We start from the raw sequence: 72,089 nt of genomic DNA, 5'->3' as shown, positions 1-72,089 counted from the left end.
CTGACACGAAGGATGAGGAGTGTTATGCCTGGTTTAGTTGGAGAATCACAGAGTGCCTTTGTGAAGGGGAGAAAGATACATGATGGAGCGTTAATTGCCTGTGAAACTGTGCAATGGCTGAAACTGAAGAAGAAGGCATCAGCGATTGTGAAACTTGACTTCCAAAAAGCCTATGACAGAGTCAAATGGTGCTTTGTTGATGCTGTGCTGGAAAAGATGGGCTTCGGAAGAACATGGAGGGCGTGGGTTAGGGAGTGTGTTACATCGGCTTCTATCTATATTCTGGTTAATGGATCTCCATCGAAAGCATTCAAAATGGAGAGAGGACTACGTCAAGGCAACCCTCTATCGCCGTTCTTGTTTGTTCTAGTGGTGGATGTGCTTAACAGGATGATCGGAGAGGCAGTCAGAAATGGTTGGATATCTCCACTCTTAGTCGGTAGAGATAATATAGAGTTATCACACTTACAATTTGCTGATGACACTATATTATTTTGTCTGCCGGAGGAGGAGACACTGAGAAACTATAAGAGGCTTCTGAGGTGCTTCGAAATGATGTCTGGTTTGAGCATTCATTTTGATAAGTCTAACTTGATACCAGTGAACTACAGTTCGGAGTGGGTTAATCGGATGTGCCAGCTACTAGGTTGTCAAGAGGCAGCTTTACCAGTGAGATACCTTGGCATTAGCCTAGGAGCAAATCTGCGATTAGTTAAAACTTGGAAGCTGGTTCTAGATAAGGTGGAAGAGAAACTCAGTTTATGGAAAGCAAAGGTTCTTAGTAAGGCTGGTAAACTGTTACTTATTAAGTCCGTAATTAACATCCTACCTATTTATTACCTGAGTTTGTACAAGATGCCTAATGCAGTTGCACGAAGAATTATATCCTTGCAGAGGAGGTTCTTTTGGGGGAAGGACGATGGTAAACCTGGTATGGCCCTTGTGAAGTGGGAGCTGATCCAGGCACCAAAGAAGCTAGGAGGATTGGGGGTGGGTGACGCGGTGATCCGGAATACAACCTTACTGTTTAAATGGTGGTGGCGGTTCTCTAAGGAGGATTGCCCTCTATGGAAGAAGATCGTATGCTCATGCAATAGCTTGAACCCAAATCACTTGCTGTCAACTCAGACATTGCCGAAGAGAGGGGGTTCATGGAGAGACATATGTCAAGTGCAAATAAATGAGCAACATATCAGGCAGAAGATGATTGATGGCCTTGCTATAGAAGTAGGAGATGGAAGATCCACCAGATTTTGGGAGGATACATGGCTGCAAGTGGGGAAGCTAAAAGACTCCTTTCCGAGACTCTTCTTGATTTCAAACCAAAAAGGATAAGTAATTAGGGAGTGTGGGTTATGGGATGGGATAGAGTGGGTTTGGCACTTCCAATGGAAAAGAGAACTACAACAATGGGAGACAGATACACTGAACCAGCTGTTTCATGTCTTGCAATCTGTTAGACTGATAGCAAATATGCAAGATAGAGTGGTGTGAAAATTTAATAAGGAAGGCGTTTATTCTACTAATTCATTTGTGCAGGCTTTGCAGGAACAGACTTTAGATGAGGAGCTACTGAGATACAAGTTCACAAAGGAGATCTGGAAAGGCCTAGTTCCGCCTCGAGTGGAGTTATTTGCTTGGTTTGTATTGGTAGGCCGGGTCAATACAAAGGACCGGCTATGTAGGTTGGGGATCCTACAACAGAATGATGTTTTGTGCGTGCTGTGTAAGAAAGATGTTGAAAATATACAACATTTATTTATTAGTTGTGAGTACTCTTGGCAGGTGTGGTGTGCTTGGATGTCAGCGTTTGGACAGACATGGGTTGTCCCTGGTACCTTGAAAGAGCTTTTTGAGAGTTGGAGATCCGCGCCGATGAGAAAAGAGAGGCGAAAGTATTGGCTACTTGGATTCTTCTCAACTATATGGATTATATGGCTACGCCGAAATGATGCCATTTTTCACAGCAAGATAAACAGGAACTGTCGACTGTGTGGAGCAATCATTTTCTTGTGCTACGGAGTGGTGTTGTAAATAACACATGTTGTTGATGGCTATGCCGGAGATGACATAGGAGTTGTTATGGCTTTATTGTTATTGTCTTAGTGTCACTTTGCTCCACTTGAATGTTGAGCTCTTACTTTCAAAAAAAAAAAAAAAAATGATAACAAAGTTTATTTTGGCCTTGATAAATAAGATTAAAAGTAGACCAAATTGAATAAAATTAAGTCAAGTTCAATTTCAACTCATAAAAATTGAGATTGACTTATAATTCGATACATTAATATACTCAACTCCCTAAATGTTCACTAGCTAAATAATTTATATGTCTATAAAAATCATATATAAAAGAGTGACTATAAAATTTTATATCAAAGCATTAATAGATATATTGTTTCCTTTTATACTAAATAATTTAATTAGACTTTTTTAATTCATTATCCATCTAACATATAATTATTTAAAGATATTACACTTTAGATATGACAAAAAAGAAAAAACAATACACCTTCATATATTTAGCAAATACGAATATATGATTTACTATAAATAATTATATTATATATCATCGAATTAGCTCTACAATTTAATAGGTTGAAATTATCTAAATTTAAGTTCGATTTATTTAATATACACGTTTAAATTTAGTTCACAAACTCATAAAATTAATTTGTCGAATTATTAACAAATCAAATTTTTGACTCGTAAACTGATTTAATTTGTTTTTCGCCCTTTAAAAAAAAAGTTTCATAATTTTGAGTATATCATTAAGTTATTAAAATGTTTAGAGTTAGACTTGGTTTAGTAAAATTTTTTAAAGAGGTGTTTGTGTTTTTTAAAAGTATAAACTTCTCATTTTATGTTTGGTAATTCAAAAAGACTATGTGTTTGTAGTTGCAGCTTTTGAAAGATCAGCATATTTTTTAAAACAACTAAGGTAGAACTTTTTAAAATTGACATATATTTTTTAAAATTTAAAAGTCTAATATAATCTCATATATTAACTAATTTTTGAATTTAATATTTAAATTTATATTTTTTATAATATTTTTAAATTTTAAAAATTATTTTACTAAACATAATTATTGTTATTTATATTTATTAAAACTTATTTTTAATTTAATTTATTAAATATAAATATTACACTTTTTAAAAAATAAAAATTTTATCAAACTAACCCTTAGTGTAGAGACGGAGGTTGGGAAAGAATTTGGGGCACACAGTACTTTGGCTATCGCAACTGTTATGACATTTGATGGAGTACAAAATTCTGATCTTCGGTGCTTAAAAAAATTTTGGAGGGACTACTGCCCCCTCTTACTACATTCCATCACTGTTAGGGTGGTCCTACACTCGCGGCTGTAGGGACATTTTGTCCTTGTTGACTTTTAGTAATTTTTTTAGCAAAGGTAAGTTAGATAAGAAACTATATCATTTATCTATTAATAGTAAAAAATCACAAATCATTAATTTTGTGGATATGCCAATTACTTATTTAACAAAAAGGAAAAGAATTAGGCTAATTTTTTTATATAAAAAAATATTAATGTTTTGGTTGAAAATAGAATTATTTAGTATGATTACATGGGTGAATTTTGTAGTTGTAGAATCAACAAGTAAAGTGCGTATTAGAATATGAATATTCAATCAAAGTAGGATTTTTAACTCTATATTAAAAATAATTTCTGAAAAAATTAAATAAAAAAGTAAAGAAATAAAAAAACAAAAGAAAACCTCGTTTCAAACACGGTATAGTCGCCTATAAATAAAGGGTCTTATAACACCATCACCAAACAACAGAAAACAAAGCAAAACATCTTTCTAGAATTCTAGCTACTTCCGAGAGAAAGAAAGAAAACATGGTTCTCCAAAAGCACAACAACGTCCATGTCCTACTCCTACCATACCCAGCACAAGGCCATATCAACCCACTGGTCCAGTTCGCAAAAAGATTAGCCTCAAAGGGCGTTAAAGCCACCATAGCCACCACTCACTACACGGTCAACACCATCAACGCCCCAAACGTCGGCGTAGAAGCAATATCCGACGGCTTCGACAACGCCGGCTTCGCGCAAGCCAAGAACGTGCAGCTCTTCCTAACCTCCTTCAGGACCGTTGGCGCCAAAACTCTCTCGCAACTGATCGAACGGTTTCAACAAACTACCACGCCGGTCACGTGCATTGTATATGACTCATTTTTCCCGTGGGCGCTTGATGTTGCCAAACGACACGGCGTTTATGGTGCCGCTTTCTTTACCAATTCTGCTGCCGTTTGTAACATATTCTGTCGTATACACCATGGCCTTCTTGAGCTTCCTGTGGAGAAGGAGGATTTGCCGTTGTTTGTTCCCGGGATTCCACCGTTGGATTTGCCGGATTTGCCTAGCTTCATTAGGTTTCCGGAGAGTTACCCTGATTACTTGGCCATGAAATTGAGCCAGTTCTCTAACTTGAACAAGGCTGATTTTATGTTTGTCAACACTTTTGAAGCTTTAGAAAGTGAGGTATGTAGAAACTTATTAAAATTGTCATTGAGCAAATTGCCTTTAATACGAAAACCATATTTAAAATTTTTTAAATAATTTAATATGTTTAATTAAATTATTATTTAATAATTTTTAAATATTAATTAACATGAAAATAAATTTTTTATTTATTTTTAATTCATATTATACATAAAAAAATATTACACGTGCATATTAAAATTAGCTATTATAATTAGTAATTATGTATTTATTTATAAAAATATAAAAAAAGATTAGAGACATTAAAAATAATAATTTTTGATAATTTTTTTAATTTTTTTTAAAATATATATTGATTAATTTATTATTATTATTATTATTATTATTATTATTATTATTATTATTATTATTATTATTATTATTATTATTATTATGTATGTGTGCGGGGCATTTATTGCCACGTTTTGAGAAATAGAAAATAAATGTAAATAATTTTACGAATTTCATCAAAATATTATTTCTTATCCGATCTCTATGCTACTCAAAAGTCAAATAGAGTTGCGTGCCATAGATATCATGTTCTGCATTTCCTAAATGATGATGAGTTTCTGACATGGCTGTTGATAATTTCTAGGCGGTGAATGGCATAAGAGAGTTATGTCCAGCAAAGTTGATAGGGCCAATGGTCCCTTCTGCATACTTAGATGGAAGAATCAAAGGTGACAGAGGCTATGGAGCAAGCTTATGGAAGCCATTAAGTGAAGAATGCTCTGATTGGCTTGAAACAAAGGCACCAAAATCAGTAGTATACATCTCATTTGGAAGCATGGTGTCACTCTCAAATGAACAAATTGAGGAAGTGGCATTGGGGTTGGAGCAAAGTGGCAAGAATTTCATTTGGGTCCTAAGACAATCTGAACACACAAAATTACCAAAAGGGTACGAAAAAATGGTCAAAGAGAAGGGCATAATTGTCACATGGTGTAACCAACTTGAAATGCTGGAACACCAAGCCATAGGGTGCTTTGTGACACATTGTGGTTGGAACTCAACTCTGGAGACGTTGAGCCTCGGCGTGCCGGTGGTGTGCTTGCCGCAATGGGCCGACCAATTACCGGATGCCAAGTATTTGGAGCAAGTTTGGGAGGTCGGTGTGAGGCCCAAAGAGGATGAGAGTGGTGTTGTTAGGAAGGAAGAGTTTGTTAGGAGTTTGAATATGGTTATGCAGGGTAAGAGGAGTGAAGAAATTAGAAGCAATGCTAGCAAGTGGATGAAGTTGGCTAGGGAGGCAGTTGGTGAAGGTGGGAGCTCTGATAAGAACATCAATGAATTTGTGGAACATTTGAGGGGTGCACATGTGACTGCGAATTTGAATGACTACTAGCTAAAATAGCTATAGTTTCTCTCATAATAATTGTTTGTTAGTTGGTTTTACTAGTGCCGTGATCTCACTTTAATGTTAAGAATGTGAAATATAGTGTGAGTAATTAATATATCCTAAAATTGATTTTGTTTCAGGGGAACAATTATGATCACTTTTTTTATTTGTTGTTTTTCCCTCTTACTTTTGCTTTTTAATGAAAAATTTGTTAACGTGTAATGTATGACACCTTTTGTCATTTTCAATCTTGTGTCATTGTGTGTGCTCAATAATGTATCAGCAAAGGTGCCTGATGCGTGACGCGCGTGCGCGCTCTCTTTCCCGATAAGGAAACCAAGCAAAAAGCCTCCTTCTTTGCTCTCTCCCCTTAAATCTCCTTCCTTTCTTCTCTTTTCTCTTTTTTCTTTTTTTTTTTTTCCGTCATTTATACCCTCCCACCATCCTTTCTTTCTCTCACCCGTTTTTTCTCCCCCCTCATCCTTATTCCTTTCTTTTTTTGATGGTTGTGTTTTGATTTTTCTGTTTTTTTTTTTTTTAGATTTAGATCTATTTTTTACGATTTTTATTACCGACTGTGTTTTGAACATGAGATTAGTTCTGTGTTCTTATTTCAATAATTTATTTATGATATTTTTTCTTTTTTTTTTTAAATGATGGTATTCTTAGTTTTTCTTTATGGTTGCTCATGGTAGTTAATTGTTATAGATCTTTTCAAATCTAAAAATAAAATACCTTGAGAAAATGTTGTTCATAAAAAAATTTTTAAATCTAAAAATTATCCAAACTTATGTGAAGAAAAAAAATATTTTATTGTCTTGTAATATGTATGTGTAGATCTAGAAATAAGAGATTTAGTTTATTTTTGTTTCTATCTTTTAAGATTTTCAGCATAAGATATTTATCTTCTTTATATCAATGTAGAACTGATATTTCTATGATCCTTGTAAGTGTTGTTTGACTTTTTGATGAATGAAATATAGTTATTTTCTATAAAAAAGAAAGGTGCCTAATGCTGGTGGAAGAATTACAAAATTTTCTTTTTTTAGTTTTAGTAAAAGTTGAATCACATGGGATGATAATGGGGGCAAGGAGGTAGGTAGGGGCAGTTTTTGTCATTTTTGATTCCATTTTATTCTATCATAACTTACATAAAATTCGTTCTTTTTCTACTTGCGAATAATAAAGAATTGAATTTTGACCCACTCGTGCGGGTAGTCGTTCCATTCTTATTAGCTTTTATAATTATTAAAATCCAACATATAAAATTAAATTTTAAAATTATAATTATCATCGTATACACCACATAAATTAAATATTATTAATCATTTTATATATATATATATATATATATATAGACTAGGACGAATATTATCTAAATTCAATTCCGTTTTGTTTCGTCTAAAACTCCACTCTACTAAAAACTTGCTCTGTATTAGAAAAATAATTATCTCTTCCGAATAGATGGAAACGAAATGAGTACCCACAAATTTAAATAGTGTTATCGTCTCTGTTTGAGTTTCTTTTTTATTGCTAATATAAAAGAGCTAGAGAAAAATATTCTTTGTCATCAATCATCATGACATTTTTGGCCATTTTAATTCTTTAATTGCTTTTTTTTTTTATCAATTTATGCCAGAAATATTTTGTAAATTCATTTGAAAATATATTAAAGACTGTCCATTATTATATAAATTAAAAATTATTTTTGTGTATATTTTTTATATAAAAAATAAACTCTTATCTTCTTTTACTCCTTATCGATCACTTTAATATAAAAATAAATAATGTATACTTTTAATACTAAATGATGTATACAAAAATATCCAGAAAAAAAAAAACATTCCTCTTGTTATATTATATAACACATCTCTTAGCTTTAGATATTATTCAATCCAAGCATGTAGCAGGCCGTTATATTATATAACACAACTGTCTACAATCTACGTATATTAATCAATTCAAGCATGTAGAATGAACATAATCTATATACATTTGTTTAATTAATTAACTTGAACTACCTACCTTAGCCAATCCTTTTTGGCCAAATGCATACTTTTGAATCTAACAACCCGTGAAAGTAAGCATACAGTATTGCTTTTCAAATTAGGTTTTATTAAGAATCAAGAAATAGAGTACTATTAATCAATTGAATTTCAGATTTCAAACTAAACAAGCCACATTACTTTTAGACTTCAGTTCACATTCATGCATAATTTATTTGGGTTGACTCCGTTAAAAGACAAATAGTAGCTGTGTTTGTATGTTTCAACCTTAATAATTGTTTCCAATGAACTTGGAGCCTTAGTAGTTGTAAATTTTGGACAAAGAACAAGCAGAACATCACTACTCAGAGTCACTTTTATAAAGATAATCTTTTACTCAATATAAAAATGTTTTATTTTCAATGAGTAATGATGTGATTATATATTCAATGTCATATCTGGTAAAAAATATAGAAAATAATAAAATAGATCTACTAACAAAATAAATAAACAATATCTAATACTATACCATCAAAAGACGGTATCAAGTGATTGAAAATCTAAAGTGTCTCTTACTAAAAATCTTGAGGGTTAGATTTTTTATAGTATTTTTGTTGTGATACCAAGGACTATTGGTGTCGTTTTACCTATGAACATAGGTGAAAGAAAAGAAAAATGAGCTGAAAATTCAGACCACGTGACAAAAAGTGATGAAAATAAGAAGAATGAAAAATAATACAGACAAAAGAGGGCCAATTCTCAATTGAGGGATTATGTGAATGAAAGCTATAAAACAAAGAAGGGCACATATTGACACCATGACTAGTATGACTCTTAATTCCTAATTTTAGGAATGCTTATTCTTCCTTCCTTCTAGCAATAACACCAATTTCTTTGCCAATTTCAAGTGTGGCTTGGAAGTCGATGGTGCTTTTGTTTCTTACCTGTTTTTTTCTTTCTATTTGGTCATAAACTCTTGACTATACTTATCTATCTCTTTTCTTGTGAGTATTATTTAGGTCTATGTACTCTTGTTGCTGAATTTATTTTTTAGTACTCACTAAGTATATGTTAAGATACTAGTTTATCAAACTTTATTCCTGTGAGTTAATACTATTTGAGAAGTTTTTATAATTATTCTACTAGTGTGTGCTACATTTGGTGTTCTCGTCAACACCATGGTCGAAAATACAAGACTCAAGGACCTACATGCAAGAATGGATATAATAAATAGTGAGCTTTCTTGCTTAATTGATGTTTTGAACCAAAAAGAAACTGCAACTGATGCCCGTTTTTCTTACTTGGAGGTAGCAATTGATAACCTACAACAACACAAGAACACAAACACTTCAGCTCATGGTGGTAAAAATCCTCAGGAATAGAATCATACACAAAAATTGGTGGTCCTATTCGTAGCATCCATGTTGAGTTTCCAAAGTTTGACAGTTCTAATGTTTTTCATTGGTTATTTCATGCGGAGTAATTAATTGAGTTCTACCATTGGTTATTTCAAATGATGCATAAGACATCCATTTCATTGTTGCAATTATTGGCTAGAGCTATTGAATCACAGTTCGGTCCTTCACCATTTGATTACCCAAGGTCTGATTTATTCAAACTCAAGTTGGATCTGTTCATCAATATTATATGGAATTTTCTGCTTTGGCAAATCATTCTTACGATTTGAGCCCAGATGCTATTTTGGATTATTTTATTGGTGGATTAAAACCGAAAATTCGAAGAGAGGTGATAGCACAAACCCCGTGTAATTTGATTCATGCCAATTTCTTTGCCAAATTGTATGAAGATAAAGTTGAGACCAAACCAAAAAATAGCAATTGGTCAAACAAAAATTATACGCAATCTCGATATACAACTCCCACCACTCAATCAAACACTACTCCTCTTACAAACCTCCCTCCTTTATTAAATTCACCAATTGCTAAGACATCCGCCAATCAAAGAAATCTTGCCATTAAGAAGATGTCCCCCGCAGAAGTACAAAGGCGTAGGGAGAATGGTCTTTGTTTCACATGTGATGAGAAATATAGCTTCAGCCATAAATGCCCGAATAAACAACTTTTACTCTTGCAAATTGAGGATGAAGTTGATGAAGAAGTTCGACTGGTAGAGACTATTATAACTGAAGCTACTACTTTACCCGTTGATTTCTTAACAAAAAATGTTCAACATCCTGAAGCGTACCAGCCTTACATTTCTATGAATGTGTTACATAGGAGTATAGGAAGGAAAACTATGAAGTTTGAAGGAACAATGCATGGTATGAAGATACATATACTACTTGATAGTGGGAGTTCAAATCGCTTTATGATCCCACAAATTGTACAATTTCTTAAGTTAACAAGTTGGCATCAACCTACATACCAAGTGATGGTGGGTAATGGCCATACCATAGCTATAAAGGGCTTCATAGTAAATGTGCCAGTGAAAATTTAGGGAAATGATCTTAATATTCATGTATTCTTGCTACCGGTGGCTTCATTTGATTTGGTGCTAGGTGTCTCTTGGCTCAAGTAATTAGGAACACATGCAACAAACTTTGTTCATATGTTATTTTATTACTATGACCAAGAGAAGTTAGTTACTTTGAGAGGGTTGCAAACCATCGAATCAATAACTACACAACTGCATCATTTTTGGAGGCTATGCATGACAAATACAATTGAAGAAATGTATACATTGGAAGCTGCTCCAATTGTTGAGGACCCAAAACTTCTAAATTTTTCAGAGGAGATAGAGCCAAAGATGCAATTATTGTTACAATCTTATAATTCTGTATTTGCTAAGCCAACCAGAATTTTTCTTGAGAGAGCATTCAATCACCGTATTTCATTGATTGATGGTTTAAAACCTGTCAAATCTAGACCATACAGACAATCGCATAGCCAGAAAATACAGATAGAGATGATGGTAAAAGAAATGATGTAAAAAGGGATCATACAACTAGTAATAGTCCTTTTGCATCCCCAATTATTTTGGTGAAGAAAAAGGATGGGACATGGTGATTCTGTACAGATTACAGAGCTCTGAATGCAATTATAGTGAAAGATAAGTTTCCTATGCCAATAGTCGATGAACTCCTTGATGAACTCCATGACTCTAAATTCTTTTTGAAGTTGGATTTAAGATCTGGGTACCATCAGATTTTAGTGCAACCAGAAGGTAGACACAAAACAGCTTTCAAGACTCACCAAGGGCTATATGAATGGCTGGCAATGCCATTTGGGTTAACAAACGCGCCAGTAACCTTCTAAGCACTAATGAACTTAGTCTTTGAAAAGGTTCTGCAAAAAATTGTATTAGTTCTTTTTATAATATATTAGTTTATAGCCCAACATGGATAGCTCACTTCGGGCACTTAGAAATTGTGCTACAATTACTTAAAGAAAACTAATTGTTTGTCAAGTTGTCGAAATGTTCTTTTCGTATGGAGAGTATTGATTACCTTGGACATGTCGTATCTGGTAATGACGTAGCCATGGATCGGAATAAAGTTCAAGTAGTGATGGAATGGCCAATTCCTAAAATTTGAAGCAGTTACGAGCCTTCCTGGAACTTATAGGATATTATAGAAGATTTATTCAGCAGTATGCGTCTTTCGCAGCTCCATTGACAGATTTATTGAAGAAAGACAATTTTAATTGGTCCAATGCAGCACAAGAAGCTTTTGACATGTTGAAGAAAGCATTGTCCCAAGGGCCAATGCTAGCATTACCAGATTTTTCATAGCCTTTTGTGTTGGAAATTGATGCTTCTGGACTTGGTATAGGGGCTATTTTAAGTCAAGCGGGTCACCCAATTGTGTATTTTTCAAAAAAAAAAACTATCTCCTTGCATGCAGAAACAAGGTGCTTATGTTCGAGAATTATTTACAGTTACAGAGGCACTAGCAAAGTTTAGACATTACTTGATGGGGAATAAATTCACAATTAAAACAGATTAACAAAGTTTAAAGCATTTATTAGACCAGTCACTCCAAACGCCAGAACAACAAGCTTAGTTACATAAGTTTTTGGGCTATGATTTCAAAATAGAGTATAAGGTAGGAAAGGATAATATCCCTGTAAATGCATTGTCTCAAAATTGTTATATGGCATGGAGCCAACCAACGTGTCAGCTCCTTGAGGAGATTAAGAAGGTTCAAGGTGTAGAACAACAATTACAAGAAATTATTATGGGGAATGAAGATGCAAGGGACATGTCAGTGAGAGGAAGTATGGTATACAAGGGTGATAGATTAGTAGTTCCTAGAAAATCTGAATTGATTCAGCAAATTTTATATGAATTTCATTCATTTTCGATTGGGGGTCACGTGGGAATTAAGAGGACAATAGCTCAAATTGCTAGCAGCTTTTATTAGGATCATATGATGCAAGAATTAAGAAATTTATAACAAATTGTCATATTTGTCAAAAGGCTAAGTCACTAAACACCTCTCCTGTTAGTTTATAACAACCATTGCCAATACCAGAGAGGGTGTGGAAAGACATAAGCTTAGACTTCATCACAGGTCTATTGAATTCTTCAGGCTATACATTAATTCTTGTGGTAGTTGATAGAGTATCAAAGTATGCTCACTTTATCCCTATGAGAGAGAATTTTAATGCGAAACAAGTGGCTGAATTATTCTTCAATCAGGTAGTGAAATTACATGGCATCCCTCGAATGATGGTTTTCGACAGAGACAAAATTTTTATCAGTAAGCTATGGCAGCAATTGTTCAAGTTACAAGGGACAACCTTATCAATGTCTTCTTCATATCACCCATAATTTGATGGCCAAACGAAAGCTGTCAACAAAATCTTAGAGATGTTCCTCAGATGTTACACATGTGAAAGCCCAAAGCATTGGTCTAAAGCTCTTACTTGGGCTGAGTTGTGGTATAATTTTGCTTACCAAACAAGTGCAGGCATGTCGCCGTTTGAAGCGGTTTATGGAAGAAAAGTTCCGACTATTACCAAATATGCTATGGAGGCAATTGATCCACCACAAGTATAAGAGATGCTATCAGATAGAGACCACATTCTGCAACAATTGAAAACAAACCTGGATAAAGCTTAAAATATAATGAAAATATTGGCAGATAAATAGAGACCCGATAAGGAGTTTGCAGAAGGAGAGTTCGTCTTGGTTAAGCTTCAACCTAATAAATTTTTAACACTCGGTGCAGCTGAGAAAAAAAATAAAAAATTGAGCCTAAGGTATTTTGGACTATTTCAGATTTTCAAAAGGGTTGGCAAAGTTGCTTACAAAGTGAAACTACTATCAGGATCTAAAAAACATCCATTTTTTTATGTTTTCATGTTGAAGAAATTTCAGGGAGACCCTTCAACCTAATATATTCCCTTACCAATTCTCTCCATAACGCAAGGACTGTTACTGCAACCAATTGCTATATTAGATAAGAGAATTATTGGAAATGGTTCAAATGAGGTTATACAATTACTAATTTAATAGGAAAGAATATCTGAATCTGAAGTCACATGGGAGAACTATGATTTGCTGACAACTCACTATCCTCAACTCAACCTTGAGGACAAGGTTGTTTTCAAAATGGGGAGTAATGTTGTGATACCAAGGGCTATTGGAGTCATTTTACCCATGAACATACGTGAAAGAAAAGAGAAATGAGCTGAAAATTCAAACTACGTGGCAAAAAGTGATAAAAATGAGAAGAGTGAAAAATGTTATAGACAAAAGAGAGCCCATTCTCAATTGAGGGATTATGTGATTGAAAGCTACAAGACAAAGAAGGGAACATGTTGACACCATGACTGGTATGACTCTTAATTCCTAATTTTGGGAATGCATCTTCTTCCTTCCTTCTAGCAATAGCACTAATTTCTTTCCCAATTTCAGGTGTGGTTTGGAAGTCGATAGTGCTTTTGCTTCTTACCTGTTTTTTCCTTTCTATTTGGTCATAAACTCTTGGCTATACCTATCTCTTTTCTTGTGACTATTATTTGGGTGTATGTACTCTTGTTGCTGAATTTTTTTTAGTACTCACCAAGTATATGTTAAGATACTGGTTTATTAGACTTTATTCTTATGAGTTAATACTATTTGAGAAGTTTTTATAATTATTCTACTAGTGGGTGCTACAATTTTCTTTTGAATGGAAGTTCATTTGTGATCTTCCATTCAATCATTTGTTTTTTTTTATTAAGTACCATTTTGATTCATGTGATTTGGAGTAAAAATTGAAATATTTTCTAATCTTTTTCTTATTCAAAATGGTTCTCAATGTTGAATTTAATAGCAAAAACATCCTTTTGAAATTTTCAGACAAAAACTCTCTTATGTTAGTATTCTTAGTTATGAAATTTAAAATGAATAAATAGATAAATAAAGAAACAAATATGATAATTATATATTAAAGCAAAGAGAAAATTTGCTTGGATAATGATTGGAAGGCAGGGCAGGCGAAGTGTGAAGCAGGTTTGACTTTAAGATAGTAAGAAATTTATGTGTAAAAAAATAAAACAAGCATGAATGATTTACAATTCACATGTTCGTATTATCATGAAGAAGGAGAAGAAGTAGAGTCATTCTTGGAATCTGCAACACCACCGAGGATGAGATGGAAGAAGAAATTGTAGAGACAATTTTGAGTAGAGAGAAAGAACTACTCGTGCTATATTTTCTAACGATGATTCAAATCCTGATAATCATTCCATTGGAATTTGCAGCCTTTGTTGTTTGGCATTATTATCAACCTTGAAGAAGTGAATTTGCTGTTGTTAGGTGAGAAGGACGACAACTACTTCATATGGTGGATATTTTTATGGGATAAATAGAGATGGAGGCGAAATAAGCTAAGGGAAGAGTAGAAAAACTGCGATGAAGAGAGAAAGGATATGGTAGGAGGAGAGGATGTTAATGGACGAAATGCAGAGCCAATCTCCCAGTACAACTCACAGTAGGTTCTCCTCCAAACCTCGGGTTTGTACAATGACGAATTGACGATGACTAAACCCTCACCAGAACAACGCGAGTGAGATGTATATATAATTATTATATTTATTTATTTATTTATTTATTTTATCTATTTATTTATTTTAAAATTCATAACTAACAATTACAAATAGAAAAGTATTTTTGTCCAAAAATTTTAAAAAGATGATTTTAATATTAAATTTAACATTAAAGACAGTTTTAAATAAGAAAAAATATTAGGAATAATTTTGATTTACACCTCAAACATATCAAAATACTACTTATCCCTTCATTCTTTGTTCGAATGAACTTTATTATTTAGCTTCCATGTCTTTGGAGTTCTAACAACTCCTTCCAACTATTCTCCTTCATTACCAATCGTTTCTTTTGTCAACTATCCTCTTATTTCAATTAATTTTTTCGTCTTCTGATCATTTTCTCTTATATATACTTGTTTTTTAAATTTTTTTATTGTTTTCAAAATTTAAATTTACCCACCATACATTATATGCATTACTCTCACCTATTATAAACCCTCCTACTTCCATTGTTTAGTATAGTCTTCCAATTGCTTCTCCGCTTTATTATTTTTTTCAATCTGTCATCATGATAATAGTTGAGACATGGTGGTGGTAGATATGTTTATGGTAGATAAGGAGGAGGCAAGAGGCAGTGGTAGTCGTACTTGCTACAGTTTGCTTCATAACACAACAAAATACTTCACCATTCATTCAAATTACTTTCTGTAATTTGATCTTTGGTGCCTAGAATGGACCAATATTAAGGCTCATTATTTCAATCGAGATAATAAAAAATATTTCGTCTTTTTAGTTGGAACTTTAGGGGGTTCTCTAAAAAGATAGCAAAAAAATTATTCCTAAAGTCGAGACTAAGAGGAATGTATAAGCCAATGCTTCCATAAATTTCATCGTGGTTTACAATTATAGCTTTCATACCTGTTTATTAGATTAGAGTGAAAAAATACAATCATTCAAATCAAGATTAAACAAATTCTCTATGATTTAATTTAAATCATCCCAAACAAAAGTATAGTAAAAAAGAAACAACACAAAAATCCTCTAATTTCCCAACAAAAGAAAACTATACCATTTGATCCCAACTCCTCGATTCTGTTATAAAAAAAATATAATAAAAAAAATATATATTGAAATTTTATCACGAATATATTCATTTTATATAACGTATTACCTACCCCTTTCTTTTTAGGCATGGATCGAAGGTTTGTTACCCCAAACAAAAGTATAGTAAAAAAAAAAACAACAACAAAAATAACGTTCTATCCGAATCAGACTATTTGCCTTCTTGTAGTTGGATCGCCCAGTTTTTGGAATGCTCCAAATTCTACTTGAGCATCTAAATCGGGATCGATGCCAGCAAAAACATCTCGGAACAAAGTTCTAGCACCATACCAAATGTGCCCGAAAAAGAAGAGAAGAGCAAATGAGACATGTCCAAAAGTAAACCAACCCTTTGGACTGCTACAAAAAATACCATCTGATTTCAAAGTGGCATGATCTAATTCAAAAATTTTACCCAATTGAGCACGTCTAGCATGAATGCTAGTCCTAAGAAACTATTTCAATTCAGCAATGCAATTCTCTAGATCTGCAACCAATGGACAAGTCCAGCTTCTTGGAGTATAATAACCAGATGTTAAAAAACATTACTACTTCTTCAATCACAGATTGGTAATGGATTGTGATGATGAGTTGTTTGTGTTCCTTACTATTTGATATGATGTATATATTTTCATGTTGATGACATTTGTTTTGTTATTGTGTAGAGGCATCTTTGTCTGGTGTAGAATCATTGATGGAGAAAATCCAAAACTAAATTGGTAGTCATAATAGTCACCTTATTCATGCATGAGCTCGGCTATTATCCTTCAACCTACACTCTCCACTAGATTTTAGTTCTCTCTTTCTTAACCAACCTACATGTCATGTCCATATTCTTTCTTATCATTATGATTGCTTCACAAGTTTCTTTTTTTTTTCATTTTTTATTTATTTATAATTATGAAGCTATACTTGATTAGTTCTAGTTAATTAGGTTGGTGGTCTATATATACTCTGGTCATATTAATGAAACCTCTTCACTCTATCTTATAAGCAATGAAAATATCTGTTGTGGTTATTATTTATATAATGAAGGTATAACTTTGCCCAATTGTATTATTCTATTTGAATAATTCTATGATAAAAAAAGTTGTGAGAAGAGAATAAGAAAATGTATATAAATTTATTTTAAAAAATTAATAAAAATAAAATGACAACTATCTATCAAAGTGAATCTTTATCTTTTTATCATTTTTTCTCTTCATAATTTGCATCCTATGATTTTGCTTAATACCTAATGTGGATGTTGTTTGCTGCTACAGATAAAAAGAATATTGCAAAAAAAAAGGTCTGAGCTTTAGGATCTATACAAAAGAAGTAAAGCTGTATATTTATTAATCTGATTAAATAATTTGGGTTAATTTTTTGTTTCATATTAATAGTTCTTAGAACCGTCACCTTTTAGGTTTATTTCTTGATGTATAGATTTTTTTTTAAATGTTATGCATGCAATGTTTTATATGGGATAGACTTCAACTCAAACTAGACTAAACTACTCTTATTTTAATAAATGTTAGACGTTATACATCTTTGGAATAATTTTTACTATTAGGAGTATATTATTATTTTATATATAAAAAATAATTTTCTTTATCAATTGTGTTTTCACATTCTGTGGAGATCTCCACTACCTTAACTTTCATGTTATTGCTTATAGGTACCAAGATGGTTGTGGCTAAAATTTTTTAAAAACTTTAGAGAAAGCATTCGAACATTGATACTTCATTAAAGAAGGTTGAGTCATTAAAATAAAATTGATTGGTTAGAAATTCAGAATAGAGGCAAAGATAGAATGTGCATTAAAATTAGTTTCAATTAGTCATAAATATTAATAAACATATAAAATGTTACATTGTGTAAGCTCCACCCCTCACCATGTTACTTTAAGATTCTATGAATAACGAAATTTCTTGATGATAATAAGTTCAAGATTAAAGATTTAGTGAGTTAAAAACTTACGAAAATTTCTTGATCTTTGATAAACCACAATTTTATGGTTTATCTTATATTAAATTGAATGGATTTTATCAACTTATCTTGCATCTATTCACTGATATAGCATTTTATGAATTTCTCCTAATTGTGCTTAATGATTAAAAACATGCTTTTTGAGGATTTAAGTGATCGATTAAATTCACTTATTCATTCTATTTGGTGCCTTTACATATGTATTCAAGTGTTTCAGGATATATGGGGGTAAGAATAGCATGTAAAAGTGAAGAAGATAGCATGTGAAAGTGAGGAATCATAAAGATTGGAAGCTTGGGAATTTTTCCAGCCCGCATACGCGATATCACACCCGCTTATGCATTATCTGAATCCTGACAGTCCCGCATATGCAAAACTATGGCCGCGTACACGACCCTTGAGTTTTGACAAAGTCGCGTACGCATGCACCTGTCGCGTACATAAGATACCCAGAACGTGCCTCATTAAAGAAACACGTGAAGGACAATTTCTAAAGGCTTTTGGACCCATTTCTAAGGCCAACTTGAAGCTAATTGAGGGAAGGATGGAGGGGGAATAACACACATACACACATAGATATAATTTACCTAATTTTTGCTTTTAGTTTTTAAGAGGGAGAAATTCTACCTTCTCTCTAAGTTTTCTTAGGATCATTACACTTTTGTTATTGCATTTTGATTTAGATCTTGTTTAGTTTTAGTTTTCCTTTTGAATTAGTAGTTGTTGCACTCTTAGTTTCATAGTTGTTTGTTAATTGTTCACTTTTGTTACTTATGATTCTAGTTTGAACTCTTGTGAATATTGAATTTTCTTTGATTGAATTTGACATTTTATATTCTTTTTATGTTTATTATGGTCCTTGATAGTGATTATATGTAGTGGGTAGTTCTAAATTCTATTTAATTTGCAATTTATTCATGTCTTTGATTAGTGCATACCAAGTGTTTGATGAAATATTTCTTTAATTATGGAGTAGTTTTTCATACTCTTGGCCTAGGTTAAAGGAATTGAGTGGCCTTGAGTCATTGGGTCTAATTAGATTGATAATTTGAGAGTCTATGTTAGTCAATTTGATACCCATTGATACTAATCTTCTACTAAGTCAATTGGTAGTTAGTTGGGACTTATGGGGTGATATTGACTATGCCTATTTAATGTACTTCAATCATAGGAGTAGACATAATGGGATTGATTCCATATAATTGTCATTATATGGTTATTAGACAAGGATAGTGATCTCGATTCTCATACCTTAGCCAAGAGTCTTTCACAAATTATACTAAAACTTCAAAACTTCCTTTGTTTATTTCTTGCTTTAGTTACTTTTAGTTAGTTGAATTAGTTTTAAAATAGATTTAAGTTCATACCTTTTCTTGTTAGATTGATACTTGCTTAGATAATGCTTCAATCACCTTTGATTTAATTTCTTGTAATTTAAGTTTCTTGCATATTAAGTTTCACTAAGTTTAAATTCTTGTCTATGCTTATCAACCCTCGATACCTCAACTAACTTTGATATACACAATTGCACATCCTAGGGAGCTCGACCCGAGAGTAATACTTTTAGTTATTTTTATTGGGTTAAATTTGTGACAACCAAACTAAACTTTGACTGGATAGCTAGTTGTTGGTTTGGAACTATACTTCGACATGAGCGTATTCTTGTGAGAAATTCTAGACTGACGATTGGCCTCCATCAAGTTTTTGGTGCCATTGATGGGGATCGTATCAATGTGTGTCTTATTGTTGGTTTATGTGAATATGTAGATATTGTACATAGTTTATTTGCTTTTGTTTCTCCTTTAAGTCTTTGTAATGCATGAGCTTATGATCTCTAAGTTGAATGAATCAATTACAACCGGATCCAAGCATAGCCAAATTTGATCCTAAAAGTAAAAGAACCTTACTTCACATTTGGTAAGCTAGGCGTCAGTTAGATTATACGGCTAGTGCATCGGCCTCTTTTGAGGGACCTTCCAAAACACTAGTCCAATGCGATCGTGATTTATACTCTTCATTCAACAAAGGGACATCTTACTTTTCTGTTGGGACTGCTGACATACCTCTGAGTATTGCAGATGATAACCAGATGGCTGAACCTCGAAGGATTACCTTGCATGAGCAAGGAGCACCAGACCTTGTCCTTCAACCACTTCAAGAATGATACCCTAACTTAGATGCACACTTTGAATTGAAGAATAGTCTGATTAATTTATTGCCTAAATATCACGGGTTGTTATGCCAAGATCCTATTAAATACTTGAGGGATTTTCAAGTGGCATGCTCTATTGCTAGGAGACATGGGTCTGATGAAGTGGTCGTCATGGTCTTCATTTTTTTCTTTTCTCTTGAGGGACAAGCGAAAGAATGGTTTTATGCTCAATCTGATGCTGTGGTGACTGATTAAGACTTATTGAAAAAGGAGTTCTTGGATAAATTATTTTCTTCGGAAAGGACTGATTACATCCGGAAAAAATCTCTGGTATTATGCAAAGGGATCAAGAATCACTTCATGAGTATTAGACTCGGTTCTAGAGATTATTAGATTCTTGTCCCCATCATAGGATGGATGATCCTTTTCTTATTAGTTATTTTTGTGGAGGCCTTTGTACACAAGACAAGAGGCTCCTTGATGCATCTAGTAGTGGGTCTCTTGTGAAATACAAGACAGCGGATGAAGCATGGTGGTTAATTAATGATGTTTCGGAAGCCACTTGTAAAACTCTGAAAATTAATCAATAATTAACTAATAAATTATTTATTATTTAAAAAATTGAGAAATTAAATTTGATATAATAGAAGAGTAAAAATAATTAAAATACAAATTTGAATACTAATTTTAAAGGTTTTGGCCCAAAATTGAGCCAACGGGCCGAACCGATTGGACCGAGCTCATTTTTGGCCCAAAGCCAAACCCATTTAATCACCTATCATGAGCGTTTAGCTCATTACACCAAGTGAAGAGAGAGGACACGGTGATACTGAGGGAGAGAGCTCAAGAACTCTAAACCAAATTTCACTTCTAATTTCAATCTTCCATAACTTTCAATCCGAAGCTCCAATTGATGAGCCGTTTGTGGCCACGCGTTTGTTTCATCGAGCTCTTCAATCCTAACTAAACAAAGTGATAAGAATTTCCGAAATTCGTGCCCAGTTATCCCTCCCCTATAATTTTGCATTTTTGGTTTTGGAGATGTTAAATTATTGTGATTTTGATTGTTTAGGGGTACTCTATCGTAGATTATAAGTAAGTTTTATCTCAATTTCGAGTGGGTAAGATAAGGAACTTTTGAATCCTTGTAAGTTAGTGAATTAGTGAACCTTGTGTTGATTATTGTGAAATTGTGTGAAATTAGATTGTGTGCATGTGAAATTGAAGTTAAATGGAAGGTCTTGAATGCTTGATTTGGAGCAATTGTGGTTGGACTAGCTAAATTGGAGCTTGGAGACTCTTTGGAAGTGAAGAACCCTTTTAGGTTTTAGTGTTTATATTTTGGTTATGTATATATAAATAGATTCTTCACTTTGTATATAACTTGTATGTTTGTCCCTCTTAGAGGTTGACTTGGAGAAGCAGGTATTTTGTCTTATGGTTGGGATCCTTTTTGGTTATATATATGTATGTATGTACACTCTAGCCGGCCTTCACTTCGCAGGTCAAGCCTGGAACTTGATATGTGTATATTTTGGAACTCTGTTCTTTGTATATAATTTATCCTTCCTTCCAATCTTATTTATCCTTGTACACTTATCCGAACGTGAGTGATGTGATTTTTGTTACGCTTTACTTTAGCTTCTTATTCAAGTCTCCTAGTTATAATTTCTTTCAACTATATTTATATACTTATTTTTAGTTTTAGAGGTTGTAGCGCCTCGCTAACTCTGATTTACGTCCTAAGCATAAAGCTCTGTGTGGTAAGGTATTGATGCACCACTATTTCATGGTACATCTTATACTTAATTGAGTAAATTTTATCCACTAAACTCACACTTATTCACATAATTCACATGTTTTACATTTTCCTTTCTAATTTTGTGCTATGATTGAAAACATGCTTCTTTGACCATAAATTTGCTATGTTTAATCCCCTTTTATTACCATTCGATGCCGTCATATGTGTGTTAAGTGATTTCAGGGTTTACAGGGCAGGAATGGCTTAGGGGATGGAAAGAAATCATGCAAAAGTGGAAGGAATACAAGAAATTGAAGGAATTGCAAAGCTGTCAAGTCTGACCTCTTCGTACTTAATTGACCATAACTTGAGCTACAGACGTCCAAATGAGGTAGTTCCAATTGCGTTGGAAAGCTAACATTCGGGGCTTCAAAATGCAATATAATTTGCCATAGTTTCCATATTGTTAGGTGACACGCATGCGTGGATCACGCGTACACGTGACCTGGGAAAAGTTCAATCCACGCGTACGCGTGATAGAGCCACGTGCTGGACGCATCAAAAAATACTGGGGGCGATTTCTGGGCTGTTTTTGACCCAGTTTATGCCCCAAAAAATACATATTAAAAGCTGCAGAGTGGGAGAATCAGTCATTCATTCATACTTCTCATTATTCACAATTTAGGTTTTAGATGTAGTTTTCTAGGGAGAGAGGCTCTCTCCTCTCTCTAGGTTTTAGGATTTCTCTTAGTTTTAGGTTTATTTCTTCTCAATTTCAGGTTCAATGTTCCTTTAATGTAGTTTCTCTTCTACTTTTAATTGTCTTAGCATTCTAGTTTATTTATCTTCCCAATTGAATTTATGAACTCTGTGTTAGATTTGATTTTCTATTTAATGCAATTTGAGGTATTTCATGTTTATTGCTTCTTCCTTTATTTGTTATCATTGATCTTGCAATTATTGGTTTTAGATCTTATATTCTATTATTACTTTTCTATGCTTTTATTTTGTGCCTACCAAGTGTTTGATAAAATGCTTGAAAGGATGTTAGAGTAGGATTTTATGTTCTTGGCTTGGGATGGTAACTTAGGAACTCTTGAGTTACTAATGTCCAAGTAATTGATGATTGGAGCCATTAACCCTAGTTCTCACTAATTGAATTGGTGGAGAGCTAGGACTTATGGACTTGGATTGATATAGCTCATTTAACTTTCCTTTACTACTAGTTAGAGGATGATTTAATGGGATTGATCCTTGCCAATTTTCATGTTGTGGTTAGTGATAAAGATAGAGATCCTTGACCACCAAACCTTGCCAAGACCTCTTTATTATTTGATTTTCATTACCATTTACTTTTTCTTGTTCTCTTATTCACAAAATCCCAAAACATACCTTTGCATAACCAATTATAAGAACACTTCCCTGCAATTCCTTGAGTGCCGATCTGAGGTTTAAATAATTCGGTTATTATTTTTATTGGGTTTGCTTTAGTGACAACCAAATTTTTGTATGATAGGATTATTGTTGGTTTAGAAACTATACTTACAACGAGGTTTCATTTGTGAATTCTCTACTAGCAAAAATTCGTTCATCAAAATGGCGCCGTTGCCGGGGAATTGCAGATGTGTGTATTATTATTAGTTATTGTAAATAATTTTGCTTTCTCGTTTCTTTGTTAGTGTTTTTAGTTTTAGGAGTTTATTTTCATTAATTTTTATTAGTTTTTATTTCTCTTACTACTATGAATTCTCAACCCTTTGGCTATGAGTTTGGTTACAATCACGTTGTGGGAAGAAGAGATTACAATGAAAGCTTGGATCAAGGATGGGACAATCAAAGATGGGAGGAGCCACAAGGATTTGATCAACCCTCTTGGCAACAACCACCTCCAAGGTATTATCAACAACCATTCTATGATGCTTACCAAGACAATAGTTATGGTGGACCTCTTCGTGAAAATCAACACCCACCACAGTATACCTATGAACCCCCTCCTCAACATAGCTTTGAACCACAATACTCATAAGCCCCCTACTACCAAACACCACCATAACCCTTATCCACCACACCAACCACCATATGAACCATATGAACCATACTCAGAACCACCACCTCAATATACACCATCTCTATACCCTTATCAAGAAGAACAACCTCCGTATTATGAGCCTTTTCTCCTAACAAATGAAGCCTCATATCCACTCCAAACTCTTATATTTCGTATGGATCCATCCTTTACCCCCAATACTCAACCCTCAAGCTCTGGTGCACTTATTTTTCACTCAAATCTATCAATCCAGGAGCAACATGATCCCTAGTACGCTATTGACATGGAACAAGAGAGAAGGGATCGTCTTAGGGACGTAATGGATCGGGTTCATGCATGCATACTTCAAGAGATGCAAGAGGAGACCCAAAAGGTGGAGGTAGGAGAGACCCTTGAAAAAAGTTGTCAATAGGTGGAAGTCATCAAGGAGGAGCTGGATTTTGTACTAGAGCAAGTGGAGGAAGCCAAAATTATTGAAGAAGAGGAAGAGGTTGAAGACTTAGGAGATGCGGAACCTCCATGGGAACCTCAAGTCATAGAGCCTCCTTCCAAGACGTTTGAATTTGATGTTGAGGAGGGTGTACAACCTCCAAGGCATATCATGGTTGAAGAGGAAGAGGTTACTATTGCAGAAGCGTGTCAAGAGGTGGAAGTCATCAAAGAGGAGCCCAAGAGAGAGAAGCATACATTGGCAAGGCTGCCACTGGAGATACTTTTCCCCAAGCCATTACCATCCAACCCAACATTCAAGTGGGTAAAATTCTTATCCTTCAACTGTACCTTCCCATTTGAATATGGTCTGCTTGAAACGAATGGACAACTTAGAGCTATCTGCGGCTTTAAGAGTAAAAGAGAGATGGTTAGTGGTTGGCAACAGCATCCTAGGTTCGTTATGGTTGGAAGCTCAAGGCCTAATTACAAGGGTTGGTATAATCCTCAATTGACTGGGTCTAGGAGGATGTTTAGGCACATAAATAAGAATTCCAAGGCTGAACCACCTGGATGGAATCATCATGATCCACTTGAATACGGGTGTAGAAATAAGATTTGGGATCCGGCAATATATGAGGATCAATTTTGGGAGCTCAGAGCCTGTGAAGAACTCCATCAAAGCTTGGGGAATTTACTTTGTATTGATAGAGCTTACTGGAAGTCCAAGCATTGGTGGAAGTTTCAAGACGAGTTCAAGCACAAGCCACCATGACAAGAAGCTCACCAAATAGCCAACTTAAGGACTTTAACTAAAAGTGCTAGGTGGGAGACAACTCACCATGGTATAATCGTGACTTTTCATTCCTAGTTTTATTTTGTTTTGTTTTTCACAGTATTCATTCATAATTTCTGCATAATCATCTATATTCTGCATTCTGCATTTTGCATTCTGCATAAAAAAAGAGGGATCGACGCGCAAGCGTCCACGACGCGCACGCATCGTATTTGTATGTGCAAATGAACGGAGAGTTGCGCGAGAGACGCGCGGAAGGGGTGCGTGGTGCACAAGCGTAAGTGACGCATACGCATGGGCACAAAAATTGGCGTACAAGCGTGCTGAACAGAGAGTTGTGATGGTCTAGGGCTGGCACTGTGCTAAAGGCACAAAATCACTCACGCGTACCCGTCCCTGAAGCGTGCGCGTCCTTTCGCTTTTAGACCACCCACGCGTACGCGTAACTGACTCGAACGCGTCGCATGCCTTCTTCACTTATCATGCGCACGCGCGTCGCGCTCTGATTTTCATTTTCTTTCTCCTTTCTTCTATCTTTTCTTCTTCTTTCTTCTTCCTTTCTTACTTACTTCTTCTTCTTCCTTTCTTTAACTTCTCATCCTTATTCTCTTTCATTCTATTTTACTTAATTTATTTGCATTCATTGCATTTTAATCTCGTGCATGTTTTATTTTCTTTTCTAAGTTTATTATTTTACCATTGGTGTTAAATGTTCTTATTCAACTGTTGTATCTTTTTCAGTATTATTTCGGTGCTTAGTGACTTGTTTTACATTGTTGGGTGATATTATTTATTTGTCAATGCCAATCTTTTATAATACCTGTGTCCCTTTTGCATTGACATGAACTTATACTGTCTTTCATTAACTACTATCTCTTTCCCATTGTTGCAATTTTTGCACTATTGATATGCCATTTGCTTCTACTACTTTCTCACTTGCATGTTGTAGCTACCATGTAATTGAGACTCTCATTATTTGGTATTAACCCAACCATATTTTATTTGTTTTCTATCTTTATTTCTGGGTTACTTTTCTTCTCTTTCCTCTTCTTTCAGGATGACCACCAAGAAGGAAAAGGAAAAGCTTATCAATGGGAAGACAGACAAGTCCATCTGCACAATAATTGGAGAAAAGCATCAGTTGTAGCAACCCGTCCACTTGCACTTCTTTGCATGCACCGAGGACGGTGCAATCTTTAAGTGTGGGGAGGTCGATACCGACTTCCGTGGGTTAGTTATTTTTCTCAACACCAATGTTTTATTTTCTTTCTTAGTTCATTGTTGCATTTGCATGTTTGATTGCATGTTTGTTTAATTTTGTGCATTTAGCTACTACTTGGTTGAAGTAATATTTTTTTTTCAAGAAATTTTTATAATATTTCACTAATTTAAATTGAAAACTTTTGTGTTAAACTTGTTTGAAGATTGTAATTTGGAGCATGAATTATAGCTAAGAACACACAACCTGTGAGATTTTGAGCTTAATTATATGGTTACACTATTTAACCATGAAATTCTTGTGTGTTTTTTTCTCTACAATTGTAATCTATATTTTGTTCCATTCTATATGTCCATTGTTTAGTGTATTTACATGCATACGTATGATTGAGGCCATCAATTGTTATTAGCTCACTTATCCCAAATAGCCTACCCTTTCAATTACCATTATTTGCCACTTTGAGCCTTTTAATCCCCTTTTGTTCTATATTTTACCACATCACTAGCCTTAAGCGGAAAAACAATTAATTACACCAAGTGATTCTTTGGTTAGCTTAAGATAGAGATTGTGTATTAATTAAGTGTGGGGAATTATGGGAACTTGGATTGATGAAATTGTGTTGTGTTTCTATTTTATTTAAATATTGGGAATTTGGGTGCCTACTCATGTGAGACCAGAAAAACCATGTGCATTGATAAATTAAGTTTGCTTTCATGTTCATAAAAAAAATATAAAATAAAAAATAAAAAAAGATAATAAATAAATAAGTAATTAAATAAGGGGACAAAATTACCCCAATGCTAAGTTTATTAAAAGATCAATGCATATGTGGTGAAATTAAGGAAAATTTGGTACATAAGTATGTGATGCAAAAGTGAGAATAATGGGTAGCTGGGTATGATTTTAGAGTTACATAGAGTGTGTGTGTGTGTTAGATGAAAGCTTAGGTTAGTCAAAGATTCATATTATAGCTCACTTGGCCATACATATATCCTCATCCTTACCTTAGCCTCATTACAACCTTGAAAAGACCTAATGATATTTGCATTGGTATACTAAATCTTTGTTGATTGGTTAGATGAAGAACAAAGTTTTAGGAAGCATGACTAGAGAAGAGTAAAGTGGATTAACCCTAGACACTTGAGTGATTAGAGTGCATATACACTTCCTGTGAGGGTTCAATGCTTGATTCTATGTTCCCTGCTTTCATGAGCTATCTTCTTTCAAGTTTACCTGTCTTTTATTATGTGATTTGAATTATTGGAATCTAGTTTATTTTTGTCTTGTAGAGCTTATTTACTTTTAACCAAGTAGATAGAAACATCTTAGCATATAGTTGCATTCATAGGTTGTATTTCATGAGTCTTACTTTCCCCCATTCATTCCTTTTGTCTCCTTGAGCTTAGCATGAGGGCATGCTAATGTTTAAGTGTGGGGAGATTTGATGCACCACTATTTCGTGGAACATCTTATACTTAATTGAGTGGATTTTATCCACTAAACTCACACTTATTCATATAATTCGCATGTTTTACATTTTTCTTCCTAATTTTGTGCTATGATTGAAAACATGCTTCTTTGGCCTTAAATTTGCTATGTTTAATCCCCTCTTATTACCATTCGATGCCGTGATATGTGTGTTAAGTGATTTCAGGGTTTACAGGGCAGGAATGACTTAGAGGATGGAAAGGAATCATGCAAAAGTGGAAGGAATACAAGAAATTGAAGGAATTGCAAAGCTGTCAAGTCTGACCTCTTCGTACTTAATTGACCATAACTCGAGCTACAGAGGTCCAAATGAGGCAGTTCCAATTGCGTTGGAAAGCTAACATCCAGGGCTTCAAAATGAGATATAATTTGCCATAGTCTCCATGTTGTTAGGTGACGCACATGCATGGATCACGCGTACGGATGACCTGGGAAAAGTTCAATACACGTGTACGCGTGATAGAGCCACGTGCTGGACGCATCAAATGCCTACCAAGTGTTTTAGTTGCCATAATTTCTATGCTTTTATTTTGTGCCTACCAAGTGTTTGATAAAATGCTTGGAAGGATGTTAGAGTAGGATTTTATGTTCTTGGCTTGGGATGGTAACTTACGAACTCTTGAGTTACTAATGTCCAAGTAATTGATGATTGGAGCCATTAACTCTAGTTCTCACTAATTGAATTGGTGGAGAGCTAGGACTTATGGACTTGGATTGATATAGCTCATTTAACTTTCCTTTACTACTAGTTAGAGGATGATTTAATGGGATTGATCCTTGCCAATTCTCATGTTGTGGTTAGTGATAAGGATAGAGATCCTTGACCATCAAACCTTGCCCAGACCTCTTTATTATTTTATTTTCATTACCATTTACTTTTTCTTATTCTCTTATTCACAAAACCCCAAAATATACCTTTGCATAACCAATTATCAGAACACTTCCTTGCAATTCCTTGAGAGACGACCCGAGGTTTAAATACTTCGGTTATTATTTTTATTGGGTTTGCTTTAGTGACAACCAAATTTTTGTATGAAAGGATTATTGTTGGTTTAGAAACTATACTTACAACGAGGTTTCATTTGTGAATTCTCTACTAGCAAAAATCCGTTCATCAAAATGGCGCCGTTGCCGGGGAATTGCAAACGTGTGCCTTATTATTAGTTATTATAAATAATTTTGCTTTCTCATTTCTTTGTTAGTATTTTTAGTTTTAGGAGTTTATTTTCATTAATTTTTATTAGTTTTTATTTCTCTTACTACTATGAATTCTCACCTCTTTGGCTATGAGTTTGGTTACAATCACGTTGTAGTAAGAGGAGATTACAATGAAAGCTTGGATCAAGGATGGGACAATCAAAGATGGGAGGAGCCACAAGGATTTGATCAACGCTCTTGGCAACAACCACCTCCAAGGAATTATCAACAACCATTCTATGATGCTTACTAAGACAATGGTTATGGTGGACCTCTTCGTGACAATCAACATCCACCACAATATACCTATGAACCCCCTCCTCAACATAGCTTTGAACCACCATACTCACAAGTCCCCTACTACCAAACACCACCATACGACCCTAACCCTTATCCACCACACCAACCACCATATGAACCATATGAACCATACCCAGAACTACCACCTCAATATACACCATCTCTATCCCCTTATCAAGAAGAACCACCTCCGTATTATGAGCCTTTTCTCCCAACAAATGAAGTCTCCTATCCACTCCAAACTCCCATAGTTGATACCCTTAGTGTTATTCACCAAGGGCAAAGAGAGCTTCAAACCACACTTACCTCTACTCTCACCGGTCTCACCTCTACTATCCAAGCTCTTAAATTTCGTATGGATCCATCCTTTACCCCCAATACTCAACCCTCAAGCTCTAATGCACTTACTTTTCACTCATATCCATCAATCCAAGAGCAACAGGATCCCAAGTACGCTATTGACATGGACCAAGAGAGAAAGGATCGTCTTAGGGACGTAATGGATTGGATTCACGCATACATACTTCAAGAGAAGCAAGAGGAGGCCCAAAAGGTGGAGGTAGGAGAGACCCTTGAAGAAAGTTGTCAAGAGGTGGAAGTCATCAAGGAGGAGCTGGATTTTGTACTAGAGCAAGTGGAGGAAGCCGAAATTATTGAAGAAGAGGAAGTGGTTGAAGACTTAGGAGATGCGGAACCTCTTTGGGAACCTCAAGTCATAGAGCCTCATTTCAAGACGTTTGAATTTGATGTTGAAGAGGGTGTACAACCTCCAAGGCATATCATAGTTGAAGAGGAAGAGGTTACTGTTGCAGAAGTGTGTCAAGAGGTGAAAGTCATCAAAGAGGAGCCCAAGAGAGAGAAGCATACATTGGCAAGGCTGCAATTGGAGATACTTTCCCCCAAGCCATTACCATCCAACCCAACATTCAAGTGGGTAAAATTCTTATCCTTCAACTGTACCTTCCCACTTGAATATGGTCTGCTTGAAATGAATGGACAACTTAGAGCTATCTGCGGCTTTAAGAGTAAAAGAGAGATGGTTAGTGGTTGACAACAACATTCTAGGTTCGTTATGGTTGGAAGCTCAAGGCCTAATTGCAAGGGTTGGTATAATCCTCAATTGACTGGGTCTAGGAGGATGTTTAGGCGCTTAAATGAGAATTCCAAGGCTGAACCACTCGGATGGAATCATCATGATCCACTTGAAGACGGGTGTAGAAACAAGATTTGGGATCCGGGAATATATGAGGATCAATTTTGGGAGCTCAAAGCTTGTGAAGAACTCCATCAAAGCTTGGAGAATTTACTTTGTATTGATAGAGCTCACTGGAAGTCCAAGAATTGGTGGAAGTTTCAAGACGAGTTCAAGCACAAGTCACCATGACAAGGAGCTCACCAAATGTCCAACTTAAGGACTTTAACTAAAAGTGCTAGGTGGGAGACAACCCATCATGGTATAATCGTCCTTTTTCATTCCTAGTTTTATTTTGTTTTGTTTTTCACAGTATTCATTCATAATTTCTGCATAATCATCTACATTCTGCATTTTGCATTTTGCATTCTACATAAAACAAAGAGGGATCGACGCGCAAGCGTCCATGATGCGCACACGTCGTATTTGTATGCGCAAAGGAATAGAGAGTTGCGCGAGAGACGCACGGGAGGGGTGCGTGGCTAGGGGTGGCAATGGGTATGGTAGGGTAGGGTTTGGATCCAACCCTAACCCTACCCGCTCTTAACCCGCGGGTACCCGACCCTACCCACGGGTTACAAAAAATATACAATATTATTATATAACTTGATGATAATTTAAAATAGAACTGATTTTTATGTAAAAAAAATATTAAATTATCAATTAATGATTTTTTTTAGTGGTTAAAGATCTTTTGCATTTAGTGAGAGGTCTTTGATTCAACATCCACTTAAAATATATTTTTATATAAGTATATAATATAAACATATATAGAGTGCGGGTTGGTCGAGTAGGGTTGAGGCTCAACCCGCACACTACCCGACCCGCACGAGAACCCTACCCACACCCTACCCTACCCGCGGGTAGAGTACATATTGCCACCCCTATGCATGGCGCACAAGCCACACCACGCGTACGCGTACCGCACGCGTACGCGTCCCCTGTAGAAAGTTTAACCCACGCGTAAGCATCAGTGACGCGTACGCATGGGCATAAAAATCGGCGTACAAGCATGCTGAACAGAGAGTTGTGATGGTCTGGGACTGGCACTGTGCTAGAGGCACAAAATCACTCACGCGTACGCGTCCCTGACGCGTGCACGTCCTTTCGCTTTCAGACCACCCACGCGTACGCGTAACTGACTCGTACGCGTCGCATGGCTACTTCACTTATCACGTGCACGCGTGCCCTGTGCACGCGCGTCGCGCTCTGATTTTCATTTTCTTTCTCCTTTCTTCTATCTTTTCTTCTTCTTTCTTCCTCCTTTCTTACTTACTTCTTCTTCCTTTCTTTAACTTCTCATCCTTATTCTCTTTCATTCTATTTTACTTAATTTATTTGTATTTATTGTATTTTAATCTCGTGCATGTTTTATTTTCTTTTCTAAGTTTATTATTTAACCATTGGTGTTAAATGTTCTTATTCAACTATTGTATCTTTTCCTGTATTATTTCGGTGCTTAGTGACTTGTTTTACATTGTTGGGTGATATTATTTATCTGTCAATGCCAATCTTTCACTACAAGAAAAACACCCATTCAGGTACACTTGAAAAGTGTAGCCAAAAGTGAAAAAAAAATGATGCCTTAGGCTACGGCTATGCTTTTTGGGCTATGGCTACGCTTTTTGGGGTGATTCATATTCGGCCATTGCCTATTCTCAAAGGCTACGCTTTTCTGCACTAAGGACTATGCTTTTGGCATTTGGGAATAGGCTACGCTTTTCAAGTGATGCTGTCCAGGACCAAAGGCTACGCTTTTCAGCTTTCATTTTTCCAGAATAGGCTACGCTTTTCAACGCTACTGCATCACTTGTAAAGCGTAGCCACATTGTATACCATAGCTACTTTTTATAAGCGTAGCCTTAGGTCCCTCTTTTTTTTTGTATACTATAACTACTGTATATAAGTGTAGCCTTAGGTCTCGTTTTTTTTTTTGTATACTATAGCTACTGTATATAAGTGTAGTCTTAGGTCTTGTTTTTTTTTTCTGTATATATATATATATATATATATATATATATATATATATATATATATATATATATATATATATATATATATATATATATCTAATAATTATTAATATAACATAATAGTTAATATGATTACATGTATAATAATTCTGCATTTTTATTTAAATGAGTTGAATATTACAAAATAAAAATAAATACATAATTATACTAAATAATTTCTTTATATAATAAAAATTATCTCTAACCAAAATTTATTTATAATATTGATCCAAAAGTACTAGAATGAAGTTAACTGTAAAAAATCATACATCTCAAACTAAAGTAAGCATAGCCATATCAAAACCATAATATCACTTAGCCAATAAAAGTATCTTCTAATAAAAATTATTAGTCAACCATACATGTAAAGATTCTATATAGCACTCTATCTTAGCCAATAAACCACAATAATAGTCAGCTTAATCTTCATTGCTTAATCTTCATTGTTACCCTACATAATTATATAGAAAAGTAGTTAAAAAAATATTTATAATGACATTCGTAATTATAAAAATTAAATGGAACACGTAGACATAGTAAACCAAGAAAGCATATACTAAAAAAAATAATATGGTCACGGCAGAAGTGGTAAATTCAAGGAATTATGTATTATCTTGTTTCATTCAAACCATGAAAATCTACAGGTGTTTCTTTCTTTCATTTTCTTTAACACAATCCTGATATGTCCCTATAGCATTTTTCATGCACTAATTAACCAGACTTTCACACTTAAATTAGATATAGGGACAAATTCATATGTACCAAGTGCACAAAATAAAAAATACAACAACCAGAATTACACAAACAAATTTTAGCCATAGCAATACAACTTCAGTGTTAATAAAGCCAACAAACATTTCCAGCCATAGTAATTAATGTAAATGCAAGTAAAAAACTATAGAACAAGGAATAGATAAGGACATACCACATCTAAGTTCGAAAAATGTGTTGATCCACGAATAACTGTAAAAATTACACATAAAAAAATTATAATTGCCATATGCAACCATTTAACCACGAATTTAGCACAATCATCATTTAGCAAGAATTAAATTGATATAATCGAATAGATTTGGGACCCAGCAGCAGCTACAGCAATTAAATCATTCAACAGATAATGGCAAAATAACAAAATTTGAAGTATATAAATATGGCTATTAATTAGAATTTCGTTTATCATATTGAATTTGTGAATAAAGGAAAACAGATGAAAAAGGGCATTGGGCTATATGAAGAAAGTGATAACCACAATAATGGATATATATATATATATATATATGTGTGTGTGTGTGTGTGTGTGTGTGTGTGTGTGTGTGTGTGTGTGTGTGTGTGTGTGTGTGTGTGTGTGTGTGTGTGTGTGTGTGTGTGTGTGTGTGTGTGTGTGTGTGTGTGTCTGTATTATGTATAATTTTCTTATCCAATAGAAAGTTTTGTAAAAAATTACTTTAATAAAAGGTTATTCAACAATCAACAGTGTAACATCCATTTAAGCCTACACCTCAAAGAATAACAGGGAATAAGAAACATACTGTCAAGCTAACAGACTCTGTATTCTCAAACTCTACCAACCGCTTAGTCAAAGTTGCTTCACATATATGGACGATTCTTAGCTATGTTCAAAATAGCAAATCAAACAAAAAATTACATCAGTAGAAAATTAGTAAAGCTCAAGTAAGAATCACTGAAATTTAGAACTATCATAGAAAATGAGGAAGAAAATTCCATAGGCAAGTGTATAACTAGTCTAAGCATAAGAATCTAGCCATTTGTTTTTGCTAAACTAAAGTGATCAATGTTATCAAAAATAAAAATGCTTAAGTGATAAGGAAAATCCAAGGAACAAAATTATGAATCTGAATCATAGCACCACTGGTTTGTATACATGAAGCCATCCAGCATTCAAGTTTTTTTTTTTGGAAAAATAAATAAAAATAAAAAGCACATTAATCACTTAACAAAAAGGAAGAAAAATGCTAGTTCCAAAGAAATTAAGAAAAAGTCAACCAATCCAAAGTAACTCATTGAAACAAAAAAGTTTAATGCAAATGAAAGAAGTACTCTAATAGGAACCATTAGCCAACAACATTCCACAACTTCATTGTGGATGAAACATTATAAAATTTAATAAAACACACATACAGAGAGAAGAGAAAGAAGGTACAACTAAACAGCAACTAAAACATCAAAGCTTAAAAAATAATTTTAACTAAGATAAATAAGTGATCAAATAAATAAGCAACTTCAAAAGTCAAGCATAAAGTCGTTTAGCCACCCTACACATTATAAATGCCCAAAAAAAAAACTCCGCACTACTACAGTACAAGATCTTGAATAAAAGCAGAAATATTATTGGAGGAAAGAGAGAGAATCAGAAAAGTACAAGAACAGTGTGACCTGACTTCTGAGGAAAAGAAATCCTCTTCAAATAAAGAGTAGAGGAAATTGGGAAGAAAGAACAACCAAGAAAGCCTCAAGGAAAATAAAATGAAAACAAAATTGAAAGACCCTTTCCGTGACATAAAATTAAAAATCAATCACAAGGTAGAAAATGAAAACTTACAATGTCTGACTTAGAGCAAGTTTATTGAGACAGGTGTGCCTACTCAAATACACACAAGAAGGGAAACTTCAAATTATGCATGCAACCACAATAATGGAGCTGAGAAATGACAAGTTACCTGGCTCACTGAGCAAACGCTGCCTTTCCTGTTGAGATCAAAGAGCCAGAGAGAGAGAGAGTGATCAAAACAATCTAAAACTCATGGCAGCCACCAAATTTTGCTCTTGAAAAGGAAACACAATTTCGGACGAAGAAAATTATTAATCCTCAACATGCATTTGGTTTCAGTCTCAATGAATAAGCTAATGAAAAAACCAACCATGAACAAAAGGAGAAATGATACATATTGATATTCTTAGATATTGTAGTATAAAAAAACCTAAAAACAATCGAATTTCAATAAACTAAGTTGGCAAAGTATTCGCCTTGGTGGTGCTAAGACGCCTCAATTATGAGGTTAACTTGTAAATTACTGAAACACCCTCAATTCAAACTTTATCAATTTACAATTTGATGGCTGGTCAGTTTTACTTATAATTTGTTAACATTTTCATTAAACCAATTTGAGACAAAGCTAGCTAGTTCTTAATTTAATCATTTCATCATTCTTCTTTGAAATATAGCTCTCAATATCTCTCTCTGGGGAGTGCAATCCCTTCTCTTTGTTTGACATTCCTTAATAGAATATTGAACCAACCCAAATTCTTTCTCTATTCCTGTTCAGTAGAGACAATGGGCTCCTTAAAAACTAGCTCAGTCTTGTTTCATACACCTAAAATTGAGACTTTTAACTTCTTAACTGAAGATTGCAAGTAAGTTTCTAGTGATCTCTTGTCATTATCAATACTACCTTGGCTTCCTTCTCAACTTTTGAAATACCCTTCTGAACAGAGCTATCATAGCTCACATAAGATCCAGGGAAAAAAGATGGGGAGGGGGGGAGTTTTCCCACAAAGAAATCAGTTCTATAACACAGTAATGCCTTTAGACATGGAGATCAAGTAAAAGGAACAAACTTTAAAATGAAACAGAAAAACACACAAAAAAGATAAAAATGAAAAACTTATAAGAGAATGTAAGATACGTCAAAAGCCAAGTTTTCTAGAAGAAACAGAAGCTGAAAACAGAGAAACGGAAGCCAACTTATTCATTGAGAAAATTATTAATGCTGCATTTGGATTCAGTCTCACAAACAAAAATACAGAGAAAATAGACAAGCTGTATATTAAATCACAGTTCACAAACCCTAAAATACCACACATCTTCCTCAACAACAGCATGCATGTTATCAAATTACGGTTCACAAACCCATATTTCACAGATTAAAATCCCCAAATTAAAACCCCTAAAATTGGAACCCTAAGCCTCTGAAATTTCAGAACCAAATAGAAATCACTACATACCTATTCAATGATGTGAGCACAGAGAAGACGATGATGAGAAGCACGGAAATGACGATGGTGAGAGCGGCAGCAGCGATGATGGTGAGGGCGGCGTAGTGACGATCAGTGCAAGATGGCGAAGAGGAGCGACAGTCAGTGGTGCAGCAATGTGGAGAGTGGTGAGTGTGGATGAGTGGTGAGTGGGGGGCGACGATGGTCACTGGCAAGATTGAGAGGGTTTCTTCTTGTGGTGAGAGGGTCAATGGCGAGAGTGAGAGGGTCAATGGCGAGAGCGACAATGAGAGGGTCAATGGTGAGAGTGAAGAGATTGAGTGGGGGGCGACGATTGATGGTGAGCTTTGGAGGCAGAGTGAAGAGGGTCAATGGATGCTGCGTGAGCTTTCGAGGGTTTACGAAAGGGGATGAAGGTGCGTGCTTTGGAGGTGATCAGTGAGATTTGGAGGGAATGACAAAAATTTTACGAAGTGTGACTTTGCTTTTAGGGAAAAGAGGAAAAAATTCCCTAAGTGTCAAATTTTTTGCTCTAGACACATTAGGCATCACTTTTAAAAACGCACCCAAAACTTAATAAATAGGCTACTCTCAAAAAGTGTCCCCTTTGATACAAAAACTGAACCTATAGATGTCAACCTACGGCAACGCTTTATAAGTGATTTCTAAAATACCTAAGGCTACACTTTTTAAATGATGCCACAATTGTGTATCCTTTCTCATATAAAAAGGCAGCACGGAGAAAAGCATAGCCTATTCATAGAATAGGCTACGCTTTTCAAATGTAACTTAAAAAAAGTGTGGCTGAATAGGTATTTTTCTTGTAGTGTTTTATGATACCTATGTCCCTTTTGCATTGACATGAACTTATATTGTCTTTCATTAACTACTATCTCTTCCCCATTGTTGCAATTTTTATACTATTGATATGCCATTTGCTTCTATTACTTTCTCACTTGCATGTTGTAGCTACCATGTAATTGAGACTCTCATTATTTGGCATTAACCCAACCATATTTTATTTGTTTTCTATCTTTATTTCTGGGTTAATTTCTTCTCTTTCCTCTTCTTTCAGGATGACCACCAAGAAGGGAAAGGAAAAGCTTATCAATGGGACGACAAACAAGTCCATCTGCACAATCTTTGGAGAAAAGCATCAGTTGTAGCAACCCGTCCACTTACCCTTCTTTGCATGCACCGAGGACGGTGCAATTTTTAAGTGTGGAGAGGTCGATACCGATTTCCGTGGGTTAGTTATTTTTCTCAACACCAATGTTTTATTTTCTTTCTTAGTTCATTGTTGCATTTGCATGTTTGATTGCATGTTTGTTTAATTTTGTGCATTTAGCTACTACTTGGTTGAAGTAATATTTTCTTTTTCAAGAAATTTTTATAATATTTCACTAATTTAAATTGAAAACTTTTGTGTTAAACTTGTTTGAAGATTATAATTTGGAACATGAATTATAGCTAAGAACACACAACCTGTGAGATTTTGAGCTTAATTATATGGTTACAGTATTTAACCATGAAATTCTTGTGTGTTTTTTTCTCTACAATTGTAATCTATATTTTGTTCCATTCTATATGTCCATTGTTTAGTGTATTTACATGCATACGTATGATTGAGGCCATCAATTATTATTAGCTCACTTATCCCAAATAGCCTACCCTTTCAATTTCCATTATTTGCCACTTTGAGCCTTTTAATCCCCTTTTGTTCTATATTTTACCCCATCACTAGCCTTAAGCGAAAAAATAATTAATTACACTAAGTGAATCTTTAGTTAGCTTAAGATAGAGATTGTGTATTAATTAAGTGTGGAGAATTGTGGGAACTTGGGTTGATGAAATTGTGTTGTGTTTCTACTTTATTTAAATATTGGAAATTTGGGTACCTACTCATGTGAGACCAGAAAAACCATGTGCATTGATAAATTAAGTTTGCTTTCATGTTCATCAAAAAAAAAAATAAAAAAAAAATAAAAAAAATGATAAATAAATAAGTAATTAAATAAGGGGACAAAATTACCCCAAAGCTAAGTTTAATAAAAGATCAATGCATATGTGGTGAAATTAAGGAAAATTTGGTACATGAGTATGTGATGCAAAAGTGGGAATTATGGGTAGCTAGGCATGATTTTAGAGTTACATAGAGTGTGTGTGTGTTAGGTGAAAGCTTAGGTTAGTCAAAGATTCATATTATAGCTCACTTGGCCATACATATATCCTCACCCTTACCTTAGCCCCATTATAACCTTGAAAAGACCTCATGATGTTTGCATTGGTATACTAAATATTTGTTGATTGGTTAGATGAAGAACAAAGTTTTAGGAAGCATGACTAGAGAAGAGTAGAGTGGATTAACCCTAGACACTTGAGTGATTAGAGTGCATATACACTTCCTGTGAGGGTTCAATGCTTGATTCTATGTTCCCTGCTTTCATGAGCTATCTTCTTTCAAGTTTACCTGTCTTTTATTATGTGATTTAAATTAGTGAAATCTAGTTTATTTTTGTCATGTAGAGCTTATTTATTTTTAACCAAGTAGATAGAAACATCTTGGCATATAGTTGCATTCATAGGTTGCATTTCATGAGTCTTACTTTCCCCCATTCATTCCTTTTGTCTCCTTGAGCTTAGCATGAGGACATGCTAATGCTTAAGTGTGGGGAGATTTGATATACCACTATTTCATGGTACATCTTATGCTTAATTGAGTGGATTTTATCCACTAAACTCACACTTATTCATATAATTCGCATGTTTTACATTTTCCTTCCTAATTTTGTGCTATGATTGAAAACATGCTTCTTTGGCCTTAAAGTTGCTATGTTTAATCCCCTCTTATTACCATTCGATGCCATGATATGTGTGTTAAGTGATTTCAGGGTTTACAGGGCAGGAATAGCTTAGGGGATGAAAAGGAATCATGCAAAAGTGGAAGGAATACAAGAAATTGAAGGAATTGTAAAGGTGTCAAGCCTAACCTCTTCGTACTTAATTAACCATAACTTGAGCTACAGAGGTCCAAATGAGGCGGTTCCAATTGCGTTGAAAAGGTAACATCCAGGGCTTCGAAATGAGATATAATTTGCCATAGTTGCGATGCTGTTAGGAGACGCACACGCGTGGATCACGCGTACGCATGACCTGGCGAAAGTTCAATCCACGCGTACGCGTGACAGAGAACCACGTGCTGGATGCATCAGAAAACACTGGGGAAATTTCTGGGCTATTTTTGACCCTGTTTTCGGCCCAGAAAACATAGATTAAAAGCTACAGAGTGGGGGGAATCAATCATTCATTCATACTTCTCATTATTCATAATTTAGGTTTTAGATGTACTTTTCTAGGGAGAGAGGCCCTCTCCTCTCTCTAGGTTTTAGGATTTCTCTTAGTTTTAGGTTTATTTTTTCTCAATTCCAGGTTCAATGTTCCTTTAATTTAGTTTCTCTTCTACTTTTAATTGTCTTAGCATTCTAGTTTATTTATCTTCCCAATTGAATTTATGAACTCCATGTTAGATTTGATTTTCTATTTAATGCAATTTGAGGTATTTGATGTTTATTGCTTCTTCCTTTATTTGTTAATATTTGATCTTGCAATTATTAGTTTTAGATCTTATATTCTATTATTACTTTTCTATGCTTTTATTTTGTGCCTACCAAGTGTTTGATAAAATGCTTGGAAGGATGTTAGAGTAGGATTTTATGTTCTTGGCTTGGATGGTAACTTAGGGACTCTTGAGTTACTAATGTCCAAGTAATTGATGATTGGAGCCATTAATTCTAGTTCTCACTAATTGAATTGGTGGAGAGTGAAGAACGGAAGATTGACAGTTAGAATTCAGAATAAATTCTCGTTGCAAGTATAGTTTCTAAACCAAGCAATCAACCTTTCTTACAAAAGTTCTGGTTGTCACAAGTAACAAACCCAATAAAATTTATAAACTGAAGTATTCAAACCTCGGGTCGTCTTCTCAAGGAACTGCAGGGAGGTATGTTCTTATTATTGGTTATGAGTTTTATAAATTGGGCGTTTTTGAAATAAGAAGCAAGTAATTTAAATGACAAGAAAAATAAATTAATAATAATAAAATCTCTTGGCAAGGTATGAAAATTCGGAAGTCCTATCCTAGTTATCCTTATGAGAATTGAGTTTAACCCCACTTAGTTAACCTTTACGAAAGCAAGGGAAAGTCAAGTGGACTAATTAGTTAGATCCCCAAGTCCTAGCCAACTCCTAAGGAAAGACTAGAGTTAGTGGAATTCAATTCAATTAGAGAAATTAATTAACAATCACGATAAGTTTGATAACTCAAGAGCCTCCAGTTAATCAATTAAAGCCAAGAATATAAAAAGCTAAATAAGAATCATAAATCTGAAATACCTCAATTGCATTAATAAAAGAAATTCAATCTAAACATAAAGAGTTCATAAACTGAATTGATAAAATAAATAAAAGGAACATTGAACCTGGAACTCAGAAGAAATTGTAAGTTGGAATAATAAAGTTGAAATCCTAATTCTTTTAAGAGGAATCCTAATCCTAAATCCTAAGAGAGAGGAGAGAACCTCTCTCTCTAAAAACTACATCTAAAATTATGAATTATGAGCTTATCAATGAATGGATGCATTCCCCCACTTTATAGCCTTTAATCTGTGTTTTCTGGGCTGAAAACTGGATCAAAACAGCCCAAAAATCGCTCCCAGCATATTCTGGTATGTACAGGTCGCGGGAAAGTGACGCGGAAGCGTCGTCCACGCGTTTGCGTGGATTGCGTTTCTGCCAGGTCACGCGTCCGCATGATTCACGCGTTCGCGTCGTCTGGTATCGAGGAAGCTATGGCAAATTATATATCATTGCGAAGCCCCGGACGTTAGCTTTTCAACACAACTAAAACTATCTCATTTGGACCTCTGTAGCTCAAGTTATGACCGTTTGAGTGCGAAGAGGTCAGGCTGGACAGCTTAGCAATTTCTTCAACTTCTTGTATTCCTTCCATTTTTGCATGCTTCCTTTCCATCATCTAAGCCATTCCTGCCCTATAAACTCTGAAATCACTTAACACATATATCAAGGCATCTAATGGTAATAAAAGAGGATTAATATTGGAAATTTAAAGGCCCAGGAAACATGTTTTCAATCATAGCACAAAATTAGGAAGAAAAATGTAAAACCATGCAAATAGTATGAATAAGTGGGTAAAGAGTTGATAAAAATCACTCAATTGAGCACAAGATAAACCATAAAATAGTGGTTTATCAGAGAGCTAGGACTTATGGACTTGGATTGATATAGCTCATTTAACTTTCCTTTACTACTAGTTAGAGGATGATTTAATGGGATTGATCCTTGCCAATTCTCATGTTGTGGTTAGTGATAAGGATAGAGATCCTTGACCAAAAAACCTTGCCAAGACCTCTTTATTATTTGATTTTTATTACCATTTACTTTTTCTTGTTCTCTTATTCACAGAACCCCAAAATATATCTTTGCATAACCAATTATAAGAACACTTTCCTGCAATTCCTTGAGAGATGACCCGAGGTTTAAATACTTTGGTTATTATTTTTATTGGGTTTGCTTTAGTGACAACTAAATTTTTGTATGAAAGGATTATTGTTGGTTTAGAAACCATACTTACAATGAGATTTTATTTGTGAATTCTCTACTAGCAAAAATCTGTTCATCAGGTATTACACCAATCAACATGCTAAAGTGAGGAACAATCACCCAAAGAGTGTGGCAGAAGTATCTTCTTCCGATACGGCTTTGACCAAGGTACTTGGGGAGATGACTATCTTCTCAAGAAAATTCATCAAGGGCAATATTCTTCTTTATCCATGCAAGCTATCCAAGCTCCACCCCAAATCTTTCAAATTAAGGGACCTCCTAGAGTGTGTGGTGTATGTTCTTGCACTTTACACTACACCGATGAATACCCTCAAATTCAAGGAGATTGCACTCTTGCGGTGACTAACCCTTATAACGACCATTTTTCCTACCACCCTCTAAACCAAGGTTCCTACTCTCATTGGAACAATTACATTCAAGGGTGGCGGGATAACTCCCACCAAAGGTGGAACCAATGGCCATCCAACCCTCCTTCTCAACACCAACAAAGTTACCAATCCTCTTCTCAACCACCCTTCAACAACCACTCTTACCAAAGCAACCAAACTCACCACAATCAACCATTCCAACATCAACACAAAAACCAATCCCATAACCAAAGATACCGACCACCCCATCAAAGACAACAATCTCCCACCAACCAACCTTCTTCTTCTTCTCCCAATCAACCATCTATTGAGGATTCCCTCCATCCATTCCTCCAAGAGCAAGAGAGACTCCAGTCTATGGTAGAGAAACAAGATAAAAACCATAGAATTCTTCGTGAATAAATGGCTTCCATAGTCGAGGCTCTTCTAGAATATCTTTGCCCTTTTTTAACAACACCACAAACACCTCCCAACCTTCTAGTTCTAATAGCCTTCCCTCTCAACCTCTCCTTAACTCAAAGAGTAGCCTCAATGCAATCACCCTAAGGTCCAGAACCTAGTTGGAGGAAGTGATTCCTAAGACCGTAGAGGATGTTCACAATAAAAAAGTAGTTGTTGAGACACAAGATGTGAATGAGGAGGAAGTGTCAAGGCAAGAAGAAGATGAATTGAACCTCAAAGAGCCTAAGAGGAAGGCCATGATAGATGAGCCTATTCCCATCCCCTTTTCCACTATGGTCAAGAAAGCTAAGAAGGCTCTGGAATTTGATCTCAACGTGATGCAAGTTTTCAAAAAGGTTGAGGTAACAATCCCACTCCTTGATGTTATTCAACAATCCCCAAGTATGCCAAGTTTTTGAAAGACCTATGCACACACAAGGATAGGATATGTGAGCTTGAAACTCTTTCTTTGGGTAGCTCTATATCTTTGTTGATGAATTCTATTTCGGAGAAATGTAGTAATCTGGGACCATGTTTAGTTTCTTGCTGGATTGGTGGTGTTGCATTATATGACTGTATGTGTGACTTGGGTGCGTACGTAAGCATTATACCCCTCTCAGCATTTGCATGGTTGAATTTGGCTCCATTGAAGAGGTCGACCGTGAAGTTTATTTTGGCCGACAAGAGTGTTATTACCGTGGTCGGGATAGCAGAAGATGTGCTTGTGCGGATTAAGGATTTGGTATTCTCTGTTGATTTTTATATTCTTGAGATACCTCCAATGAATAATGGGAAACCTTCATCCATTCTGCTTGGTAGACCCTTTTCTAAAGACCTCAAAATTTAAGCTAGATACCTTCACTAGCACTTATTCATTTGAGGTTGGTGACAAGACCATTAAGTTCAATTTGGAAGAAGCAATGAGGCATCCACCAGAGGAGCACTCCATCCTTCGGTATGATATCATCGATGAAGTGGTAGCTGAAGTACAAAAGGAGATTCATGGAGACGTGAGTCTTTAACAAGATTCAAGGTGTGGGTGAACATGAGAAAATTGATGAGAATGCTTTCCATGGTCATGAGGACAAGGAACCACAATATGAGTTGAGTGATGAGTTAAAACCTTTACCTCCTCATCTTAAATATGCTTTCCTTGAGAATAATAACAAATTTTCAGTCATCATTACAAGTGAGCTCTCTACACAAGAGGAGGAGAAGCTCTTTGAGGTTTTAAGAAAGCATCGAAGAGCCATTAGTTGGAGCTTAGCCGACATTGTGTTGATTAGCCTACACACATGCATGCATTGCATCTTCCTTGAAGACGGAGCTCGGCCAGTGAGACAACCACAAAGAAGGCTTAATCCGATGATTCTTGACGTGGTGAAAAAAGAGATCACTAGACTACTAGATGCGGATATTATCTACCCGATTTCTAACAGCGAGTGGGTGAGTCTGATTCAGGTAGTTCCTAAGAAGTCTGGGATCACAACAGTGAAGAAGGAAGATGGTGAAATATTCACAACAAGGGTTCAAAATTCTTGGCGGGTTTGCATTAATTATAGAAGAGTCAATGTTGCAACTAGAAAGGATCACTACCCTTTACCATTCAGCGACCAGATGTTAGACAGGTTATCTGGTAAATCCCATTATTGCTTTTTTGATGGTTTTACTGGTTACTTTCAAATACACATTACTCCTGAAGATCAGAAAATGACAACTTTTACTTGCCCCTTTGGAACCTTTGATTATAAAAGGTTGCCATTCAACTTATTCAATGCACCAGCTATGTTCCAAAGGTGCATGACAAGTATCTTTTTTGATCTTATGAAAAATTGTTTGAAAGTTTTTATGGATGATTTCAGCATATATGGTACCTCTTTTGACTTCTGTTTAAACAACTTAGCTAAGGTTTTGGAAAAATATGTCAACACTAACCTTGTATTAAATTTTGAAAAATGTCATGTTATGGTTGGGAAAGGTATAGTGTTGGGACATGTTGTTTCTAGCGATGGAATTTCTGTTGACCCAGCTAAGGTTGGTGTTATTGCTAGTTTGCCTTATCCCTCTTCTATAAGGAAGGTCCATTCCTTTTTGGGACACGCAGATTTTTATAGACGATTCATCAAGGATTTCAGCAAGATAGCCCTACCTCTGTCCAATCTATTGCAAAAGGATGTTGAATTTGAATTCTACGATACTTGCAAAGAGGCATTTGAGAAGCTGAGGACGGCCCTAACCATAGCTCCAATTGTGAGGTGCCCTGATTGGACACAACCATTTGAAATCATGTGTGATGCCTCCAATCATGCTGTGGGTGTTGCGCTTGCACAGCACGAGAGTAAGCTTCCCTATATTATTGCCTATACTTCAAAGACAATGGATGCGGTGCAATTGAATTACACTACTACCGAGAAAGAGCTCTGAGCGGTTGTTTTTGCATTAGACAAGTTTAGATCGTACTTGCTAGGCTCTAAGATAGTAGTGTACTAGGATCAAGCGGCCCTCAAGTATTTGCTATCAAAGAATGAATCGAAGCCTATACTCATTCGTTGGATCTTGCTCTTGCAAGAATTTGACATTGAGCACATTAAATATGAGTGGATCATTTGAGCCGTCTTGAGCATATTAAATATGATCCATTTCCTATAGAAAATTCATTCCCGTTAGATGGCTTGCAAGCAATCTCTAGTAGTACCCATTGGTTTGCTCCTATGGCTAATTACTTGGTCGCCTAGATCTTTTCTTCCAATTTTTCCAAAAACCAAAGAGATAAACTAAGGAGTGATTTCAAATATTATATTTGGAGTGACCCTCATTTATGGAGACGTGGGTGATGAGCGGATAATTTATACGCTTTTTGGCATTGTTTTTAGTATGTTTTTAGTAGGATCTAGTTACTTTTAGGGATGTTTTCATTAGTTTTTATGTTAAATTCACATTTCTGGACTTTACTATGAGTTTGTGTATTATTTTCTGGCTGAAATTGAGGGACTTGAGCAAAAATCAGATTCAGAGGTTGAAGAAGGACTGCTGATGCTGTTGGATTCTGACCTCCCTGCACTCAAAGTGGATTTTCTGGAGCTACAGAACTCAAAATGGTGCGCTTCCAATTGCGTTGGAAAGTAGACATCCAGGGCTTTCCAGCAATATATAATAGTCCATACTTTGGCCGAGTTTAGATGACGTAAAAGGGCGTTGAACGCCAGTTCTATGCTGCTGTCTGGAGTTAAACGCCAGAAACACGTCACAAGCCAGAGTTGAACGCCAGAAATACGTTACAAACTGGCGTTCAACTCCAAGATTGACCTCTACACGTGTAACATTCAAGCTCAGCCCAAGCACACACCAAGTGGGCCCTGGAAGTGGATTTATGCATCAATTACTTACTTCTGTAAACCCTAGTAACTAGTTTAGTATAAATAGGACTTTTTACTATTGTATTAGACATCTTTGATCAGTTTTATGCTATCTTTGATCACGTTTTTGGGGCTGGCCATTCGGCCATGCCTGGACCTTTCACTTATGTATTTTCAATGGTAGAGTTTCTACACTCCATAGATTAAGGTGTGGAGCTCTGCTGTTCCTCATGATTTAATGCAAAGTACTACTGTTTCTCTATTCAATTCAACTTATTTCGCTTCTAAGATATTCATTCGCACTTCAACATGAATGTGATGAACGTGACAATCATCATCATTCCCTACGAACGCGTGCCTGACAACCACTTCCGTTCTACCTTCAATTGAATGATTATCTCTTGGATCTCTTAATCAGAATCTTCGTGGTATAAGCTAGATTGATGGCGGCATTCATGAGAATCCGGAAAGTCTAAACCTTGTCTGTGGTATTCCGAGTAGGATTCTGGGATTGAATGACTGTGACGAACTTCAAACTCGCGAGTGCTGGGCGTAGTGACAGACGCAAAAGGAGGGTGAATCCTATTCCAGTATGATCGAGAACCTCAAGATGATTAGCCGTGCTGTGACAGAGCATTTGGACCATTTTCACAAGAGGATAGGATGCAGCCATTGACTACGGTGATGCCTCCAGACGATTAGCCATGCAGTGACAGCGCATCGGACCATTTTCCAGAGAGGATGAAAAGTAGCCATTGACAATGGTGATGTCCTTACATAGAGCCAGCCATAGAAAGGAGTAAGATTGATTGGATGAAGACAGCAGGAAAGCAGAAGTTCAGAGGGACGAAAGCATCTTTATACCTTTATCTGAAATTCTCACCAATGATATACATAAGTATTTCTATCTTTATTCTCTATTTATTTTATTATTTAATTTTGAAAACTCCATAATCAATTATTTTCCACCTGACTGAGATCTACAAGATGACCATAGCTTGCTTCATACCAACAATCTCCGTGGGATCGACCCTTACTCACGTAAGGTTTATTACTTGGACGACCCAGTGCACTTGCGGGTTAGTTGTATCGAAGTTGTGAATGAAAAACGATTTTATTAAGACGTGCGTACAGAGTTTTTGGTGCCGTTGCCTGAGATCATAATTTCGTGCACCAAGTTTTAGGCGCCGTTGCTGGGGATTGTTCGAGTTTGGACAACTGACGGTTCATCTTGTTGCTCAGATTAGGTAATTTTCTTTTTGTTTTCTTTTCAAAAATTTTTCAAAAATCTTTCAAATATTTCTCATCTGTTTTCGAAAAAAAAAATTATTAAAAATTCTTTTTAAAAATATTTAATTTATGTTCTTCAGAATTTTTAAGAATGAATTCTAGTGTTTCATGAAGCATGTGAAGCCTGGCTGGCTGTAAAGCCATGTCTAAATTCTTTTAGACTGAGGCTTCCAACCATCAGCATGGAAGCAAGTTAATTGGAATGTCAGCCGTGTCATGTCTGAGTCACATACTAAAGCTTGGCTGGCTATTAAGCCATGCCCAACCCTCAGATTGGAGCTTTAGAATAAGAATACAAGATTCCTGGAATTCATATTAAAAATTTTGGAATCCTTATTTTTTTTTACACTGATTTTCGAAAAATATAAAATAAAAATACAAAAAAAATTAGAAATCATAAAAATAAAAAATATTTTATGTTTCTTGTTTGAGTCTTGAGTCAATTTTTAAGTTTGGTGTCAATTGCATATTCATCCTGCATTTTTCGAAAAAAATCATGCATTCATAGTGTTCTTCATGATCTTTAAGTTGTTCTTGGTAAGTCTTCTTGTTTGATCTTGATTTTTTCTTGTTTTGTGTCTTTTCTTGTTTTACATGTGCATTTTTGCATTCATAAAGTCGAAACATGAAAGATTTCTAAGTCTGGTCTCTTGCATGTTTTCTTTGCATATAAAAATTTTCAAAAATAAGTTCTTGATGTTCATCTTGACATTCAAAGTGTTCTTGGTGTTCATCTTGACATTCATAGTGTTCTTGCATTCATCACATGCTTTGATCCAAAATTTTCATGCATTGCATCAGTTTTCATGTTTTTCTCTTTCATCATTAAAAATTCAAAAAAATCAAAAAATATCTTTCCTTTTTTCTCTCATAAAATTCAAAAATTTGGATTGACTTTTTCAAAAATTTTTAAAAATTCAATTGTTTCTTATGAGTCAAATCAAATTTTCAATTTAAAAATCTTATCTTTTTCAAAATCTTTTTCAAAAATCAAATCTTTTTCATTTTTCTTAGTTATTTTCGAAAATTTTAAAAATATTTTTCAAAAATCTTTTCTTAATTTTATCTCATAATTTTCGAAAATATCTTCAACAATTAATGGTTTGATTCTAAAATTTCAAGTTTGTTACTTACTTGTTAAGAAAGATTCAAACTTTGAGTTCTAGAATCATATTTTGTGATTTCTTGTGAATCAAGTCATTAATTGTGATTTTAAAAATTAAATCTTTTTCAAAACTAGTTTCAATAATATCTTTTCCAAAATATCTTCTTATAATATCTTTTTCAAAAATTTGATTTTAAAATATCTTTTCTAACTTCCTATCTTCTTATTTTTTTCAAAATTGATTTTCAAATTTGTTTCAACTAACTAACTAACTTTTTGTTTGTTTCTTATCTTTTTCAAAACTACCTAACTACTTCTCTCTCTCTCTCTCTAATTTTCGAAAATATCTTCCCTCTTTTTCAAAATTTCTTTTTAATTAACTAATTATTTTAATTTTTGATTTTAAATTTCGAAAATTACCAACCTTTTTCAAAAACTATTTTCGAAAATCACTAACTCTTTTTCAAAAATTATTTTCAAAAATCCCCCCTCTCTCTCTGAGTTCAGATTTTCTCTTCTTCTTTTCTTCTACTCTTCCTTTCTTCTACTCACACAGGGACCTCTATACTGTGGTAAAAAGGATCCCTATTATTATTATTTTTCTATTCCCTCTTTTTCATATGAGCAGGAGCAAAGACAAGAATATTCTTGTTGAAGCAGATCCAAAACCTGAAAGGACTCTGAAGAGGAAACTAAGAGAAGCTAAATTACAACAATCCAGCAAGCACCTTTCAGAAATTTTCGAACAGGAAGAGGAGATGGCAGCCGAAAATAATAATAATGCAAGGAGAATGCTTGGTGACTTTACTGCACCTAATCCCAATTTACATGGAAGAAGCATCTCCATCCCTGCCATTGGAGCAAACAATTTTGAGCTGAAACCTCAATTAGTTTCTCTGATGCAGCAGAACTGCAAGTTTCATGGACTTCAATCTGAAGATCCTTATCAGTTCTTAACTGAATTTTTGCAGATCTGTGATACTGTTAAGACTAATGGAGTAGATCCTGAAGTCTACAGGCTCATGCTTTTCCCTTTTGCTGTGAGAGACAGAGCTAGAATATGGTTGGACTCTCAACCTAGGGATAGCCTGAACTCTTGGGATAAGCTGGTCAAGGCTTTCTTAGCCAAGTTCTTTCCTCCTCAAAAGCTTAGTAAGCTTAGAGTGGATGTCCAAACCTTCAGACAGAAAGAAGGTAAATCCCTCTATGAAGCTTGGGAGAGATACAAGGAACTGACCAAAAAGTGTCCTTCTGACATGCTTTCAGAATGAACCATCCTAGATATATTCTATGATGGTCTTTCTGAATTAGCTAAAATGTCATTGGATACTTCTGTAGGTGGATCCATTCACCTAAAGAAAACGCTTGCAGAAGCTCAAGAACTCATTGAGATGGTTGCTAATAACCAGTTCATGTACACTTCTGAGAGGAATCCTGTGAGTAATGGGACGCCTCAGAAGAAGGGAGTTCTTGAAATTGATACTCTGAATGCCATATTGGCTCAGAACAAAATATTGACTCAGCAAGTCAATATGATCTCTCAGAGTCTGAATGGAATGCAAGCTACATCCAACAGTACTCAAGAGGCGCCTTCTGAAGAAGAGGCCTATGATCCTGAGAACCCTGCAATAGTAGAGGTAAATTACTTAGGTGAACCTTATGGAAACACCTATAACTCATCATGGAGAAATCATCCAAATTTCTCATGGAAGGATCAACAAAAGCCTCAACAAGGCTTTAATAATGATGGAAGAAACAGGTTTAGCAATAGCAAGCCTTTTCCATCATCCACTCAGCAACAGACAGAGAACTCTGAACAAAATACCTCTAATTTAGCAAACTTAGTCTCTGATCTATCTAAGGCCACTATGAGTTTCATGGATGAAACAAGATCCTCCATTAGAAATTTGGAAGCACAAGTGGGCCAGCTGAGTAAAAGAGTCACTGAAATCCCTCATAGTACTCTCCCAAGCAATACAGAAGAAAATCCAAAAGGAGAGTGCAAGGCCATTGATATAACCATCATGGCCGAATCCAAAGAGGAAGGGGAGGACGTGAATCCCAGTGAGGAAGACCTCCTGGGACATCCAGTGATCAATAAGGAGTTTCCCTTTGAGGAACCAAAGGAATCTGAGGCTCATCTAGAGACCATAGAGATTCCATTAAACCTCCTTATGCCATTCATGAGCTCTGATGAGTATTCCTCTTCTGAAGAGAATGAGGATGTTACTGAGGAGCAAGTTACCAAGTACCTTGGTGCAATCATGAAGCTGAATGCCAAATTATTTGGTATTGAGACTTGGGAAGATGAACCTCCCTTGTTCACCAATGAACTGAGTGATCTGGATCAACTGACATTGCCTCAGAAGAAACAGGATCCTGGAAAGTTTCTAATACCTTGTACCATAGGCACCATGATCTTTGAAAAAGCTCTGTGTGATCTTGGTTCAGGGATAAACCTCATGCCCCTCTCTGTAATAGAGAAACTGGGAATCTTTGGGGTGCAAGCTGCTAAAATCTCATTAGAGATGGCAGACAATTTAAGAAAACAGGCTTATGGACAAGTAGAGGACGTGTTAGTAAAGGTTGGAGGCCTTTACATCCCTGCTGATTTCATAGTCCTAGATACTGGGAAGGATGAGGATGAATCCATCATCCTTGGAAGACCCTTCCTAGCCACAGCAAGAGCTGTGATTGATATTGACAGAGGTGAACTAGTCCTTCAATTGAATGAGGACTCCCTTGTGTTTAAAAATCGAGGTCATCCTTCTGTAAACATGGAGAGGAAGCATAAAAAGCTTCTCTCAAAACAGAGTCAACCAGAGCCCCTACAGTCAAACTCTAAGTTTGGTGTTGGGAAGTCTCAACAATGCTCTGAACATCTGTGAGGCTCCATGAGAGCCCACTGTCAAGCTATTGACATTAAAGAAGCGCTTGTTGGGAGGTAACCTAATTTTTATTTATCTAATTTTATTGTTCTTTCATGTTTTATTAGGTTCATGATCATGTGGAGTCACAAAATAAATATAAAAATTGAAAACGGAATCAAAAACAGTAGAAGAAAAATCACACCTTGGAGGAGGATCTCACTGGCGTTTAAACGCCAGTAAGAAGCATCTGGCTGGCGTTCAACGCCAGAACAGAGTATGGTTCTGGCGCTGAACGCCAAAAATGGGCAGCATCTGGGCGTTTGAATGCCAGAATTGCACCCTGGAGAAGAGCTGGCGCTGAACGCCCAGAACAAGCATGGTTCTGGCGTTCAACGCCAGAAATGGGCAACAAATGGGCATTCAACGCCCAGAACAAGCACCAATCTGGCGCTGAACGCCCAGAGTTGTGTGCAAGGGCATTTTGCATGCCTAATTTGGTGCAAGATTGTAAATTCTTGAACACCTCAGGATCTGTGGACCCCACAGGATCGCCACCTACCTCCACTCACTTCTTCTCACCCCTATTTCACACAATCCCATAAACACTCTTTCCCAAAACTCTTCACCAATCACCTCAATCTCTCTTCCCTATCACCACTTCATCACTCACATCCATCCACTCTTCCCCATAAACCTACCTCATAAACCCCACCTACCTTCAAAAATTCAAAATCAATTTCCCACCCAAACCCACCCTTATGGCCGAACCTTACCCCCCTCCCTTCCCTATATATAGCCCTCCATTCTTCCTCATTTTCACACAACACAACCCTCTCTTCTCTTCTTGGCCGAATACACCCCTCCCCCCTCTCCTCCATATTTTCTTCTTCTTCTTCATCTATTCTTTCTTCTCTTGCTCGAGGGCGAGCAATATTCTAAGTTTGGTGTGGTAAAAGCATAAGCTTTTTGTTTTTCCATTACCATTGATGGCACCCAAGACCGGAGAATCCTCTAGAAAAGGGAAAGGGAAGACAAAAGCTTCCACCTCCGAGTCATGGGAGATGGAAAGATTCATCTCCAAAGCACATCAAGACCATTTCTATGATGTTTGTGGCCAAGAAGAAGGTGATCCCCGAGGTCCCTTTCAAGCTCAAGAAGAATGAGTATCCGGAGATCCGACATGAAATCCAAAGAAGAGGTTGGGAAGTTCTAACAAACCCCATCCAACAAGTCAGCATCCTAATGGTTCAAGAGTTCTATGCCAATGCATGGATCACTAGGAACCATGATCAAAGTAAGAACCCAAACCCAAAGAATTATATTACAATGGTTCGGGGGAAATACTTAGATTTTAGTCCGGAGAATGTGAGATTGGCGTTTAACTTGCCTATGATGCAAGGAGATGCATGCCCCTACACTAGAAGGGTCAACTTTAATCAAAGGTTGGACCAAGTCCTCATGGACATATGTGTGGAAAGGAGCTCAATGGAAGATTGACTCCAAAGGCAAGCCGGTTCAATTAAGAAGACTGGACCTCAAGCCTGTAGCTAGAGGATGGTTAGAATTCATCCAACGCTCCATCATCCCCACTAGCAACCGATCTGAAGTTACTGTGGATCGGGCCATCATGATCCATAGCATCATGATTGGAGAGGAAGTAGAAGTTCATGAAGTCATCTCCCTTGAACTCTACAAAATAGCCGAAAAGCCCTCTCCTGGGGCAAGGCTAGCTTTCCCTCATCTTATTTGCCATCTATGTTACTCAGCTGGAGCTTTCATAGAAGGAGACATTCCCATTGAGGAAGAGAAGCCCATCACTAAGAAAAGAATGGAGCAAGCAAGAGAGCCCATTCATGGATCTCAAGAGACGCATGAAGCTCATCACCATGAGATCCCGGAGATGCCTCAAATGCATTTTCCTCCACAAAACTATTGGGAGCAAATCAACACCTCCCTAGGAGAATTAAGTTCCAACATGGGACAATTAAGGGTGGAACATCAAGAGCACTCCATCATCCTTCATGAAATAAGAGAAGATCAAAAAGAAATGAGGGAGGAGCAACAAAGACAAGGAAGAGACATAGAAGAGCTCAAGGACATCATTGGTTCCTCAAGAAGGAAACGCCACCATCACTAAGGTGGACTCATTCCTTGTTCTTATTTTTTGTTTTTCGTTTTCTTAATGTTAAGTGCTTATCCATGTTTGTGTCTTATTACATGATCATTAGTAGTTAGTAACTATGTCTTAAAGTTATGAATGTCCTATGAATCCATCACCTCTCTTAAATGAAAAATGTTTTAATTCAAAAGAACAAGAAGTACATGAGTTTCGAATTTATCCTTGAACTTAGTTTAATTATATTGATGTGGTGACAATGCTTCTTGTTTTCTGAATGAATGCTTGAACAGTGCATACGTCTTTTGAAGTTGTTGTTTAAGAATGTTAAATATGTTGGCTCTTGAAAGAATGATGACAAGGAGACATGTTATTTGATAATCTGAAAAATCATAAAATTGATTCTTGAAGCAAGAAAAAGCAGCAAAGAACAAAGCTTGCAGAAAAAAAAATTAGCGAAAAAAAAGAAAAAAAATAGAGAGAAAAAGCAAGCAGAAAAAGCCAAAGCTCTTAACATCAAGAGGCAAGAGCAAAAAGCCAATAGCCCTTAAAACCAAAAGGCAAGGGTAATAAAAAGGATCCCAAGGCTTTGAGCATCAGTGGATAGGAGGGCCTAAAGGAATAAAATCCTGGCCTAAGCGGCTAAACCAAGCTGTCCCTAACCATGTGCTTGTGGCGTGAAGGTGTCAAGTGAAAACTTGAGACTGAGCGGTTAAAGTCAAGGTCCAAAGCATAAGAAGAGTGTGCTTAAGAACCCTGGACACCTCTAATTGGGGACTTTAGCAAAGCTGAGTCACAATCTGAAAAGGTTCACCTAGTTATGTGTCTGTGACATTTATGTATCCGGTGGTAATACTGGAAAACAAAGTGCTTAGGGCCACGGCCAAGACTCATAAAGTAGCTGTGTCCAAGAATCAACATACTGAACTAGGAGAATCAATAACACTATCTGAACTCTGAGTTCCTATAGATGCCAATCATTCTGAACTTCAATGGATAAAGTGAGATGCCAAAACTATTCAAGAGGCAAAAAGCTACAAGTCCCGCTCATCTGATTGGAGCTATGTTTCATTGATAGTTTGGAATTTATAGTATATTCTCTTCTTTTTATCCTATTTAATTTTCAGTTGCTTGGGGACAAGCAACAATTTAAGTTTGGTGTTGTGATGAGCGGATAATTTATACGCTTTTTGGCATTGTTTTTAGTATGTTTTTAGTAGGATCTAGTTACTTTTAGGGATATTTTCATTAGTTTTTATGTTAAATTCACATTTCTGGACTTTACTATGAGTTTGTGTGTTTTTCTGTGATTTCAGGTATTTTCTGGCTGAAATTGAGGGACTTGAGCAAAAATCAGATTCAGAGGTTGAAGAAGGACTGCTAATGCTGTTGGATTCTGACCTCCCTGCACTCAAAGTGGATTTTCTGGAGCTGCAGAACTCAAAATGGCGCGCTTCCAATTGCGTTGGAAAGTAGACATCCAGGGCTTTCCAGAAATATATAATAGTTCATACTTTGACTGAGTTTAGACGACGTAAAAAGGCGTTGAACGCCAGTTCTACGCTGCTGTCTGGAGTTAAACGCCAGAAACACGTCACGAGCCAGAGTTGAACGCCAGAAATACGTTACAAACTGGCGTTCAACTCCAAGATTGACCTCTACACGTGTAACATTCAAGCTCAGCCCAAGCACACACCAAGTGGGATCCGGAAGTGGATTTATGCATCAATTACTTACTTCTGTAAACCCTAGTAACTAGTTTAGTATAAATAGGACTTTTTACTATTGTATTAGACATCTTTGATCAGTTTTATGCTATCTTTGATCACGTTTTGGGGGCTGGCCATTCGGCCATGTCTGGACCTTTCACTTATGTATTTTCAACGGTAGAGTTTCTACACTCCATAGATTAAGGTGTGGAGCTCTGCTGCTCCTCATGATTTAATGCAAAGTACTACTGTTTCTCTATTCAATTCAACTTATTTCGCTTCTAAGATATTCATTCGCACTTCAACATGAATGTGATGAACGTGACAATCATCATCATTCCCTATGAACGCGTGCCTGACAACCACTTCCGTTCTACCTTCGATTGAATGATTATCTCTTGGATCTCTTAATCAGAATCTTCGTGGTATAAGCTAGATTGATGGCGGCATTCATGAGAATTCGGAAAGTCTAAACCTTGTCTGTGGTATTCCGAGTAGGATTCTGGGATTGAATGACTGTGACGAACTTCAATCTCGCGAGTTCTGGGCGTAGTGACAGACGCAAAAGGAGGGTGAATCCTATTCCAGTATGATCGAGAACCTCAAGATGATTAGCTGTGCTGTGACAGAGCATTTGGACCATTTTCACAAGAGGATAGGATGCAGCCATTGACTACGGTGATGCCTCCAGACGATTAGCCATGCAGTGACAGCGCATCGGACCATTTTCCAGAGAGGATGAAAAGTAGCCATTGACAATGGTGATGTCCTTACATAGAGCCAGCCATAGAAAGGAGTAAGATTGATTGGATGAAGACAGCAGGAAAGCAGAAGTTCAGAGGGACGAAAGCATCTTTATACCTTTATCTGAAATTCTCACCAATGATATACAGAAGTATTTCTATCTTTATTCTCTGTTTATTTTATTATTTAATTTCGAAAACTCCATAATCAATTATTATCCGCCTGACTGAGATCTACAAGATGACCATAGCTTGCTTCATACCAACAATCTCCGTGGGATCGACCCTTACTCACGTAAGGTTTATTACTTGGACGACCCAGTGCACTTGCTGGTTAGTTGTATCGAAGTTGTGAATGAAAAACGATTTTATTAAGACGTGCGCACAGAGTTTTTGGCGCCGTTGCCTGAGATCACAATTTCGTGCACCAGTGGGGCAGACCAAGTAATCCGTAGGTGTGTTCCGGAATCGAAATTTCAATCTATACTTGAGTTTTGTCACTCATCTGAGAGCGGAGGCCATTTTGGCCCCCAAAGGACTGCTAAAAAAAGTGTTAGATTATGGATTTTGGTGGCCGATGTTATTTAGAGTTGCAAACCAATATTGTCTTATTTGTCACCAATGTCAGAGATATGGAAATGTCTCCCAAAGGGATGAGATGCCTCAGCAACCCATGCATTTTTGTGAAATCTTTGATGTATGTAGCATTGACTTTATGGGACATTTTTCTAGTTCAAATGGGTTTCTTTACATCCTTTTAGCTGTTGACTATGTGTCAAAGTGGGTAGAAGCGATTCCAACCCGTGTTAACGATGCTAACACGGTTGTTTCTTTCATAAGAAATAATATTGTTTGCGATATGGGTCACCACGAGCAATCATGAGCGACCACAGAACTCATTTTTTCAACAAAAAAATAGAAGCATTGCTGAAGAGATATGGTGTGATGCACAAAGTTGCCACTACTTATCACCCTCAAACCAATTTTTAGGCTGAGGTATCCGATCGAGAGATCAAGAGAATTTTTGAAAAAAGTGGTGAACCCACATTGTAAAGATTGGAGTTCTCGGTTGGGTGATGACTTCTGGGCTTACCGGACGGCATATAAGACCCCCTTTAGGGATGAATCCCTTTCGGATCATCTATGGTAAGGCATGCCACCTCCCGGTTGAGATAGAGCACAAAGCATATTGGGCAGTTAAGTAGTGCAACATGGACTTTACACAAGCTGGTATTGCAAGAAAGATACAAGTAGAAGAACTAGAATGCCTTAGGATCAAATCATATGAAAATGCAAGGATATATAAGGAAACGACTAAGGCATTCCATGATCATCGTATCCGTAAGAAAGACTTTCAAGAAGGTGATGAGGTTCTCTTCTACAATTCAAGACTCCGTCTCATGCCGGGCAAGCTTTGTTCAAGATGGAATGACCTTATAAGGTTAAGGAAGTGAAGCCATATGGCGTAATGGAGCTCCTTCATCCTCAAAGTGGAACCACTTTCAAAGTGAATGGTCATCGGGTGAAGCGTTATCATGGCTATAAATCATAGAAGGAGTTGGAGGTGTATCTTCTCATGGATGCACTTAAGGAAAGTTCATAAGTTCATGCCAGTCCAACTTAAGGATGTTAAAGAAAAGTGCTCGATGGGAGACACCCCACCATGATATGATCTTCCAATTTTCTTTCTTGTATCTAGTTCATTTTGTTCATTTTTGGTTGTCTTCTAAAAGTTTATTTATATAGGATGTAAATAGTTAAGTTCTAAAGATTTTGTTGAAGTATTTTGGTTTTGGAGTCTTAATACACTCGCGTACACGACCCTGTTTTTGTTTCAAGCCCGCGTATGTGGCCACTGTACGCAAACGCAGAAGCATGATAAACTATAATTTTATAGTTTATCTTGTATTGAATTGAGTAGATTTTATCAACTTATCTTACATTTATTCATTGATATAGCATGGTTTTGTGAATTTCTCCTAATTGTGCTTAGTGATTAAAAACATATTTTTTGAGACTTTAAGTGATTGATTTATTTCACTTATTCATTCCATTTGGTGCCTTGACATGTCTATTCAAGTGTTTCAGGATATATAGGGTAAGAATCATATGGAAAAGTGGAGAAGATAGCAGGCAAAAATGATGAATCATAAAGATTGGAAGCTTGGGAGTTTTGCCAGCCCGCGTATGATGAGCGGATATTTTATACGCTTTTTGGCATCATTTTCATAATGTTTTAGTTATGTTTTGTTTAAGTTTCATTATTATTTCATAGGTTTTAGTGATAAATTCATATTTTTTTATTCTACTTTGAGTTATGTTTTCAGATGATTTCAGGTAAATTCTGGCTGAAATTGAGGAGTTTTGGCAAAGTCCAATTTAGAGGCAATGAAACTGTAGTAGATGCTGTCAGATTCTGAACTCCATGCACTCAAACAGGCATTTCTGGCATTGAACGCCAAGGAGTTACCCCCTTTCTGGCTTTCAACGACCCAAGGGAACCTAAGACAGTGTTGAACGCCATATTCCACCCCATTCCTAGCCTTCAACACCACCAAGAGGCACAAGGCAGCACCAATCACCCCCCAATGGGCGTTCAACGCCCATTCCTCAAGTTGGACGCCAAGCTCAGCCTAAATACTCAACCAAAGTGGGCCCAAGAGTGGATTCTCGCACCTCGAGTCTAGTCTATCATAATTTTGTACTTTTTAGTTATTAGGTTATTATATATAGGAGAAGATCACCCTTGTTTAGGATCTTCTGCCTTATCTTCTTCCTCCACTTTCGAATTGACATTACTTTCTATAAGCTATGAGCTACTAAACCTCCTAAGTTAGGGTTAGGAGCTCTGCTGATTCTCATGGATTAATAATATTTTTATTTCTATTTCAATACGCATTTGATTCCATTCTCTTGTGCATTTTCATTCTTCATCTCATGAATTGAGGGTGAACCGTGACATTCATCTTTGTTCTACATGGGTTCCATATGAGTCCTGACCCGGGTAGCATTAAACCACAGTTAGAGACTGCACTACGAATTCCAAGAGAGTGCCTGGGCGACTTTGGATAAGTGACATAAAATCCTGTTAACCGTGGGTTGTTGAGGTCTCTGTGGCATTAAGGCAAGAGTCTGAGAAGCAACATTTCCTGATCCGAAAGACCGACCTTGTCTGTAGCATTTTGAGTAGGATCGCGAAGGGGAGTGGATTGCTTAGGTCTTCACCTTCGTCTATAGTGGGAACCCATGAGTTAACTTGATGAAAGGATATGAGTTGCTCGGAAATGGTGGATTGCTATGGTTCAGAAGAGGCTAACTTGATGAGGATGCTACATGAGTTATTCAATTACGGCTGTCATTGAATGAATCATTCGTTATTGAAGTAGACAGTAAGAAAAGTTAATCTGGAAAGAATACGCATCTCCGAAGCCTTAACTATATCTCTATCATTGTTTTCACATCAATCAGGTATTTCGTTCTTTACTATTTCCTTTATGCTTTCAAACACACAACCAGCTTTTCTAATCGCCTGACTAAGATCTACAAGATAGCCATTGCTTGCTCAATCCGACAATCTCCGTGGGATTCAACCCTCACTCACCTGAGGTATTACTTGGACGACCCAGTGCACTTTCCGGTTCATCTGTGCGAAACTTGCGGAGTTCGATTTTGCATACCAAGTTTTTGGCGCCGTTGTTGAGGATTGTTCAAGATTGACAAACTACCGGACTATCTTGTTACTTAGATTAGGTACTTTATAAGGTTTTATTGCTCTTTCAATTGTCTTTCCTATTTGCTTTTTCAAAAACTTTTCAAAAACTCTTGATCTTTATTCAACTTTTTCTTATCTTTTGTTTGAGTCTTGTGTCAATCTTTAAGTTTGGTGTCCCATCTGTTTTCATCTTTTTCTTTAAATTTTCTAAATTGTTCTTGAGTGTTCATTTTGATATTCGAATTGTTCTTGGTAATTTTTTTTGTTTAATTTTAAAAAATTTAAGTTTGGTGTCTTTTAGTTGTTTTTCTTTTAATTTTCGAAAGATTGGTGTCTTTGATCTTAAATTTTTAAGTTTGGTATCTCTTAGTTGTTTTTTTTCTTTTTTTCTTTAAAATTCAAAAAGTTCAAAAAAAATTATAATTATTTTCCCTTTATTCAGATTTTTGAAATCTTTACTATCTTTTTTTTATCTTGATTTAAAAATTTTAAGTTGGTGTTTTCTTGTTAGTAAAGATTAAATTATAAATTTCAAATCTTATCTTTCCAAATCTTTTTCAAATCTTTATCTTATCTTTCTTATCTTTCTTTTAAATTTCAAAAATTCTATCTTATCTTATTTTAAATTCAAATTTTAAAATTCAATTTCAAAATTTAAAATCCAAGTTTCAAATTTCAAAATCAAATCTTTTTCAAAATTCAAATTTCAAATATTATCTTTCCAAATTTTTTTCAAATCTTTATCATATCTTTTTACTTTAAATCCTTCCTTTCTTATCTTCTTTTAAAATTTTAAATTTTAATTTCTTGTCTTTTTAAATCTTTATTATCTTTTAAAATTTGATTTTCAAAATCTTTAAATTTTTAAATCTTATCTTTCTTAATATTTTTAAATCTTTATCTTATCTTTCTTTGTAAAATTTTAAAACTTACTTATCTTATCTCTCTTTTAAAATTAAAACTCCTAACTTTTGAATATTTACTTTCTTTTAAATTTGAATTTCAAAATCTTTGTTTGACTTTTTCTTTCCTTCATTTTCAAAAATCACCTTTCAATTCTTCAAATCCTTTTAGTTAATTAGTTGTCCAAGCTTTTAATTTTCTTTTATTCTTCTTTCTTAATTCGAAATTAAATAAATAAATAAAATAAAAATAAAAATATTTTAACTTCCTTACTCCTGATTTTCGAATTCCTTCCCCTCTCTATTCGAATTCCATCTCATCTTCTACATTCATTCTTCTTCTTCTTCTTCAGATATCTCATAGAGAGTTCTCTGTACTCTGATAAAGAAATTCCCATTCTTTCTCTTCTTGCATTCTTTCTTTTTGTTTATAAGCAGGAACAGGGATAAAGAACCTCTTTTTGATCCTGATCCTGAACCTGAGAGGACTCTAAGGAGATGGCTACAACAAGCTAGAGAACAGCACTCTGGAGGAAACCTCACCGAGCTTTTCGAACAAGAAGCTGAGAATATAAACATGGCAGCCAACCCTAATGACAAAAGAGACGCAAGGAAAGTCCTAGGTGACTTTACTGCATCAATTTCTGACTTCTATGCAGGGAGCATCTCTATACCTGCCATTAGTGCAAATAACTTTGAGCTAAAACCTCAACTGGTCACTCTAGTTCAACAGAACTACCAGTTTCATGGAGTTTCACAGGAAGATCCCAAAAAATTCATCTTTAACTTCTTGCAGATCTGTGATATTGTCAAGACTAATAGAGTGAATCTAGAGATTTACAAGCTTATGCTTTTCCCCTTTGTTGTAAGGGACAAAGCTAGATTATGGTTAGATTCTCAGCCTAAGAAAAGCCTAGACTCTTGGGAGAAGGTGGTCAATGCATTCTTGACCAAGTTCTTTCCACCTCAGAAGCTGAGCAAGCTTAGGGTGGAAGTTCAAATCTTCAGACAGAAAGAGGGTGGATCCCTCTATGAAGCCTAGAAGAGGTACAAGCAACTAATCAAAAAGTGCCCTCCTACCATGATTTCAGACTGGACCATGCTAGATATCTTCTATGATGGCCTTTCTGAGATGTCCAAGATGGCATTGGACCACTCTGCTGGGGGTTCACTCCACTTGAAGAAAACACCTGAAGAGGCACAGGAACTCATTGACATGGTTGCAAACAACCAATTCATGTATACTTCTGAGAGGAATCCTGTGAATAATGGGGTAACTCAGAAGAGAGGAATCTTGGAGGTTGATACTCTGAATGCCTGATAAACCACTATTTTATGGTTTATCTTGTGCTCAATTGAGTGGTTTTTATTAACTCTTTACCCACTTATTCATACTATTTGCATGGTTTTACATTTGCCTTCCTAATTATGTACTTTGATTGAAAACATGCTTCTTTGGCCTTAAGTTCCCCATGTCTAATCCTCTCTTATTACCATTAGACGCCTTGATATGTGTGTTAAGTGATTTCAGAGATTACAGGGTAGGAATGGCTCAGAGGATGGAAAGGAAGCATGCAAAAGTGGAAGGAATACAAGAAGTTGGAGAAATTGCTAAGCTGTCCAGCCTGACCTCTTCACACTCAAACGGCTATAACTTTAGCTACAGAAGTCCAAACGACGCGGTTTTAGTTACGTTGGAAAGCTAACGTCCAGGGCTTCAATTTGATATATAATATGCCATAGTTTCCCTGAAGCTAGATGACGCGAACGCGCGCTCTACGCGGACGCGTCGCAGTGACGAAAAATCAGCGTGTTTGAATTCGCAACCAGCGAATTTTGGGCTGTTTCTGACCCAGTTCTCGGCTCAGAAAACATATATTAGAGGCTATAAAGTAGGAGAATGCATCCATTCATGAGACAAAAATACATACAACATTCATTCATAATTTTAGGAGTAGATGTAGTTTTAGAGAGAGAGAGGTTCTCTCTTCTCTCTTAGGATTTAGGATTAGGATTTCTCTTACTTTCAGGATTGTTTCTTTTTATCAGGTTCAATGTTCCTTTTTATTTATTTTATCAATTTAGTTTATGAACTCTTTTATGTTTAGATTGATTTTCTTTTATTAATGCAATTGAAGTATTTCAGATTTATCACTTCTTCTATTGTTTGTTATTAATTGATGTTCTAAGTTAGATCCTAACTTGATTTTGGAGTTGATTGATATTTGGAGACTCTTGAGTTGAATTATTCAAGAGTTAAATTGTAATTGGGTTTATTGTTGGCTGGCTCTCTAGTCACTAATGCTAATCCTTCCCAAGGGAGAGGATTAGAACTTGTGAATAGAAGTAGACTTCCAACTTACTTGACTTTCTTTTACTTTGCTTGGTAAAGGATAACTAAGTAGAAGTAACCTTCAATTATCAATTGATCTTGAGAAAAATCCAACAAGGATAGAACTTCCGATTAATCTCTCCTAATCAAGGCTTTTTATTGTTATTATTTTATTTCCTCTGCCATTGCTATTCTTACTTTAATCAAAAACCCCAAAACACACTTTTTCATAACCAATAATAAGAACACCTCCCTGCAATTCCTTGAGAAGAAGACCCGAGGTTTGAATACTTCGGTTATAAATTTTAAAGGGGTTTGTTACTTGTGACAACCAAATGTTTGTACGAAAGGATTTTCTGTTGGTTTAGAAGCTATACGTACAACGCGATAATATATTTGTGAATTTCTTTACCGATAGAAAAACCATTCGTCAAAATAGCGTCGTTGCCGGGGAATTACAAACGTGTGCCTTATTATTGGTTATTGTAAATATTTGCTTTTTACTTGTTTATTTGTTTTTATTTTTTCTTTTATTTTTGCTTTTTCATAAATTAAGAGGTTATTGGTTTTTATTTAGTTATTAAAATTTTTTTCAAAAATTTGTTCTTTGTGTTTATCTTAACTTTCAAGTTGTTCTTAGTTGTTTTCTTCGTTTTGATCTAAAAATTTTAAGCTTGGTGTTGGTGCACAAATTGTGAATCACACTTTTCACAACTCGTACCACTGACCAGCAAGTGCACTGGGTCGTCCAAGTAATACCTCACGTGAGTAAGGGTCGAATCCCACGGAGATTGTTGGTTTGAAGCAATCTATGGTTATCTTGTAAATCTTAGTCAGGAAGTTAATTATGTTTATCAGTTGAATTGCAAATAAACAAGAGAGCATGGATTAAAGGTTACTTGTTATGCAGTAATGGAGAATATGTTGGAGTTCTGGAGATGCTTTGTCTTCTGAATCTCTGCTTTCCTTTGTCTTCTTGTTCACGCACGCACGTCCTCCTATGGCAAGCTGTGTGTTGGTGGATCACCGTTGTCAATGGCTACCTTCCATCCTTCCAGTGAAAACTACGCTCACGCGCTCTGTCACAGCACGGCTAATCACTGGTTGGTTCTCGATCCGGTTGGAATAGAATCCCTTGATTCCTTTGCGTTTGTCATTAACGCCCAGCCTTCAGGAGTTTGAAGCTCGTCACAGTCATTCAATCCTTGAATCCTACTCGGAATACCACAGACAAGGTTTAGACTTTCCGGATTCTCATGAATGCCGCCATCAATTCTAGCTTATACCACGAAGATTCTGATTAAGAGATCTAAGAGATACTCAGTCAATCTGATATAGAACGGAGGTGGTTGTCAGGCACACGTTCATGGGTTGAGAATGGTAATGAGTGTCACAGATCATCACCTTCATCACAGTTAAGCGCGAATGAACATCTTAGATAGGAACAAGCGTGTTTGAATAGAAAACAGAAATACTTGCATTAATTCATCGAGACACAGGAGAGCTCTTCACCCCCAACAATGGAGTTTAGAGACTCATGCCATCAAAGAGTACAAAGTTTAGATCTAAAATGTCATGAGATGCGAAATAAGTCTCTAAAAGTTGTTTAAATACTAAACTAGTAGCCTAGGTTTACAAAAAATGAGTAAACTATGATGGATGATGCAGAGATCCACTTCTGGGGCCCACTTGGTGTGTGCTGGGGCTGAGATTTAAGCAATTCACGTGCAGAGGCCATTTGTGGAGTTGAACGCCAGTTTTTGTGCCAGTTTGGGCGTTCAACTCCAGCTTTTGATCCTTTTCTGGCGCTGGACGCCAGAATTGGGCAGAGAACTGGCGTTGAACGCCAATTTACGTCGTCTATCCTTGTGCAAAGTATGGACTATTATATATTTCTGGAAAGCCCTAGATGTCTACTTTCCAACGCAATTGGAAGCATGCCATTTCGAGTTCTGTAGCTCCAGAAAATCCACTTTGAGTGCAGGGAGGTCAGAATCCAATAGCATCAGCAGTCCTTTTTTAGCCTGAATCAGATTTTTGCTCAGCTCCTTCAATTTCAGCCAGAAAAATACTTGAAATTACAGAAAAACACACAACTCATATTAAAGTCCAGAAATATGAATTTTTCCTAAAAACTAATGAAAATAGACTAAAAACTAACTAGAACATACTCAAAACTATATGAAATTAACCCTAAAAAGCGTATAAAATATCCGCTCATCACAACACCAAACTTAAACTGTTGCTTGTCCTCAAGCAACTAGACAAATAAAATAGAAGACTAATAGGTTGAGAAGCAATAATATCTCAGAGTTTTTTTGAGTGAAGCTCAGATTCTAATTAGATGAGCGGGACTAGTAGCTTTTTGCTTCTGAACAGTTTTGGCATCTCACTTTATCCATTGAAGCTCAGAGTGATTGGCATCTATAGGAACTTAGAATTCAGATAGTGTTATTGATTCTCCTATTTCAGTGTGATGATTCTTGAACACAACTATTTTATGAGTCTTGGCCGTGGCCCTAAGCACTTTGTTTTCCAGTATTACCACCGGATACATAAATGCCACAGACACATAATTGGGTGAACCTTTTAGATTGTGACTCAGCTTTGCTAAAGTCCCCAATTAGAGGTGTCCAGAGTTCTTAAGCACACTCTTCTTTTTGCCTTGGACCTTGACTTTAACCGCTCAGTCTCAAGTTTTCACTTGACACCTTCACGCCACAAGCACATGGTTAGGGACAGCTTGGTTTAGCCGCTTAGACCAGGATTTTATTCCTTTAGGCCCTCCTATCCACTGATGCTTAAAGACTTGGGATCATTTTTATTTGCCCTTGCCTTTTGGTTTTAAGGGTTATTGGCTTTTTGCTCTTGCCTCTTGGTTTTAAGAGCTTTTGGCTTTTTCTGCTTGCTTTTTCTTTTTCTTTCTATTTTTTTTTCACCTATTTTAATATACATACATATATATATATATATATATATATATATATATATATATATATATATATATATATATATATATATATTTCTGCAAGCTTTGTTCTTTGCTGCTTTTTCTTGCTTCAAGAATCATTTTTATGATTTTTCAGATTATCAATAACATGTCTCATGTTCATCATTCTTTCAAGAGCCAACATATTTAACAGTCTTAAACAACAAATTCAAAAGACATATGCACTGTTCAAGCATTCATTCAGAAGACAGAAAGCCTTGCCACCACATTTAACTAATTAGAATTTCTCTTATTAAAACTAGAAATTTTATTGCCTCTTATTCAAAAGATCTACTACTTTATTCATGTTTGCTGATGATGAGAAAAATAAACTATAGCTTAATTGGAGATAAAATCAAATTAGATACTAATTACTACTATATGACTCCTAAGGTAAACTTCTATAAGGACACTGTCACAGAGTTAAGGCAGAAATTGGAAATTAACAACCTTTATTCTGGGGGAACGGGGGTTCCTCTGATCCTTGGGGTGCTTGGTCCTGCAAGAGAAGACTTTTGGCGCTTCAATTCCCTTAAGTCACGCCCTTGCTCCTCTTGTTCTTTAAACATATAGGTCAGCATTTGACTGTGTTCCTTCTGTTCTTTTATTATTTGCTCCATAGCTTCCCGTATCTTGGTAACAGACGTCTCAAGATACTCCTAGTATTCAGATTGAGGGATCTCTGGGAGCAATTCCTGTGCTCTCTTCTTGATGGGATCATCCTGTGCTTGTTGTTTTTCCATTGATGCTTTGGTGATTGGCTTCTCAACTGAGATATACTCAGTTATTCCCATCCTTACTCCAGCGTCCTTGCAGAGCAGAGAAATCACGCTTGGATAAGCCAACCTGGCCTCTTTAGAATTTTTGTTAGCAATTTTGTAGAGTTCAGCTGAAATCAGCTGATGAACCTCCACTTCCTTTCCCATCATGATGCAATGGATCATCACTGCTCTTTTAACTGTGACTTCAGAACGGTTGCTAGTAGGCAACAGAGAATGCCCAATGAAGTCTAGCCATCCTCTGGCGACTGGTTTGAGATCCTCTCTCTTGAGTTGATTTGGGACACCCTTTGTGTTGGTGGTCCACCTGGCTCCAGGGATACATATGTCCTCTAGAATCTTATCCAGGCCCTTGTCTGCTCTCATCATCCTCCTGTTGAAGGAGTCTGGATCATCCTTCAGCTGAGGTAGCTTTAAGATCTCCCTGATCCTGTTAGGGTGGGTATGAACAATCTTTCCTCTGACCACGGTCCGATAGTCATAGAGAGCAGTCCCAGATAGTTTCTGCTTGTCAGTTTGCCACATATTAGCATAGAACTCCTGGACCATGTTCCTTCCTACTTTTGTTTTAGGATTAGCTAGGACTTCCCAGCTCCTAATTCGAATTTGCTCCTGGATCTCCGGGTATTCATCTTCTTTCAGATCGAATCTAACTTCCGGGATCACTGATCTCAGACCCATTATTTTGTTATAATGGTCCGAATGTTCTTTAGATAAGAACTTCCCTTGATTCCAAAGTGGTTTTGGAACGCTCTCTTTCTTGCCTCTTGGAGTGGGTTGTTTTCCTTTGGGGGCCATGATCTTAGTGATCGCGGATAAACACACCAAACTTAGAGGTTTGCTTGTCCTCAAGCAAAAGAAAAGAAAGGAGAGGGATAGAAGGAGAGCTAGGTGCAATTGTTGATGGGAGAGGAGGGAGGCCGAACTCAAATTTATAAGGGGGGGAGGGTGGGTTTTCGAAAAAAAGATAAAGATATGATAAAAAGATTTATTTGGAAAAGATAAGATAGAAGATATGATAAGAGAGGATATAGTTTAAAATTGAGAGGATATGAAAGATTTTTGAGAAAGATAGATTTAATTTTTGAAAAAGATAAAGTGGAGGTTTTGAAAAAGATATTGATGAGTTTAAAAAAGATAGATTTGTAAAAAAATTTTTGAAAAGAGTTGGATTGAATTTGCAAAGATGCCTGGTGCTTATGGATTAAAATACATTTGATATTTTTTTGTGGTAGGGTTTTTAGAAATTATGGAATTTAGAAATCAGGGTTCTTGACATGTTTATGTAAAATCATGCATTGAAACATAAAATTTGAAATTAGAATGGAAAAATGTGTGGAAAAAAATGAATTTGGCTCCTCCCTGCCTTCCTGGCGTTTGAACGCCCAAACACTGCCTGTTTTGGGCGTTCAGCGCCCAAATGCTGCTCTCCTGGGTGTTCAACGCCCAGCTGCTGCCATTACTGGCATTCAACGCCCAGTGGGTGCCCATTTCTGGCGTTGAACGCCCAGATTGCTACAATTACTGGCGTTCAACGCCCAGTGAATGCCCATTTTGGGCGTTGAACGCCCAAAATACACTTTTACTGGCGTTTTCTTGCCAGTGAGCTCTTTTTCTCTGTTTTCTGTGCCGAGGTCTTCTGTAAATGATTCCTCACCTTAGTGTCAGTGAAATTTATATAAACAAATAAAAATAAAAATAAAAATAAAAATAAAATTAGGGCAAAATGCTTAGAGGATTGTTGCCCCATGGCTGGGTTGCCTCCCAGCAAGCGCTTCTTTATTGTCTTTAGCTGGACCTTGCTGAGCTTTTAATCTAGCTTCAGCCTTGAGCATTCTTGCTCAATGTTGCCTTCAAGATAATGCTTGATTCTCTGTCCATTGACAATGAACTTCTTATCAGAATCAATATCTTGAAGCTCCACATAACCATATGGTGATACACTTGTAATCACGTATGGTCCCCTCCACCGGGATTTCAGTTTCCCGGGGAATAGCCTGAGTCTAGAGTTAAACAATAGAACCTTCTGTCCTGGTTCAAAGATTCTAGATGACAGCTTTTTGTCATGCCACTTTTTTTATTTTTCTTTATAAAGCTTGGCATTTTCGAAAGCTGTGAATCTGAATTCCTCTAGCTCATTTAGCTGGAGCAATCGTTTTTCTCCTGCTAGTTTGGTATCAAAGTTTAGGAATCTGGTTGCCCAGTAGACCCTATGCTCCAGTTCCACGGGCAGGTGACATGCCTTACCATACACGAGTTGGTATGGAGAGGTCCCTATAGGGGTCTTGAATGCTGTCCTGTAAGCCCATAGAGCATCATCCAAGCTCCGTGCCCAATCCTTTCTACGGGTATTTACTGTCCGTTCCAGGATTCTCTTTAATTCTCTATTAGAGACTTCAGCTTGCTGATGCCAAGGCATCTTAGGCTAGTTTCACTAGCCTTTTTCTTTTATTTTTAGTTGTTTTATGCATTTTCTTGAGCCTTAAGTAATCATTTGGGCCAAATAGTCATGCTTGTCTTAAATCATTCAACATGAAGATTTTGATGCAAATTCCATGAGTTTTTAGTTATATTACTTGAATGCTATGAATGGAAGATTTCTCATGAAATTTTGCAAGACTTTGATGCAATTGTTTGGATGATTTCAGGGAAGAAGAGGCTAGGCAAGGAAGCAACAAAATCAATAAAGGAAGCTTGAATATCACATGTGGAGTTTAAGTTCCAGTTTAAGCTTAAACTGGAACTTAAACTACCAAGCCATATAATGCTGGAATTGAAGTTTAACCTCCAGTTTAACCTTAAACTGGAGGTTAAACGCCAGAAGTGAGAATCTCACCAGGGGAGCATTTCCACGTTTAACCTCCAGTTTAACCTTAAACTGGAGGTTAAACGCCAGAAGTAAGAAAGGCACCAGGAGCATTCCACGTTTAAGCTCTAGTTTAACCTTAAACTGGAGCTTAAACGTGTTCGACTATTTTTCTCCTCCAGGGTTGCTTTCTCATTTCCACGTTTAAGCTTCAGTTTAACCTTAAACTGAAGCTTAAACGTGCTCGAGCTTGTGCCTCCAGGGAGTGCCAGCGTTTAAGCTCCAGTTTAAGCTTAAACTGGAGCTTAAACGTGTTATATGGAACAGCTTGACCATGCCTTCTTCAAACATAAATAACTTGAGTTACAAAACTCCAAATGAGGTGATTCAAAATGCATTGGAAAGAAGACATCTAGAGCTTTCCAAGCATATATGGCATGCATGGTGGATACTAAAAATTGAGGGAGAAAACAGCCCCGTAATGTGCATAGAAGAGCATAGTACCAACATGCAATCAGGCCAGCTGACCTCTTCACCTTCCATGGAGTATAACTCGAGTTGTAGAGATCCAATTGAGGTGCTTCCAGTTGCGTTAGAAAGGCTGACATCCATAGCTTTCCAACGAGGTATAATAGTCTATATTTGGCATCAAATTGGCAAGGTTGACAAGAGAACAAAGTGACGACTCAAGAAAGGGGGTGCAACGTTTGAGTGTAGTTTAATGGATCATTATCCTTTTTGGATCAATTATGTCACTCTACCCTTCAAGCAAGCAAGGCCCATCAACAACACCAAATCAAGGCCACAAGAATCATCTAGAATAGTTTATTTTCATTTGATTGTAATTTGCTTTTAATTTCATTTTCATTTTGTAATTTAGGGAGCCTATTTAAAGGCCTTAGTTTCTGCATTTGAGAATAGGGGGGATTGAGGGGGAATCCAGCCCCTGAGGGGGAAGTTTTTTTACACAGAGAACTTTGGATCATTTTCTTTTAGTTTTGTAATTGAATTCAGAGCTATGACTCACTAAACCCCTTTCATTGGGTTAGGGAGCTCTATTGTAATTCAATGAATCAATAATAGTTTTATCTTCTTCTTCAATCTTTTCTCTTGAATTTTGTTAGAAAGCTTCTCGATCTAATTCCATTGGGTAGTTGTCTTGGGAAAGAAACTACCCATAATTGGAATCCTTCGGAACCTTGGGAAAGGAATGGAGGATTCATGCTAGAGAAGCTTTCTCACAGTGAATTGGATTGGGGTTTGGATGGATATTGTGACATGTAATCCTACCAAATTGTGGTTCATGAAACTGTGTGGTATAATCAGTGATCGAGCATCATCTCTTCTTATGAACATTTAAACCAAGGGATTGGGAATTTGTTTGTTTTTAGAGAGAATTGGTGAGCCAAGGGATTGGGATCCAATCATATAAGATTGCCAAGCAAAATTCAATGAATGCATTGGTTGAGGAAGGGATAAAAGTTGTTTTGATTCGGAGATCTCAATATCTCCTAACACCCAATGAACTCCCCATTTCTGATCTACCACTTTCTCTTTACATTCTGCAATTAAATTCATGCAATCACCCCCATCCCTTTTAATTTCAGCAATTTAGCTTCTCGCTCTTTAATTCATGTAATTTTACATTCCGCAATTCTCATCTAAATCTTGATTCCGCTCAACTAGAACACACTTCTAATCCGAATTGCTCACTCAACCAATCCTTGTGGGATTCGACCTCACTCTATTGTGAGTTTTTACTTGACGATAACCGGTGCACTTGCCGGAAGGAATTTTGCCGATCGTGCAATTTCCTAAATCGTAGCATAACAAGTTTATGCGCATCAAGTTTATGGCGCCGTTGCCGGGGATTGGTTTTCGATTGACAATTCTCCAATTGGAAGTTAACTAGATTGAGCAATTTTTCTTTTCTTTTGTTAATAGTTTTTGTTTCAGTTTATTACTGCTAATTTCTGCAAATTTTAATTTGTTTTCTTTGCTTATTCACTTGTTAGCATACTAACCACTAGCTGTTTGTGATATTGCCTCACTATGGAATTTCCACTATCTTTGGATGAGTATTGTTTGAGACTGAGCACATTGCAAAAAAGAAAGGAGTATCCATCATCTTTTGGTCAATCAAAATTCATGAGAAACTCTCCACCACCACAGAATGATTCATGTTATTATGCTCATGGTGGGTGGGAGTATCAGGAACAGGAAACGGGGTACTTCCCAGAGCCACAAAATGGTCCATGTTTTGGTGAATTTGATCACTACTCAAGTTGTGGCTGGGAAGATCAAAACCAAAGAGATTTCACTTATTCACACCCCATTCATCAAGAGCCATCACCTCTGAATTATCCAACCTCACCTCCTAGTTTTACATATCCAAATTCTTCATCACTTGAGCATTTCTCAGCACAAAATTCCTTCTCAAATTCATACAATTCATTTCACTATCCACAAGACTCATTCCACTACACACAAGAGTTATACCACTACCAACAC

General features: G+C 36.1%; 1 protein-coding gene and 1 non-coding gene across 2 annotated transcripts; one reads left to right on the top strand and one right to left on the bottom strand.

The window, feature by feature from the left end:
* The first annotated feature begins 3,791 nt into the window (after window positions 1-3,791).
* On the top strand, window positions 3,792-6,063 carry LOC107643497 (UDP-glycosyltransferase 74B1). The gene is made up of 2 exons (XM_016347165.3): window positions 3,792-4,505; window positions 5,101-6,063. The coding sequence occupies exons 1-2, from the start codon at window positions 3,861-3,863 to the stop codon at window positions 5,848-5,850; spliced, it is 1,395 nt and encodes a 464-aa protein (XP_016202651.1). The 5' UTR covers window positions 3,792-3,860; the 3' UTR covers window positions 5,851-6,063.
* A 43,711-nt stretch (window positions 6,064-49,774) lies between these two features.
* On the bottom strand, window positions 49,775-49,882 carry LOC148563714 (small nucleolar RNA R71). The gene has a single exon (XR_015883869.1). It is a non-coding gene; the product is annotated as a small nucleolar RNA R71 (small nucleolar RNA).
* Window positions 49,883-72,089: the final 22,207 nt, after the last annotated feature.

The sequence above is a fragment of the Arachis ipaensis genome, chromosome B5 (assembly GCF_059453495.1).
Source record: "Arachis ipaensis isolate K30076 ecotype BB chromosome B5, ASM5945349v1, whole genome shotgun sequence".
NCBI lineage: Eukaryota > Viridiplantae > Streptophyta > Magnoliopsida > Fabales > Fabaceae > Arachis > Arachis ipaensis.
Note: the sequence above shows the minus strand (reverse complement) of the source record. Positions and strands in the feature narration are given on the sequence as shown.

Bases quoted from the DNA above. Each gene is read 5' to 3' on its own strand.
- LOC107643497 (XM_016347165.3), top strand. From the start codon at position 3,861: ATGGTTCTCCAAAAGCACAACAACGTCCATGTCCTACTCCTACCATAC. The intron at 4,506-5,100 runs GTATGTAGAAAC...GATAATTTCTAG, and splicing joins TTGAAGCTTTAGAAAGTGAG to GCGGTGAATGGCATAAGAGA.